This window comes from Dipteris shenzhenensis, chromosome 1 (assembly GCF_047967505.1).
Source record: "Dipteris shenzhenensis isolate YYH24624 ecotype China chromosome 1, Dip_SZ_1.0, whole genome shotgun sequence".
Classification (NCBI taxonomy): Eukaryota; Viridiplantae; Streptophyta; class Polypodiopsida; order Gleicheniales; family Dipteridaceae; genus Dipteris; species Dipteris shenzhenensis.
Window position 1 is genome coordinate 35,079,249 of NC_141596.1, and position 72,089 is coordinate 35,151,337.

The following is a 72,089-nucleotide window of genomic DNA, read 5'->3' on the forward strand; positions in this document are numbered from 1 at the left end:
CATGGATTTCTCTACCCATTAGCACAAGGTAGGAATTTCCTTGGAAGACATCAAGGACCTCACCCATGTTAAACCTACTTGGTGCTCTGGTTCCTCACATGCGTTGAGCTGGTAGATCATCATAATGTCCTTCTTCTAAATTTTCTATTTAGCTCCACAACCTGAACAATCACCTCAAACTCCACCTCAAACTAGGCAAACCATTTCTTCATAGAACTCTCTCTCTCTCTCTCTCTCTCTCTCTCTCTCTCTCTCTCTCTCTCTCTCTCTCTCTCTCTCTCTCTCTCTCTCTCTCTCTCTCTCTCTCTCTCTCTCTCTCTCTCTCTCTCTCTCTACATATATATATATATATATACATGTGCGTGTGCGTGTGCGTGTGCGTGTGCGTGTGCGTGTGCGTGTGCATGTGCGTGTGCGTGTGCGTGTGTCCATAGGGAGACACTCATGTATACATGATCATAACAACCCAAGCTCTTGTAAGCATGTGCCATAAGGAGAGCACAAGGACTATAATAAATCATGGCCCAATTTTTGAATATCTCACAAGAACCATATAAAACCATTGGTCTAATTTTTTAGCTCTCACCCTAGACACACTTTTAAAAAGTGCAATCTGGATAGGCCATGCACACAATGAAGTTTTCTTAAATTGATGGCATGGAATTATCATGCCACCAAACAAATATCCTAACATTATGTCAAGCTCAAACTATGCATGCTTCACGACGCTAACTTTAGAACACCTCCCGGCACAAGATGCCATTGCACCCTTTGAACATCTATTTCTTTAATAACTCTAATTACAACATGTGCAATTCAATCCATTGTTGTGGAGGAATATTGGATGTTCCCCAAGATCTCTTTCCCACCTACCCCCTTCCTCCCAAAAAACTCAGCCCTCTTGTAAGTTCCCTCCCCCAACTCTAATTACATGGCATATATAAGAAACTTTTGTCTATGTGTATATGTGCATGCGTGCATGTGTGTGTGTGTGTAGTAGACATTTACAACACCCCTTTCCATAGTGAAGAGTAGACAAATTTGGAGAAGGAAAGAGAAATGTTTACTAGATAAACATTGCAATAAACATCCAAAAAAAAAAGGAGTAGCATCATTGAAGGATGAACAATTCTCTAAAAAAGGAAATGTGAGCAGTAGAGTTTTGATAAGTCATTGGCAGCATCACTTTTATTGAAGAGGGGAGTCTGCTTACCTACAACCATCCAACAAGAAAAATGGTGAGAACCAACTTTAACTTAAGTTGGAAAGATAGGTGTCATAAACACCCCTCCCTTGTTATCGGGGTCACAATAAATTTAACACTTAACTTTAGACAAATCAAGCTTAATGAGAACTTGCAAGTGTGAAGTTAAATTAAAGTAACCTTTTGGGAAAAGAAAGGGGAATAATAAATAAGGAGATTAATGTGAGCACAATAAGCACATAAATGTATTTAAAAATTAAGAAGAGATTTATTTTGAACATGGAAAATTTTGAAGAAAGGAGGTGGATCAAAGAGGGAAGAATTTTTTGGGAAAATGGTCAGGGGAGATTGTGAAAATAAGAAGAGAGAAAAAAAGGGGGGGAAAACCGATGAAGTTTAAAGATAAAGAGGGGAGGGTAAAAGGAGGTGGGGGGGGGCAATAAGTAAGAACTAATAAAAAGTTAAGAAATTAGAAAAATTGCTAATAACGAGGATTATAAATGTCAGGTTTAGGGAGGTAAAACCAAATTAAGAGGTTTATAAGGGAGATTAAGAAGTTAAAAGTGAGGGGGGGGGGGGGGGTTTGTTTGAAAAAAGGGGAGAAGGGAAAGGATCGAGGGCCAAAGGCATTGCGGGACAGCCAGCCAACAAAACCGCATAGTGAGGTTGCATTGGAATGCGCAGCGGGGGGCGAAAGAAGGCGTAGATGTCATAGAGGGTTTTGGATCCTTGGAGCAATGTTGTACTATGTAGCACTGCGGTCTCCAATAGCAGTAAGGTTACTTACAACAACAAAGAAGGCAATGTCCGGGGAGTGTGGAAGATACAAGGAGGTAAATAGTTCGCATGGGTGACTGAGCCAACGGGTTTTTAATTAGTGGGCATGAGACGCGAGGCTTGGAGGAATAACTCTGTAAGGGAGTAATAAAGAAGTATAAGGGAGTAAACGTTAGAGAGTGGTGAAGATAGAGTCGAGCACCTGGGAATCCATGTCGAGCGGCGGGTCTTGGAGCAAAGTAAAAATGCAAACGGACTGTGACGGCATACGTGATTAAACCTCCAAACCTACGGCGTAATCAATGCAACTCACCTCCGAACCTACATCAAGGGGAAGGTCAGCGCATTCAGTGCAATTCTCCTCCATACCTACAGCAAGGGGACGCGTAGGCTGAGGGCATGGTCGAGGAGGCGTAGCAAGCTTGGTCGAGGAAGCATAGTAGGAAGGTGAGTTGGTTGAGCCAAAGAGGAGGTTTAAGTAGTTTGTTTGGCCAGTAGTCGGTGTAGGGAGTAACACAGTCGGGGGATGTGGGTGGGGAGTCCCATGATAGTGCATGGAAAAAATGGAAAGAAGGAACAAAAGTGGGGGTGGGGAGAGGCGTTGTGCAGTTGAGGCTTAGCTAATGGTTAGGTAGGTCTAGCATAGGGGCTTTAGAGAGCCTTGGGAATAATAGGGGAGAATTAGTTAAATAGAAAAATCAGGGGGAATTTTTGGTAAATAAGAAATAATAAGGGAAGATTTAGGAAAATACAGAAATAAGGGGAGAAATAGGGGACAATTAGGAAGGAAAGAAAAAAAGGGGGGGAAGGGGGGGGCGGGTGGGGCGGGGGGGGGTGTGCTAATAGGGAATAATAGGGGGGAGTAGGGTAAATTAGTGAAAAATAGAGAAACATAGTAGAAAAAATAGTAAAAAATAAGAAGGAATATTTAGGGTATATAGGTTTTTTTGGGAAGGAATAAAAAATAGGGCCGTGGGGAGTTTACTTTACCCAATCGAGAATTTAGGAGTAAAATAAGTATAAAATAAGAAAAATCATACTTGAGTCTAGTAGGGAAATAGGATAACTTGAGTCTCATAGTAGGGAAAGAGAAGGGGGGTTGTTTTTGGGTTTTAAGGGCTTGAAAGAGATAAATTAAGGAAAAACTTTAGGAGTTTAATTCAACTTTAGATTTAGATATTAGAATAGTAGAACTAATAGAAATAAAAGGGGGGAGTCGGGAGAGTAAGTGTAAATTAATAAAAAGGAAAATTAGGGAGAATGGATACAACAAAATTAGGAAAAAAAGAGGAAATTTTTATTTAAGAATTTTTAAAAGGGGGATGAGGGGAGTAGAAAGGCAAAAAATTAAGGGAAATAAAGGATAGAGGTTAAGGGGAAAATGTTAAGGGGAACATTAAAAAAAGGGGGGGAAAGGGGGGAAAATAAAGTAAATGTAAAGGGAAAATGAATAGGAAGTGTGTGTGTGTGTGTGTGTGTGTGTGTGTGTGTGTGTGTGTGTGTACCCACCTTTGTCCCAGTAGGATACACCACACTAGTTGAGACAGTAGGTCATCACCTAGTGTGATGACCTACTGTCTACCCGAAGAGGTTAAGAAGTATTGAGAAGTGCAAAATTTAAGGGATGGAGAATATGTGCTTGAGTAAGGTAGGTTAGAACTTAGTAGTGTGGAAGCAAATAGAATATGTTGAGGTCTTAGCAGTAGCAAGATTAAGCAAGGAGAGGAAGGTGGCCAATTCTATCAATTGTTTGGGTTTGAAGAGTCCTTTAAAAAGTGAAATTTTAGAAGGTAAGTGGAATAAAAATAATATTGCTCATAAGAGCAATGAAAGGAGTCAAAAAGGCTAAGGCCATGATGACTTAAATGTATTGTTTGGGAGGTGAGAGTGAGAGTCGGAGTGGGTTGTTGAGAGATATGGATTGGATTATGACGTCCTGTGAATATTTCTGCAAGGCCAAGAAAAGGATTAGTAGAACGTTTTGAAAAAGGAAAAACCAAGTTAGATCAGGGAGTCAAAAAGCCAAAAAACGGCCTTGATGACTTAAAGGTCCTATGTGCAACGGACTAAAGTTGCAGGGGAAAGCGTGTGTGTGTAGTAGACATGTCAACACCCCTTTCCATGGTGAAGAGTAGACAAATTTGGAGAAGGAAAGAGAAATGTTTACTAGATAAACATTGCAATAACCATCCCAAAAAAAAAAGGAGTAGCATCATTAAAGGATGAACAATTTCCTAAAAAAGAAAATGTGAGCAGTAGAGTTTTGATAAGTCGTTGGCAGCATCACTTTTATTGAAGAGGGGAGTCTGCCTACCTGCCACCATCCAACAAGAAAAACGGTCAGAACCAACTTTAACTTAAGTTGGGAAGATAGGTGTCATAAACACCCCTCCCTTGTTATCGGGGTCACAATAAATTTAACACGTAGCTTTAGACAAATCAAGCTTAATGAGAACTTGCAAGTGTGAAGTTAAATTAAAGTAACCTTTTAGGAAAAGAAAGGGGAATAATAAATAAGGAGATTAATGTGAGCACAATAAGCACATAAATGGATTTAAAAATTAAGAAGAGATTTATTTTGAACATGGAAAAATTTGAAGGAAGGAGGTGGATCAGAGAGGGAAGAATTTTTTGGGAAAATGGTAAGGGGAGATTGTGAAAATAAGAAGAGAGAAAAAAAGGGGGGGAAAACCGATGAAGTTTAAAGATAAAGACAGGAGGGTAAAAGGAGGTGGGGAGGAAAAATAAGTAAGAACTAATAAAAAGTTAAGAAATTAGAAAAATTGCTAATAACGAGGATTATAAATGCAAGGTTTAGGGAGGTAAAACCAAATTAAGAAGTTTATAAGGGAGATTAAGAAGGGGGGGGGGGGGGGGGGGGGGGGGGGGGTTTGTTTGAAAAAAGGGGAGAAGGGGAAGGATCGAGGGCCAAAGGCATCGCGGGACAGACTGCCAGTAGAGCCGCATAGGTAGGTTGCATTGGAATGCGCGACAGGGGGCAGAAGAAGGCATAGATGCCGTAGAGGGTTTTGGATCCTTGGAGCAATTTTGTACTATGTAGCACTGTGGTCTGCAGCAGCAGTAAGGTTACTTACAGCAACAAAGAAGGTAGTGGGGACTCCGGGGAGTGTGGAAGATACAGGGAGGTAAATAGTTAGCATGGGTGACTGAGCCAACGGGTTTTTAATGAGTGGGCATGAGATGCAAGGCTTGGAGGAATAACTCTGTAAGGGAGTAATAAAGAAGCACACGGGAGTAAACGTTAGAGAGTGGTGAAGATAGAGTCAAGCACATGGGAATCCATGTCGTGCGGCGGGTCTTGGAGCAAAGTAAAAATGCGAACGGACTATGACGGCATACATGATTAAACCTCCAAATGTACGACGCAATCAGTGCAACTCACCTCCGAGCCTATAGCAAGGGGAAGGTCAACGCATTCAGTGCAATTCTCCTCCAGACCTACAGCAAGGGGACGCGCAGGCTAAGGGCATGGTCGAGGAGGCGTAGCAAGCTTGGTCGAGGAAGCATAGTAGGAAGGTGAGTTGGTTGAGCTGAAGAGGAGGTTTAAGTAGTTAGCTTGGCTTGTAGTCGGTGTAGGGAGTAACACAGTCGGGGGACGTGGGTGGGGAGTCCCATGATAGTGCATGGAAAAAATGGAATGAAGGAACAAAAGCGAGGGCGAGGAGAGGCGTTGTGCAGTTAAGGCTTAGCTAATGGTTAGGTAGGTCTAGCATAGGGGCTTTAGAGAGCCTTGGGAATAATAGAGGAGAATTAGTTAAATAGAAAAATTAGAGGGAATTTTTGGTAAATAAGAAATAATAAGGGAAGATTTAGGAAAATAGAGAAATAAGGGGAGAAATAAGGGACAATTAGGAATGAAAGGAAAAAAAGGGGGGATGGGGGGGGGGGGGGGGCGAGGGGGGGGGCAAGGGGGGGGGTGCTAATAGGGAATAATAGGGGGGAGTACGGTAAATTAGTGAAAAATAGAGAAACATAGTAGAAAAATTAGTAAAAAATAAGAAGGAATATTTAGGGTATATAGGTTTTTTTGGGAAGGAATAAAAAATAGGGCCGTGGGGAGTTTACTTTACCCAATCGAGAATTTAGGAGTAAAATAAGTATAAAAAATCATACTTGAGTCTAGTAGGGAAATAGGATAACTTGAGTCTAGTAGTAGGGAAAGAGAAGGGGGGTTGTTTTTGGGTTTTAAGGGCTTGAAAGAGATAAATTAAGGGAAAACTTTAGGGGTTTAATTTAACTTTAGATTTAGAGATTAGAATAGTAGAACTAATAGAAAAAAAAGGGAGGAATTGGGAGAGTAAGTGTAAATTAATGAAAAGGGAAATTAGGGAGAAGGGATACAAGAAAATTAGGAAAAAAATAAGAAATTTTTAATTAATAAATTTTAAAAGAGGGATGAGGGGAGTAGAAAGGCAAAAAATCAAGGAAAATAAAGGATAGAAGTTAAGGGAAAAATGTTAAGGGGAACATTAAAAAAGGGGGGGAAAGGGGGGGGAGGAGGAAAGTAAAGTAAATGTAAAGGAAAAATGAATAGGAAGTGTGTGTGTGTGTGTGTGTGTGTGTGTGTGTGTGTGTGTGTGGATGTTTTTCCACCCCTAATCCATCCATCACAAACTCAATATCCCTAACATTACATAATCTCCCTAAGCTCTAATGTCTTTATGTCTAGCATCTATGAATATGCTCACATGCAGAAGGCCGAGGAAACAGCTTAGGAAAGTGAAAGAGCAAGCATGGACAAAGTGAAGAAGTTGATGGAATTGTGCACACATTTGCAGTGGACTAGACAATATATATGCAAAGCTAGAGGTTATTTCCCTTAAAATTCAAGAGGAAGGGAATGTTCTAGATTTGCATTGTGCATTGCAGTACATATCCGATGCTGGAAAGAAAGATGGGCTATGTTGACATAGCGAGAAGCTGGCTATCGTGTGTTCCCTGCCCAATACACCCAACGGGACACCCATACGTGTTGTTAAAAATTTTTGGGTGTTGCCATTACACATATATCCAAGATAGAGCAAAGAACCATTGTTGTCAAAAATGGAGATCATGTTCATGTCTTCAAGGAAGGAAAGTGCATTTGAGGAGACTATTGTGGAGAAGAGTGCATTATCATCAGCTAGTATCCCTTTGACTTGAAAATGTTCTCCTAGAATGAAAGGTGTTATTAGAGGAGGAAAATAAGTCAAGTCGCAATTTGTGTAAAGTGAGTTCCCTTGAATCTCTTGCTAAAAAGAAGCTATTGTAGAAAGCAAGCCTACAATTTTCATAAATTAATAAATCTCAAATGCTTTGATTTCTGAAACTCGTTGTTTGAGATCTTTTCGTGATTTTGGGATGTGGTTCTTTTTGCTATTTGCATGCATGCACGTGTTTTCTACCTAGATCTAATTATTTGCTCGATATCCACACAAAGGTCAAGAAATGCAATCGAAGGGAGAAGCTGTAAAGTTAGCTACCCTCACTAGAGCCAACTTCCCTACATCGCAACTCACAGTACGCCTCTACCTCATGGAGAAGGGGCTTTGGCCTATTGTCTCTGGAGCGAAAAAGAAAATGATGACAACAGCAGCTCATTACTGTGTGAGTTAGAACTTGCGTGCCATTGGAATCATAGGAAGGGCCCTCGGTGCTCTGATATCATCACCATCTTGATCTGGCAACTAGAGCAGCTGAGAATTGGATCGCTATCAAAAGCACATTGATGTGAAATTTTTACATTGTAAAAAAAATTCAAGTGCACACTGATCATACAATATTTGATGAAGGCTGGTTCAAATTCATCTAAACATTTCAAAACTCTTCAAGCATAAGCCTTGTTTAATGTCTTCATTACTATGGAAACAATTAGAAATTTCGTTGCATATATTGTAATTGGCTTCGGTAACTATAATTATGCTTGCGGCTTTGCTCGCTTGTCCAACCAAAAACCATGCTTGTGCTGCTCCATTGTGCTCACTCTATGAAGAGCTATCAAATAGATGATCGAGAGGACTCTTTAAAAACAGTTAACGAATAGATTATAATCAATTCCAAAATCTGAAATCCTAATCACCAAAAGATGGTTCATTTAATAATAGACATCCATGCCTATAAAACCTCCAAAGGTAAGCTGACCTACAAGAGCATGACTAGGCCTTTAAATGTATCTCTACTGTATCAATGTCGCAGAGAATTCTTTTGACAGTTTGAGAGTGAGTGGAAGTTACAAAGCACAAGGAAGTTCTCTAAAACAATTTGTTTCTTTATTGAACAAAAACAGAGTAACAGCCTCACAAGTGGGAGGAAGAATGAGGAGAGGTCTAAGCCTTGCAAAGCCGTGAGAACTATGTCACACCACCTCAATACTGCATGTGGTGCATACAAGCATAAACATAACAACAGAGTTTTCTGTTTGTGTATTTTGAGCTGATACTCAACCAATTTAACCTTTCAAAGATGTATCCATCTTTGAAAACAGAGTGATTGTAAACTTGATCTGAAGATCGCCTTTGGAAACGTTACTTGGTGTACAAATGAAATATTTAGTATAGGTTGCACGTGGGTGTAGGCAACTTTAGCGCAACCTTAGGCCCACATACAATATGATACAAGAGTATGAAATTCTGACCAATTTTCCTGAAGATTTTAGGAAAGGGGCAAATTCCATACAAATGAAGAAAAGAAACCAGCTGACAAGCAGCTTAGGCTGTACTTGGAGGAGTTTGGGGATGTGACCTCTCATTGTCAATACCGAATTCATCCACATTAAGCTTCACAACGTCATCCCACATGGAATTAGAAGCTTTATCATGTTAAGGACTTCAAATTCATTAATCTATCAATGCAAACCTTCAGGGTGGAAAATGCGATACACAATTAAGGTAACTGCCAATACTAAATCTAATAAATTATCCAAATATTAAGGATACAGTCACTTCTCCACATATCTGTTATTCCAACACCCGCATCAGAGAGAAGCCAGTAATCAGCATCAGCCTGCAACAGAAGGACACTATCAGATTCATTTAAGGAATAATGAGACAGATTTTTTGATTAGCATATGAGGGAGTTAAACAGCTGCCCAACATGCTTACGTTTACATCTGCTGGCACAATTTTCATTATGCCACCAATGTCATGAGGACTCGTCAGTTCTGGGCGCAATGGCTGCCCCTCAAGGGCCTCTGCTTCCATTTCTATGGTGTGGCCCATCTCTGGAAGACTTGAAACTGCAGTAGTACATGTCCCAACAGCTGGATTGACCATCTCTACAGGCACTTCTGCCGTATGCATCTCCTCAAATCTCTCTTCAAATCGGCTGTAGTATAATTCATGGTGTAAAACTACAATTAACCTTTAGCTAGTAGTATCTGGAAAAGAATATGAAGGTTTACAGATTTCTGACAAGCCGACTTGAACATGCATGCTAATTGATAGGCCTAATCTAAGGAGCACCTGACAAGATAAACATCTATTGGCCCCCCAGCACTCTGCAAAAGTATTTGATAGCGCCTCCGAGGATACTCTACAGCCTGTGACGGTTGAAATTTTATTCAGAAACAATTCAGTTATTGGTTATCGAAATCATACTGTTTCATCATAGCCCACAAAGTCAGTGCAGACCTCAGGTTTAATGAACATTTTTTAATCAAACACTTTTCAAGGGATTTCTAATTGCAGTCAAAAGTAAGAGCATCACTGAATCGAGCTGCAACAATTACCTCATCTGGATTAGGCACTTCCAATGTAGTGCCGTGAGGTGCCTTAATCGCTATCAAAGTTTCATTCTGATTCATCAAAGCAAGGGGCATGTTTTTTAGTAACATTGTACACAACATTTTACATTTTTAAAGAATACATGCATGTTTTTTAGTAACATTGTATACAACATTTTACATTTTTAAAGGATACAGGCATGTTCCCCCCCCCCCCCAAAGAAAGGAACCTTCTATTAATGCTTGAAAGATTTCATACAAGACAACAGCCCCAAAGGTGCTGAGTAAGAAAAAACCGGAAAAGGCTGAAAGAAAAACCGGCCTGTTCCAGAGAAGCCCAGCTCACTGCCTAGGGGATCTCTGGAACTGGGGCTAACAGCCAAGTGGGGGGACTATACAGCCAGCGAATCCCTCGCGGAGTGAAGATGTAAGAAAAACCTGCAGGCCAAGCCTTGCAAAAACGAGCACGCCTCTCAATAGTCGCCTTGGAGCCTGGACTCCCGCGCTCCCAGGTGGGACCGTAGAGTGTAAATGATATCCTGCCAGATGGCAACCAAGGTAGCCGAGGGTGGAACCGAGTGCTCTCCCATCACAAGACTGCACCGAGCCATCCAAATGTTCCAAGCCGTGATGCTGGCTACAACCTCCCAAACACTGTCCTCCCTAAGAGGAGGAGCTAGGGTGTCAGGGGGGGCTGCCTCGTGGAGTGCAATCCTCTGAATGCTCTGACCCTGTATCGGGTAGGCTGGGGAGATCTCATCAATCTGAAACGCGTGTCCTCCCTCTGTCAACCAAGCCACCATCCCCCAGGTGTAATCTCTGTGTATACTCTACATGCGTGTCATGATCCTGAGGGCTCTCATCCAGATCCTTGCTGCGCTACGGCAGCTCCATAGGCAGTGCAGGATAGTCTCCAGGACACCATCTGAGCAGTAGTGGCTCCTCCACTCGCATATGCTCCAACCACGGAGCCAATGGGCAAGCCTCCGTGGGCTGCTAGCCAAAAGAAGTATGAAATCTTCCTCAACCGCAAACTCGTCCACAAACGCGTACAAAACCTGGAGCGAACATCTGGGGGCACTTTCTAGGTCACCCAATGTCTTTCCCTCGAGGGAGTCCACCTCAACGAGTCCATCTGAAGTCTCCTGCCAATCCGTGTGGTGTTCTCAGCTAGGCCGCCCCTGGAGGACCAGAACTACTCCCTCAGGTCCCACTGGATCTCCCTTAGGGGTCTACCCTCCCATAGCCAGAGGCGCCATCGAGAGACGTCCTACTCTGAGATCGAGACATCCTACTCTGAGATACTGGAATCAATGTGCCACTCCTTTCCCAAACGTCCTACCACTCTGATCACTTGCCAGTGTATCCCATTAAGACTCCCATCCATCTCAAGGTCACTCCCAGTGAGGGGCTGAAGCAGGCCTCCGCGTCCTACACGGAAGAAGCCAAGGTGCATGCTACCGCGTTGCATCAAAATCCTCAAGGGAACACCAGTACGGGAAAATTGTCCCAACCATCTGCTGTCTCTCCAAATCTGAAGTCCTTCCCACCAAGACTCAGGAATGCTAAGTCGATCTCGCCCACATCCGCTGCCCTGCCCCTCTCAGATGCGCTAGGACGTCAAGCCTCGCCTCTGCGTCCATAGGTAGCCTGCTCCAACGACCAAAAGACCCTGTTGGACCATTGTCCCACTGTGCCCAACTAATGTGAGTCCGCTGCCCAAGCATATGTCCCTCCTGATCTCTGACCTCTAGGTGCCACATAAGGGGCTGGTGCTCAAACTCCTCTCTGCATCTAGACGGAGCACGGATGAGCATTGAGGCCCCCTGCTAGTCTCTGCCAAACCCTGTGGAGGCTTCTCATCAGGGGGGAGCCCTTCCCCATAAGGGGGGCCTCTGAGAAGATCCATCTAAGGATGCCACTGTCCCCCAATGCGTGGGGTGTTCCTCAAAAGCCCTCTCTGTAAGAGGAGCTTCCAAGGCTTGACACCTGGGGTGACGCCACGAACCATCAACTTGCCCAGAAGGACCCTGCTCTGCATCTTCGGATCAATGATACCCAAGCCTCCCAATGCCTGCGGCATGATCACCATCTGCCAAGCTACTCTGGCCCTAGTGTTCCTCGTGCCGTCTGAACCTACCTAGAGGAAGTTCTGTACCAACTGTCGGAGCTGCCCAATGCATCCTCTCTAAAAGCACCAACAAGAGGCAATATACCAGGCAGTGGCAAGGACCTAGTTTACCACTAAGGCGTGGCTTGCGAGGGAGAGTTTGGTCGAGCTCCAATAGAGAAGCTTGTGCCGTACACTCTCAAGGACCGGAGCAATCTGCTGCTCTACTATGATGTCAATACCCACCTAGCAACCGAGGTATCTCGCTGTTTGGCCCCGCGGTATCCATCTAAAACAAAAGTCACTCCCCCACACATGGATCTCATGTGTCTCTTCAAAGCCCATGAAGAATCTTATGGATTTCGTCCAGTTGATCCTTGCCCCCGAGGCCTCACAATAGATAGCCAAGGCGCCTCTGATTCTCTCTAGACTCGCTGTGGTACCCTCAACTACAAGGCCGTGTCATCTGCAAACTCCGAGTCAAGGAGCTCCTCCTATCTGATTGGGAGCCTCAACCTTGTGAGACCCGCCACCTATGATCTCAAGTAGTAGCCCAGAGCCTCCGCTACAAACAAGAAGAGGAAGGGAGCTAGTAGGCAGCCCTGGCGGATCGAGCGAGAGAGAGGAAAGGCCTCGCCTGTGTGTCCTCCAATAACTAGAGCTCCCTGCGTATGACGCTGGAACTCCTCTGACCCATCGGTCTGAGAAACCCAATCTCCTCATAGTGCCCTCGAGAAAAGACCACTCCACCCTGTCGTAGGCCTTCTCGAAGTCCAAGAGAAGAATGGCCAGTGGCTGTGACTCCTCCTTGGACCAATCCACTGCCTCCCAAAACGTGAAGATGTTGTCCAAGATGCTGCGCTCCTGGACAAACCCAGTCTGTGTGTCATAGATGATGTCGGTAAGATGAGGCCGTAACCGCAAACTCAAGACCTTGGCGAGGATCTTGTATGCAAAATCAAGCAAAGTGATCGGCCTCCACTGTCGGATATCTGATCTATCTCCCTCTTTCGGGATCAAACACATCCACTCCCAGCGCAAGGACTGAGGGAGAAGGCCTGTGTCGAAAATCTCTTGGCAAGCTAAACGGAAAGGGGTGGAGATAATCTCCCTGAAGTTCCAGAAGAAGGCCGGAGTCAAGCCATCCTCCCCCGGGCATTTCTGGGTCGGGAGAGCCTTGAGGGCTTCCTAGAGCTCCTCCTCTGTGAAAGGCTCCTCAAGTCTGCTACATAGGTCCCACGAGACTACTGTCAGAACGTGATCCCAAACTAGCTCTCAGGCCACAAGATCGGCTAGGGTTATCCTCTCTGTCTGAAAGAGCTAGCTATAAAAATCGGTGGTCATGTCAAGAATCTCCTTAAAGGATGACCACCGGTTTTTATAGCCATCCTCTCTGTCTAAAAGAGCTGCCTATAAAAACCGGAGGTCATGTCAAGAATCTGTCTGAAAGAGCTCCTGAAGGGTCCTCCTCCGCCTGAGGGCGTGAGCCTACAGCTCCACACTGCTCCTCTGAATCGCATCGACAACCCACGCAGCCCAACCCTCACTTGATGCCATCTCTGAGTGCTCCCAGATCTCTGACATAACCTGCTGAATCTCCTCGTCTTGCAAGAGATCCTCTGGGATGCGGACCCCCTTTTGGAGAAGACTTCAACGAGGCTGATCCAAGTGAAGTACCACTGGAGAGTGGTCGAACATCATCGTACCTACCAGAATCTCGATAGCGCCACCTCTACGTAATGCCCAATCTCCAACATAGAAGCGATCCAATCTCTCGAGCAATCCATCGTGTCTCCTCTGTCCCAAGGAGAAGAGAAGGTTGCCAGGAGTCCTGCTGAACTCTGACACTCTCCATGGGTCTCTGCCACTGATCATGAAAATGAACTGCTCCTCGGTACTACGCTCTGCTACTGGTATCTCAGAGAACGAGACGCCGCCTTGCTTGTCTTCCCCAAACTCCAAGTTTTTGAAGTCCCCTCCAACAATCCAGGAGTCAACATTCGAAAGACACTCTGACAGCCTCCTCCAAAAGACCGGACGATGCTGTCTACACAATAGGGCATACACGTTCAAGATTCCAATCTTGGACTCTCCCGTCCGAACTCCCATCCAAACTGCCCGTCTTGGAATGAGCTCGCCCTGATCGTAGACCTCTGGAGCCAAGGTCTGTGAGATTGAGATGCAAACCCCTCCGCTCCATCCTACTGCGGGAGACCACTCCTCTGAACCTCTCCCTAGAAGAAGGTGATGGCGTCGTCTGATGTCTGCTGCTGAAAACATGTGCTCCTGAATCATAGGAATGTCCACTGCTCGCCCTACCACTGCCCTCTGCAACTCGTGCCGGAGCATCAGGTATTGCGGTTGGCCACGAACACGATCGTGGAGCCCATGTATGTTCCAACTCACTATGGTCTAGCTCATGAGGACGAGGGAGTCGAGAACAAGACTCCTGTGGGTAAGTGCCTGTCCTAGAAAGATTGACTTGTGTGATTTTGCCGAGGGTTTAAAGGGCGAGTAGTCAGTGTCTGTGCAACGTCGTACTAGGGTGGATACCGACTCAATATCGATCTTCCGTGCTCACTTCATCATAAAGGAGACTTCCATCCCGAACAAATCCGCACACGTCTCAAGGACCCAGAAGTGTGCCTCGTCCACCTTTGCCTCCATCGGCAATTTAATAACTCCCGTCGCTAAACCACACACCAACTCCTCGCGCATGAAGCTCAACTGAAAGTTCACCTCCGCGCCATGGGCGTACCAAAGATCTAGTCCCTATCGTCCCATCCACTCGTCCATCATGAGCATAAGCTGATTACCCAAAATAGCATCAAACACCTCCGGGGACCACTTCTCCAACCCTGTGGAGACAAACAGAAATCTCCAAACGGAGTGTGTCTGAGATCCCACTCTGCACTGATCAAACCCCCCTTGAGGGGTTGAAGGACCATGAGCGTGATCTCCAATGGTAAAGGATATGAGTCCGGAATCTCCAGATAGTTCTAAGATCCTAACCTCCAGAAGTCTCATGGTAAGGGACGCCCAAGCTGGAGGTTGGGAGCTGTTGGCCGAGAGGACGAGCCTCGTCTCTCAAGATCCCTCTCTAAGCGGACCTGCTGCTGCAATGAGGAGACAAAAGGAGGCATCGTCGTTCCCTTGTCTGATGGCAAAGGTGTCAAAGCGGAAGAAGCTGCTACTACCATCGGAGGGGAACTGAGGGGAACTGAGGGGAACTGAGGTGTCGAAGCGGAAGAAGCTGCTACTACCATCGGAGGGGAACTGAGGGGAAGGGAGGAGGCCCACAATGAGGCCCACAAGCGCCTTGTCCTGGAGAGACTGAACTGCCTGTTGTACCTGTTTCTTGTCAGCTGGGAAAAGAAGAACCTTGACGGCTATGGGAGTCAAGAGTGCTTCCATAGAGCCCCTCTGACCAGACCAAAGGTCACCACCAAGATTTTCTTTCACCGTAACAAACACGAATGCTCCCGCTGCAGTGGGGCAAATGAAAAGGAAAAGAAAGAATGACGAGGCGAGGCGAGGCTGAGGAGAGAGAATGGGAGGACGGCATGGAAAGTAGAGGGGAGGAGAGGAAGGAGGGAGAGGAGGAGGAGGAATGAAGAGGAAGGAGGACGGGAGAGGCAAGAGAAGAGGAGGAGGAGGGGGGAGGCGGAGCGGCGAGGGGGATGCACTGATGGAAGAAGGGCAGAAGGAAAGGAGGAAGTGCGGGGCGGCAAGGAGGGGGAGTGGGAGGCAAGGAGGCGAAAGGAGGGGTGGAGCGGCGGAGAAGGCAGGGCGGGGGGCGGAGCAAGGGGCGGTGGCGTAGGGAAGAAGGCAAGGCGGGGGAGCAACAAGGGAAGGAGGCACGAGGTGGGGGCAAGGGGGGGGCGGAGGTGGAGCAGGGAGGGCAAGGTAGAGCGGAGAGGGAGGAGGGGCGAGGCAGAGCGAGGGCGAGGGTGAGGGCGAGGCAGGGAGGAGGGGCAACGAAGAGGAGGGGGCAACATGTGGAGCAGACAGGAGCCAAGGGCAGCAGGGGGGAGCTCACCGAGCAGCTCCTCCATACCCAATCTGCAATACCTCGGGGTCGATCAGGTCATCGGATACAAGCATGTTTACATACAGCTTCCACTAAAAAATTTCACACGATTAGTATTTCCAAGCCTGTTAAGAGGTATTTGGCAATCTGCAAGCACAATTGCAATAGGTAATTCGATTGAATATATCACCTGAAAACAAGGCAAATCCTTTATATCTTCTTCAGTCACATAAAGCCAACTGCAGAGGATTTGATCAAGTCTCAACACCACTCTTATCACAACCCTTGATATGAAAAAGTGATCAACCTTACCCCAACCAAGCAACACACCAACAATAGAAACTTAAAGGATACTGCTTATTAATTTCGTCCTCACTTATGATCCTCAATCTTTCCCGTGTTTCCCTGCATACAGATTTAGGCCCTTGTATATGTCACCATAAGAACCATAAGAAATATAAGTGACAATCTTAAAACCCTGATGTGTCAAAATCCCTAGAGGATGATGTGCAATCCTACGCAAAATTGTTCCTTTTAATATCGAATACATTATAGTTTATGTACAGAAATATCAGACAAGAAAGGACCTGATGCAATTATCTAGCCTCTTCTCTTCTAAATGTAAGCTTTCCAACTCTGCCTGCAAATGTCGACTCAACATATTAAACAGCACTGATTATCAATAGCAAATCACCACAAAGAATCTTGAATGTTTCAAGTCCAATCAGTTAGCCAGTTGAACTACAAACAGAGATTCGTAGAATGACCTTCAAGGAATCAATTTCCTCATTCACTTCACTTGGCCTTGAAACACCCAGGCCTCTGTAGCATATTTACACCACCACAATCAGTCACACGTGTATGGCATTGAAAACATGTCAACAAATTGATAAGATTGAAAGCTTAACGAGGCCTCCACATAGAAGTCAAGCATCAAATCCTTAACTTCAAAAAGCACTTACTTCCAGCGAATTCTGTTCTTCAACTTCTTTTCAATCAGTCCAACACCTTCAAGCACATTTGTGATATCATAAATTCTGCGCTTTTGAACCTATTTCATGATTTAAGAAGGCAATGGTCACAATGCGAGCATTCATGTAAGCCTTCCCATCCACTCATCCCATTTCCACCTTAAATTCAAATGAAGGAAAGAAAGGGGAGACCAAGCTTTGGCAGGATGACAAAAACTGTGGACTCTTGAGATTCAAAACTGAGCAGATGATAAGTTATTAAAGGAAAAATTAAATATAGGCAATCCTCTCCTGCAATTATAAAGACACACAGGAAATGATCCCACATGGTGGCAAAGAAACTCATCAACCTACTCGCAATATATCAGCAGCTTTATTCAGGTCCAGAACTCCATCGTCTGCTTGCGTTATTAAATTTATAAACTTCTTTGTAAGCAGGCCTGAGACAAACAAGGAAGTTACAACCAAGTGCACTAATAGTAAAATGATTCAAGTCACGACCAAAGGATCTCTAAAAGATGTGACATTACCAAGAGAGCTGTCATAGCGGCAGGTGCTCACAGGTGTACGGATGTTACACAGAGGGGAGCCTATAAAATCCAGAAAACACAATCAGCTTCATGAAATCGCTGTGAAATGGTGCATTTATTGCCATATTTTCCATAGATGAATTGTGGAAGAGTCTTACTCTCACGAGGTCCCCAATCTCTCTCTCTCTCTCTCTCTCTCTCTCTCTCTCTCTCTCTCCTTAGTGGACAATAATACACTTTCTTTCTTTCTTTCTCAATTAAAACAGCAAGTCATCATCGACACCTGAAGATACCTATATTTGACCGCGGTGTCTGAGGCTCCACTTTGGAATATCTAGCAGGTTTAAGGTGACTGACCCTTCTCCTACCCTGCCCTGAGGATGGAGTCGTGACAGGACTGCCATCTGCCTCAGCACCACCAGAAACCTGACCAGAAGGCCAGTCATTCGGATCCATACTATAATCTTCATTCATAATTGATATTTCCTTCACCTGTGGATCCCACAACTCTTTAACCAATAACATCAGAGTAGTTTGATTTACAAGAAAGAGCTTCTCATATGGTAAGGAAAACTGTGCAAGAACTGAGATGTAAGAGCATTCTTTCTTCTGAGGCCCAGTTGTGTAAATATTCTTTGAAGTATTTTTCAGGAATCCTTTCATAATGTCACTATGTTTTGAACTCTATCCCTCTTATAAATACCATAAAGACCCGAAACCTTGGAGAATTTAAAGCAGCCCAAGGCTTTTGAACACAACCCTTCCTTTTACAATATATTCTATGATAACCCCTATGAAAACTTCAAATCTTAAACACATGTCCTACAACATGTTGACAAATGAAAAGGTAGAAGAAACCAAGGGAACCCCTGAAAAGCTCATGTTTGGTAGCCCTTTTTGACTTCGTCTGCATTACCATAAATGTTAAGTGCATTAAACACATTTCATGTACAAAAGGATATGATGAAAGGGTATAGTTCAAAAGAATTCCTTATAATATATTCGAGAAAAATTCGAAACACCAACTGCAAGAACAGAACAGTTTACGAAGGATGTGCATCAGCACATTACCTCTTGCATGATTTGTCAAAAAGCCAAGGATTATTGCAACTTTTGCAAGGCCCAAAATTTCCTTGGGAGCATGTAGCCATGGATTTTATTGTGAATTTCCTCAAGCTCATTATCTGATTTCGACAATTATTGATCGATTCAGCAAACAAGCTCCTCCCATTCCATGGAAAACGAAATTGAAAGCTACAAAAGCGGAATCCCTTTAATATTTGTGCATAGTTGCAGTCACTAGACAGATATTTCTTATTTGGATAGTAAGCTCAAGTAGCTTGGAAACAAAGTTGTAGTGTTCTTCACATCCTCAGACCAACGGACGGACAGAGCGAGACAAGGAGATGAGATCAGCTTTTGGGCCATATTCTTTTTCAAGTGAAAAGCTCCCATCCAATTTCCCACTCTCTGCGTAGCTTGGGAACTAAGTTGGAGTGTTCTTCACATCCTCAGCCCAACAGATGGACAGAGTAAGACGAGGAGATGAGATCAGCTTTTGGGCCATATTCTTCCTCAAGGCAGGAAACAGGGCTGCCACATGGGCAGCACATGGGCTGCTGTAATCAGCCTGTAATCAGCCCCAAAACCTTAGAAAACAGCACCTCTGGTAAAATCACAGCCACAACTCTCAAATGCAATAGGTGAATTCAAATCACAGCAGTTCGATGCAAATCGCAGTAGATCTAAACAGTTCATTGCAGATTGGCAGCAGAGAAGAATTCGAATTTAAATCCATAAGGAAAATACAAATCTGATAGCTTCCTCTGATGAGAATTAGCAGTAAATCTCTTCTGGGTATCAAGACGGGGGGGGAGGGAGCAAAGAACACACCCACTGGGGGCCAGAAATAAGGGCTGTCCCCCCCCCCGCGGTTTGCATTTCAGAATTCAATATCTATTACAACATTCAGCTCATGCAGAGCTCAGAGAAGGTACTACAGCAAATCGCAATTACAACAGAGATGAATGAAACTCAAAAATCGCCTCCTGACTAGGCAAAATACAAACTGACTCCTAGCTTTGGCAGATACAGCTAAAAATAGCAACCTTAGACGTGTGGTCCCTCTAGCACTTTGGACATCCAGTTTGCATGCCTTTCCCCATTAAAATTTGGGAATTTTAACCATCTCTAAGCACCTACCAAAAATTAAACACCACCAAGCACATTTTCACCCGTTGACAGTTAGCCGATGCAAGCATTCTGATTCTCTAGACTAATCCTAATCCTGTGTGGGCATCCCCACCACAAACAATCTCAAAAATATTTTTAAAATGTCTAGTTGACAGAAGTTAACTCACTCTGACCGAAGTCAATTATCATATTTTCTCTTTATTTCTGGGAATAAATACTTGGTGCATCCCCTTGGCTTCTATTCAATTATCCCCTATAGAAAGGCTTCTTTATACATCTGCAAGACATGTACATATTTTGAAAAATAATCGTGATCTACCTACTTGGCATCAAGTCCCGGATAATTCTTAAACTTAACAAGATACCTGTGAAAAAAATCTACCCCTGGGGCCTCTCTTTTCCATGCAATAGACAATCTGCTCTAGTTCAAGGATCTCCTCCAACTCATCCACCTCTAGTCATTCTTCACGAATCAGTTCCACTGGCTCAAGCCCTTCCAAAGACTCACATGGAATCCATTATAGATCTTTCAATGCTTGGATAAATCCATCTTACGAGCTACTTCATTGATCTCCCATGATCCGAAACGATCCATAATATCCGATGGACTGCTTTGGATATGCATATTCCTTACCCTTCATCTTTTGGAGCCAAGGCTTTCCAAACTTTAGGAGCACCTAGTCACCAATCTGAAGATCGAGCTGCCTCCGATGTTTATCTGGAACCTGATCTTGCAATCCTGGCTTGTTCAAGGGCTCCTTCCAGATCTCAGACATGTTGATCAACAATAAAAATTTCATCTTGTGTCCGTAAGATACATGGTGGAATTGCCTTACCATAGATCCTTGAAAGGTGCTTTTCCCTTACAGTTGTGGAAAGTATTGTAGTATGCAAACTCCACCACTGGAAGATATCTTTTCCACTCAATCTTCTGGCCAAACACATAACATTTCAGCAAATCCAGAACAGTGAATTGGCTATTTCACTTTGTCCATCAGACTAGGGATGAAACGAAGAAGAAAAATCAAGCTTGGTGCCCATATTATCAAATATTCTCTCCAAAAAAGGCTGGTCATTCTAGGATCTTGATCACTGACTATGGACTTAGGCATACCATTATGTTTGAAAACATGTGTCGAAAACACTTTAGCCATGGTATTCCATACAAGTATGAGGTGAGCTTGTTTGTAGACTCTGTCAATGACCATCCAAATATCATCATTTCCTTGTCTCGACCTTGGCAGATCGAAGATGAAATCCATGGCTATGTTCTCCTTAGGTGCCTGAGGCACTGGAAAAGGCATCAAGAGATCAAGTATCTTGCGCCTATCGTATTTCGCTTTTTGACAAGTAAGACATTCATATACAAATCGCTGAATAGCTTTACACATACAGGGCATAAGAATTACCTTTCCAGGGCCTGTTTAGTGGAAGCAATCCCTCTATGATCTACATAAGGTGGAGCATGACATTCTTCCATAATTTCCGACCTTAGAGTCCTAGTAACACACAAGAATCATCTTTCATAAGATATCCATATTTTAAGAAATAATGGCTGGTTGATTCCTCCGCCTGCATTTTTTGTATAATCTTCCCAAAGTCTGGGTCTTTTGCATATTGTACTTGCATCTGTTTCTAGTCCTAATGATAAGCAAGTCATTTTATTCACCTGGGACCTCCGAGATAAAGCATCTACCATTATATTCTGCACTCTAGGTATATGAACAATGTCAAAGTGGAACATGGACAAGAAATTGACCTATCTCATATGCTTTTCAAAAAGCTTGGTCTAAGTCAAGAAATACTTAAGACTTTGATAGTCAATCTTGATTGTGAAATTAGCCCCCAAAAGGTAATGTTTCGATATTATCAAAGCATGATACATTACAATCTTCAATAGTATGATCTTCCGATCTTTCAGAGAGCAAATTACCTAGAAGAGTATCTGAAAGGCAATCTCTTGAAATTTTCAAGAAACTAAAAATTATTTCTATCTGGGAAACTCAATTGAGCATGTATATCATTCTCTACTTCTTCAACAAAGACAGTATACGTATAAATTGCAGATTTCATTAGCAAAATGATCAGATACAACAGAAATGGTTTCCTTCCTCTTCTTTGCGACAATCCAATGCTTCTTTATCGAGGAGGACGGGGAGTTATGACGGTGCGGACCCGTGGAATGAGTGTAAAAATTGGGCTGAAAATGGCAGCATGGAATTGCAATGGTACCCTTTGGTCCGATCCATGAGGTTCTTGGAGACCTACACAGATAGAGACATTGTCTTTTACACCGAGACACGTGAGAGCCTAGAGAGAAGCCTGCCCACAATGACGGATACACCTGGGAGTCAGCTCATAGGAGAGAGATGAGGAGAGACAGTGGAATACGAGGCTCTGGAGGTGTAGCTATTCTCTTTAGATCACAATATTCATAGTATAGAGAGAGGTGCATGCACAACATATGTGGATACGAGTCTAATTACTGGAGGCACGTCTGATCTTCATTGTCGTGTGCTACTTCCACCAAGATACATCATCCCATGCACATGAGGTCGCCACAGAGAGACACAACCCATCACGGAGTTCTCTAGACAAGGAGATATCCTCCTTCTCGGTGACTTCATTTGCACGCACAAGAGATAGGCAAGTGGGATTGCTGGATTTGGAGAATGACTCTCTCATAGTACCGGAGCTAGATCCAACACAGCTTGGGATAGTGAGGCACTCGGTAGATGCACACATGTGATAGGGTATGGGCATCATCTACTTGAGCTGGGACCTGTCCACGACTTCATTACATATAATGGTCTCCAAAGACGGTCGTGGCTCACTTGCTTCCCAGATGGTGAAGGGACCAGTACAGCGGACTATCTGATGGGTCCCTTGGCCTTTGTACCACAGATAAATGACTTCATTATGCCTTCCCCCTGCTCAAAGCTGAACACTCATACCTAGCTTTAGCATCTCAACTACCATGCCAACCATAGGGAGAGCCCCCTGTTAGAAATCAACCAACAGAGGGTATGCACAACGAAAGACTGATAGAATAGCCTAGGAGCTCACATAGTGTGGTGTGGGGTGTGGAATCACAAACTTCTTAAACTTATGTACATAGCACAGGTGTGCAGACTCTAGACAATGAACCTATCAGATAGAGAGACCACCAAAATAATATATTTTCATCCAAAGCTATAAACACAATACAAATCCAAAAAAACCGACCAGCAGCATCATTCTGGCCGACCCAAACAGGCCGACCAGTCTGCTGCAAAACCAGCCCTTTAAGGGCTCCAAAACTGGGGCTGACTGCTCCATTTCTTCATGCAGGTTCCAGCCTTGGTTTGGCCCTTCAACCAGGCCTGGTTGGCTGGCTGTATCCAGCCCAACCAGCCTGTCTAGTCAGGCCTTCTCCTCTGCTGTCCACCTGCCATCTCTACTGCGCCACTTGCAAGCTCTGTTGCAGGTCATATACCTGCCCACAAGCAATGCCACATGGCTCGCCTTTCAGTTGCCTTTCTCCTGGGTATTCTCCGCCATTTGGTGCTGCTCCAAACAAGCCTCTGACAGGCCAGATCCAAGCTAGACCTCCATAGCCAACTTTCCGTCCATCTATTGCAGCCACCATGGCTCCTCCAGGTTCTTCTTTCTTTCTCTGATCTCTGCCCCCATGGCAGCCATCTTGCTGCCCATGTGGCCATCCCCAGGACCCAAGTTCACCCCCCCCCCCATGTTCTCTTCATATAGGGGCTTACAGATGGGGAGGTGACCTTTCCAACACGCCCCACCCACACCCACCCATGTCCAGGTCCACTTTGACCATGCTCTTGATCCAATCTACGTGAGTCATCTAGCGCATGAGCTCCCGAACCTACTTGGAGAAGATGCAAACCTCACCCATTCTTCGGATATCCTTGTCTCAATGACACAAGATGTTGCGGCTAGATCCTTCTCCACAACCCGATCTGCAACATATGCCCCGATTGGGACGATGCCTCGGAATCCTTGGTATGATGACAAGTGCAGACAAATGAGATCTTACCTTACATGTGAGCAAGCCTTGGGCCATCTTAGGACACATAAGGCGCGGCAAATTGCACGACTGACACGTCGTAAGAGGCGAGCTTTCCTCACACACAAGATGGAGAAGGTGATCTGATCTTCTCAAGGGGGAGACCTACCATTGGATGGGGGCTCTTGACTGAGAGGAAGCCACCTATTCCCATCACGGATCCAGGGGTTTGGCACAATTATGCGAGTTCACTCTATGATGTTCCGATGCAAACACCACCTAACATGTTATCCTTGCCCAAGGGCACCACATGTCGTTTGTTCACTACACAGAATGTACAGGGCACGCTCTGCCAAAAAGGAAGAGCTCAAGATCATGAGGGCCTACGGATGGAGTATTTTGCACATGGGCAGGAGGAGGTCCTAGCTCCGATTTTAGCGGATATGTTCCACCACACTGTATGCCACGGCTTCCCCTCACAAATTGGAGTACTACCACCATTGTGCCCATACACAAAGCAGAAGATCCCATGGACAATGGGAATTACTGCACCCTTAAGATTGGCTACACTTTGGCCAAGCTATATGGGTCGGTACTAGAGAGGGAGATCAACAGTCACAAAGAGACAAATGGGCAACGGGCCTAGGCAAGTTTCCGACGATAGCACTCCACCCTTGACCACATCTTCACTTTGAGGGCCATCATAGAGGAGGCGAAATCAAGGTGCCAAAAAGTCTACGCTTGCTTTCTAGACTTCCAAAAGGCCTTTGACACTATCACATGCTCCCGTATGATCAGGAGGCTTCAAGAGATGCAAATTCTAGAGGTTTTGATTTAGGAAGGAAGTGATGAGTCTATACAAGTCTGTCAAAGGGAGAGTTTGGGCCCCAGGGGGTCTATGAAACTAGGTCGACAGCACCATCGGAGTGAAGCAAGGATGTTCTCTTTCACCGACCCTCTTCAGGCTCTATATTGACAAGATCCCATCCTTTATTGACCGCCTAGGAGGCGAAGGATCACTGTAGGCCGAATTGATAATACAAATATTGCTATATGCAGATGACATAATCCTTGTATCATCTTCAACAGAGGGGCTGCAAAGGCATCTAGAGGCACTAGAGGTGTCTCATCATCAATTGCCTTTTTATCCCTTCTTGCAGTATGCATCAAAGGCCTCTGAGGTAAACTCCCCCCTTGGTCGATCTTAAAAGTCTTCAGCTTCTTATCTGACTCCTTCTCAACCTTGCCCAACTACTTGAACTTTGTGAAAGCTTAAGATTTATTGGCAATGCAATAGATCCAAGTATATCTATTGAAATCATCAATAAACGTGAGAGAATACCCGGCTCCAAAGAGGCCTCTTGATGCTACTTGCCCCCCAGCAAGCCTAACAAGCTTCTGATTTGTCTGTCTTATGTGGAAGTCCATCCACCAATCCAACTTTTTGCATCACACAAGGGAAAAATCCACTCAAAAAGAACAGTAACCACCAACCAAGATGTTGTACACAAAAATCGCAATCTAGGAGACTACAAGTACTGAGAGCTTCAGAAGGAAAAAATCTGCCACACTACACAGCTATTTCTTGGACCGGTTGTGCACCTCCCACGATGTTTCTTTGAGTTAAATCAATGAGTGTTTGTTGTGATCTTGAGGGAGTTTCTTGAGAGATTAGCTGAGAGATCTAAGGTGAGCTAGGGTTTGCCGTCTAAGCAACTCCACATCCTCATTAGGGGGCTTACAAGTGAGACGATGGACCCTATTTTCCAACAAGCCCACATGACTGCAAGGACTCAAATGAATGTTTGACAATGCAAGATGGGATTCAAAGACCTAAGATCAGCACGATCATGCCACAATAAGAACACTTCAAGATAGCTTTGACTATTCTTTGATGTGATATGCTTTATGCAAAGATGTACAAGTTTAAGTTCTTCCAAAAAAAATCATTATACCTTGGCCACATCATCGATGTTGATAGTATTCACCTAGGCCTTGAAAAAGTTCAGATACCGAATTAATGCCAATATTACATACTATCACAAAATGAGATCCTTTTAGGATTCACTATGGCTCTTAGAATTGAGGTCTATGGCTTTTATAAGTCAAAAGTCAACTATAGCACACGTCATATCCTCCCATGAGGAAGCTGTACAATGTTGTCTATGCTCTGAAGACATGAAGGCACTATCGTTATCGCTCCAAAATTTGTGAGAACACTACTATCAATCCTACATTGAAACAATACGACTTCAAGAGAATTCACAAACCGGAAAACACGAAATGCAATATAAAGGTTTTATTATCACATGTAACAACACAAAAACTGCTTGCATTAATAAGACAAACTATAGACGATCCTCCTCATCCCTATGGGGCTTGTTGGAGAATCTACAAGCTTACAACTTCATACTGGCTGCAACAAGCTATGAAGTATTGAAAGCTACACGCACACAGTGGACCCTTGGCATTGAGCCATTTGTAGATGAAGTCGCTAAAGATTTCGCTGGGAAGATCCAATCCTTCTGCTACTACACCGAAGAGACTCATGGAGCTGCTGAGCTCAGTGATGAGCTGACATCTGAGAGGTGCAATGTATGTGACTGTTTGGCGAGATCATGGCTCTGAAAAGGAAGGAGAGATTCACGAGTAGAGGTATAAGTCTTCAACGAGGCTAATATGGTTCTCCATGCACCACGAGACACTTGTCATGCGTGCATCCATGTGTAGATTCCTCCACCAACCCCACGTGAAGCTTGCATCTCCAACACCCCCCTCGAGCTGAACAAGGGCAAAGACTTTCAACAAACAAAGCCAAGATAAAGGGTCTGCCAAAAGAGATACACAAAACAAAGTGCTCTCTAAAAAAGCCACGAAAATAGATCATATCCTTCCAAAAGAAAGGAACCATCAAAAATGGCACCATGCCTCACGGTTGATTGCCAAAGATGAAGATTAAAACAAACTATTTGCAGAATGCATAAACACAAAACACACTATCACAACCTGCCCAAAACAAGAGAAGATATGTGTTTATTCCACATGTGGTTCTGAGTAGTCAGAAGCCCATCCTACATCGTCAGATGTACTCGGATCAACGACACACAAAAAGGAACCATCAAAAATGGCACCATGCCTCATGGTTGATTGCCAAAGATGAAGATTAAAACAAACTATTTGTAGAATGCATAAACACAAAACACACTAGCAACCTGCCCAAAACAAGAAAAGATATGTGTTTATTCCACATGTCGTTCTGAGTAGTCAGAAGGCCCATCCTACATCGTCAGATGTACTCGGATCAACGACATACAGTCCTACAAAATCCTCCACAACATGAGCTATTTCCTTGTGCCCCTTTCTTTTGAAGCTGTATCATCTCTCCTCTTAAAGAAATATTCCTTCGTATGCCCAGGCTTCTTGAGTAGTCACAATAGAGTTGCTTCTAGTCTCCTTTTTTTTTTTTTGGCTCTTGTTTTCAACAACAAAGAACTACTTCCATTCCCTCCGAAGTCTAACGTCGTTCCTCATCAACCATCTCCTCGAGTGACATTTTTGCATTGACACAAAGAATTTTGACAATCTCTGTATAACTTGGAGAAAGACGCAACCTTTGAGTCATCGTCATCTACCTGCACACCAAGATCAGCTAGCTATCGCAAGATGGCTCTCATCCTACTCAAATGCTCCCCTAGTGTAACTCAATCTTTCATTTGCAAGCTAAACTCTTGCTTGAGAAGAACTTTTGAGTTCTTCAACCGGGCATCAAAAAAGGGTCTCTGCTGCAACCCAAATTTCACAAGCACTCTTGCTGAGATCAAGGTGATGATAAAATCTCGCTCCTAACGCTCTTCCCCGAAAGTGCTCTCTCATTCCTACTTTCCCGCTGCATGCTTCTTGTCGGACGACTCAACTTGTACTACCTTGCCTAAGGCTTTCTTTTCTGTTTCAGCAATTATGGATCAGAGACCTTTTTCCACGAAGTATAGACGAACACCAAGCTGCCATGCAGAGAAGTTCTCCCCTATCAAAGTCACGAGTTTCATCGAGTCCTTAGCCTCCATCGTTGAACCGGAGGCTTTGATACCAACTGTGAAAACATTACTATCTAATCCTATATGCAAACAATAAAACTCAGAGCGAATTCACAAACCCAAAAACACGACAAGTAATATAAAGGTTATATTATCACATGTAGCAACACAAAACTACTTCCAACTTCCTGCATATGTTCATCACCATAGATAGACTTGTTGTCTTGTACAAAGCTATTGTTCTACCATTTGCCACCATAAACTTGTTGTCTTGAAAAGAGCTACTATTTGTTGTGGAGCTACAACTAGAAGTCACCATCAGTTAGTTGTCACAAACAACCGTCGCCATATTGGAGGTGAATCTGCAGCCACCACATTTGGGGAGACTTTGTCCTCAAAACTGTTATCATCTCTACTCAGAGCTAGTAGCTGCTACAAACACTTCTCCAAATCTAGCTACCACCTTGATATTGGAATTATTTCTAACAAGGAGGGGCTCTACGACCTCAAGCATCTCGCTATTCATGAACGAAGCCTCTAGTCAGCTCATCATAAGTTGTGAAACCACTAATAGAGCATGAACCAAGATCTGCTAGCAAGCAACATCTATTGAAGCACGAAATCCTTGGCCTGCAACAACTAGTTCATCATAAGTAGTGAAATTACTAATAGAACATGGAGCCCAAATCTCATAGCAAGCAACCTCTATCTGAGACATGCAATCCTTGGCCTACAACAATTGGCTATACAAGCAAGTAGTCAACTTCAAAATCTCAAGTGGGTTAACGAGCATCCGGCCCTCTTCTTCACAAAGTTGCTAGAGCTACATGCCAGTTGCTCTAGGTCTTGTAATTTCAAAAAATTGATAAGCTATGATGCCCCCAACTAGCCTAGGAGTGGTAAGGCATACTCGGTTCGTCTAGCCTCGATTCTTGTGCACCGTACAATTTGGAGACTTTACAGCATTTGTTCTCACATTTAGCCGTCATGCCTTGGGGTTTCATTTTCATGTCGTGGCAATGAAATTCAATCGATGGTAGATAGATTTACACTTGAGTTAGTGCAATCAAATTACTTTGGGACTTGTGCATTTTGCATGGCAAACAATGATCTCTAAGGAATACTTGCCCCCAGAAGACAAGTTAGATGATATCAACTATCCTACACGGTCCTACACCAAGAACTTGTGGAATATTATTGCAAGTTAGATGATATCAACTATCCTACACGGTCCTACCGGCATGTGGCAACAAAAATGTAATCATAATGAGCAATATTTGTTGATTCATCCTTCTCAGGTGAAGATGAAGCAGGTAGGATCCTTCAATTCATGATTCATGCATGGCTATCACATGACATTTATATACCTTTGTAAGACTAGAATAAGTCCAATCATACAAATTTAGATTTTTTGTTGTTCTAAAGATCAAAAATCTACACAAAAAATAAAAGAGAAAATGAAAGAGAGAAAAAAAGAGGTAAACAAAAACTTTTATGAAAAACAAAAGAAAGACATACTTAGCAAGAAAAGCAACACTTATGTCGTATTTAGTACTTGGTACTTGATAGTGGTACTTCTAAGCACATAACTTCATTCAAAAAGTTGTTTCTTTCCTTGGATCATGCACTTAACGCAAACACTATGACTTGTGCTCATAATGCCTCTTATGCCGTGAAAGGAATTGGCCAAGTTGAGCTTTTACTTGAGCATTTGGTCATCTAGTCTCTCTTCAAGATGTTTTATATGTTTCAAAATTAAAGAGAATTGTTTATAGAGTAATTTTTTATGGTTACCATTTGTGACGTTTATGACTTCAGAACTAGCTACACCATTGTCATCACTAGAACATTGACTAGAAATCTGCACAATCTTGGTGCCTATGAGAGAGAGACAGTACTCTCTTATTGCAGCCACTCATTTGTGGCATGAGCATTTTGGGCATCTAAACTATGGTAGTTTGGCCAAGTTACAATTATAAAATGTGGTTGTTAATCTCCCCAAGATGCATGCATTATCCAAATATGTTTAAAAGGGATGTTTACTTGCATCAGTTTCCTTCTCTAAAGATGGAAGTGCCAGTGCAGCCTGCAAGTTGCATTTAGTTAATAGTGATGTTTGTTGTCCAATGCTAACAACATCTATTGGTGGATATTCATTATCACTTTTGTGGATGACTTCACTCATCATACTTGGGTTTATCCATTAAAATTTAAGTCCGATGTCTTTGCATGCTTCAAAAAATTTCATGCTATGGTTAAGAATGAAGGTGAACACAAACCGAGTTACACTCCGCACTGACAAGAGGGGTGAGGATATCCCACAGAGTCAGTTGACTTTTTAGCATCTCGTGGTATAATGTACTATGCCATCCAAACCACAACAAAATGGCGTTGCAAAATGTAAAAAATAGAACCTTGATGGAGATGGCAGTGTGCATGATGAAGGATAAGGCTTTGGCCAAAAAATTCGGATAGAATGCCATTATGTGTGCAAATTATGATCCACCAAGGCATTAGAGACTATTACTCTGTATGAGGCTTGCACAAAACGTAACCTAGTCATTTCCCACATGAGAGTGTTTGGAAGCCTTGTTTATGGCATCTATGACACAAGCTTGAGGACAAGACACTTAAATGCGTCTTCATTGGTTATATACCTAGATGAATCAAGGAACATTCCCAAACTCATCCTCTAAAAACACAACATAGTGCAGTTTCAATCTCATGATAGTCACTCACAAGGTTAAAAACCATAAACTCCATCATGCATAGCAGGGACTAGCTACTATGACATCCCCATTGACGTCATCAATGCCCAACAATGGGTGTAGACCATAATATAAAAATATGCTCTCACACATACAAATCCACACCCACACATACTTGAGCATCCATTTATACAAAGTCTTCGTACTGAGTTTCTATCGGCACTCCGGAGGTGAAGGGCAGACTTAGCCATGACGAAGGCTATCACTAAAGGAGAAGGCTAATCAAAAGGTAGTCCAAAATCTCTTCATTCAAGCTACAACTGCATGTGAAGTATAAACGTTTTCATTTTAGTCTCTCCCCAACGAGCATCTAAATCTAAATCTAGCTGATAGGGCAACGCACCATTTAAGATAGAAAGAATTATCACAATACCAGCAAGCCGCAACTTGGACGAAAACTGCACAAGGTGAAATTTGCATGTCCGCTAATACGGCAAAAGCATATACCTAGATAAATCCAAGAACATTCCCAAACTCATCCTCTAAAAACACAACATAGTGCAGTTTCAACCTCATGATAGTCACTCACAAGGTTGAAAACCATAAACTCCATCATGCATAGCAGGGACTAGCATCTTCATTGGTTATAGTTCAAAAAGCAACAGTATCAGTTATACCAACCAATTACTAGAAAGATTATTACTAGTATGATACTGGTCTTTGCTGAAAATTTGGTTACAAACCTTGGTGGCCATTTGGGGCAGCAAGCAAGGGTCTTCCTAGGCAACCTCAACTAGGAGGATTGTTTTCCTTAGGGGATTGAGTGGCTCCCCTTTCTTCTCGAAGTCCTTCATACAGGTGAGCTCGCATTTCAGCCTCAACCTTGGTTTTTCTCTAGCTCTCTTACACAAGTTTTTTATTGTGTTGTTTTCGCATGTCTTGCATGATGTAATCCTCCCTTGAGCTTTGCTCTTGGAGTTTCTTGAAGTATTTCCTTGGGATCAAGGAGTCCACTCCAAGATCACTGAGTTGGCCCATGATCGCCACTTGTACATTGCATGGGACGCTAGCTCTCATCCTCAAAAAACTCGCAAGAGCAAGTTCCTCTAGTCAAGGTGGATAATGAACATACAAAGATGATTCACCACTAGGGGTAGGCATGCTAGTGGCTGATCCACCGACACACCCACAAACCACAGACGCCTTCCCATAAAGATGTCTCCTATGCACATGGGAGTAAGCAGAGCACCGCACCAAATTCGTCCATTACACTCACCAAGTCTATCCATCCTTCTCGAGCCATACATAGCATCTAGAGGCAGCTGCACACAGGCCTATCTTCCAAAGCCAATCCCCAACTCAAAACAATGCACGATGAATGCTATTCACAAAGGATCGCATAGATTATATAAAGAGACGAGACATTGGCAACTTCTAGATAGATTATATACACCTTCATTGTGACTTAGGAGCTATTGACGATGAGGAGCATGCACGTTTGGCTGCCTACACAAACATCAAAGCACAATCTCTGGACCTTCCTTGAACTACACCACAATTTCAAACTCCCCGTCTTGCAGAGCCGAAGGACAACTTTAGCAAAATACATTCCTGAGATTTCAAGCAAACAAGACCAACCCACACACTAGGGTGGACACAACCTTACAGACTTCCCTTGCTTAGGTGATCGCATATGTATCTCTATTGGAGTTTAGCTAGCCACTAGCTAGCACATAGGTTTCACTAGCTAGTCAAATTGCATATACCATGCACCTACTCTCTCTCTCTCTCTCTCTCTCTCTCTCTCTCTCTCTCTCTCTCTCTCTCTCTCTCTGTCATCCTGCTTCAACATGTATCCACTTGCTTGATGCTATTTCTTTTTGTTTTTCAATAGTATGCTTATTAAGAAATGAAATGTTTTCCTACTGTTTAGTTACGGACAATGGGGACTAGGTCTAGCATTTGAGGTTGGACCCCCTTGCTTGAGGTTATAAGCATTAGTGACCCACAAGAGTGATGGCCTCTCTTTGAGAGGGACATCTGGAAACCACACCCCACCTGAGTACCCAAACATGGGACCAATCAAATGCACAGATTGCATATTGACCTAGGAACCATTCAAGAGAATGTTCCCTGAGCTTTGAGTGTGGGCCTAGCAGCAAGCCAAGAGTAATGGAGATACAAGATAAGACGACAAACAAATGAGCTCAGTATGGCTCAATTATGATCTTAGAGTACGTCAATAGATAGTCCAAGCTGTTGAGAACCCGTGGGTGCGATCAGAATTGAATTCTGACAACTTTGAAATTTTAGAGTTTTTGGGAGTGACACATGGCAGACTGCCACATGGAATCTGAGCTGGCAGGTTAGTCCACCTATCCCACACATGTGGCAGCATGCATGGCAAGTGGCAGGGCATGCAGGCTAAGTGTCTGGCCCCAAATATTTGGGGCAGGTTGTGGACTGTTCTCTTTGGGACTGCAGCCCACCAAAAATCTGAGACAAGTGTCCACCTTCCACTCTAAGCCTGGGGGGGGGAGGGACTGAGCCTATAAAAGGCGGCCTCTCCCCTTCATTCCCTACATGAAAATTCGTCACTTTTCTTCTCCCTCCTTTAGAATGATACAACAGAACCTCTCCAGCTCCTTGGATGCAACCAGCTTCTCCCCAAGCCATTCTCTCACCTCAGCAGCACTTTCTCTCTCTACAACAGCACATTCTCTCTCTACAGTTCTAGCCCCTTCTCTCCAGAAATCTGCCCCCTCTCAGCTCTTCTGGAACAGCAGCAGCATCCTCTCTCCTTCTCCTAGCCTGGAGCAGCCACAACCCCTTTCTCTCTCCTGCTGCAGTCTTTCTCTCTCTACTGCAAAATTTCTCTCTCTAATGTTCCAGCCCATTCCCCTTGCAGAAATCTGCCTTTCTGTGCACCTCTGGAACAGCAGCAGCTCCTCTCTTACATCCCCTCCCTTGGGATCAGCATTGGCACTCTCTCTCTACAGCTATCACTCCATAAAGGCTTTCTCTCTCTAATGTTCCAGCCCATTCCCCTTGCAGAAATCTGCCTTTCTGTGCACCTCTGGAACAGCAGCAGCTCCTCTCTTACATCCCCTCCCTTGGGATCAGCATTGGCACTCTCTCTCTACAGCTATCACTCCATAAAGGCTTTCTCTCTCTAGCCTACATGCTGTATTTGTAAGCTGTTCTCATTCCAGCCCCATTTTTCCACACTCTCCTCACCCAAGGTAGCTTCAGAGGCATCAAGGACTTCATCTACAAAGGGGTCAAGTCACGAAGGGAGCCTGTATTATCAAGTTTATCTCATTTACAGCACTATTTCATGTTGTTTCTACTATCTTTCTAGAAACTAGTGCTTGCCTCTAATGTTGGATGTAAGTGGTGTTTGTTGCAGGCTTCTTCCTTGTGGATTGGGCAAGCCAAGAGTTGAAACCTGAGCTTGGAGTCCTCCTTTTTGTTGTCTACCTTGTACATATGCTCTTGAGTCTTGTATCTAGGTCCTAGGCTTTCACTGAGTTCATCAATTTGGAAGGTGCATTGCACCTTGGTCTTGTATCTCCATTTTTAAGAATAAAGTGAGCCTGGATAAGGAGGGGGGCCCGTCTTGGCCCCTCAATCATATTGCAATTTCCAATGATGTCACTTTGTGTTTAAGCTGTATAAGTCTTAATTCCAGCTTAATTGCAAACTCTTAAGTTCAAGTATATGTGTTTGGCAACTCGCAATCATTTCATTCAAACACCTTTGCAAAATCCGTTGCCTGAATTGATAGAAAGCATCGAGTAGTTTACACTCTCTCGCACACACACACACACATCAAAAGCTACAGGGCCATTATGATTAGACATTTGTTGCTTCGTAGATTTGCACAAGACGTTTGACACAGTGCCGAAAGCCCTGCTCATCAAATGTCGCCTCTACATAGATGAGCTTGAGACCTTTATTGGGACCCTAGGAAGGGCTAGTTGCACTCTAGCCGGATCCTTGCTTTAGATTCTCTTGTATGCAAATGGCGCGGTCTTACTCTCTCCTCAGTAGAGGGTCTCCAACAACACTTGGATGTGCTTCATACCTTCTATGAGACACATGACTTGGAAGGTCAACCTTGGTAAAACCACGGTCATGATCTTCCACACGTCTCGAGTAACGATGCAGAAAGAGCATTTCACCTTGGATGGATTACTAGTGGAGGTGGTTGCATCCTACACATACTTGGGAGTCCTTTTCTTCGACCCCAATCGTCACGACGCAACCAACCTTGTAGGCCCGACTAAGAAAGGCATACGCCGCACTAGCCAAACTCAAGCGACAGTGCTTTCACTCTCACTTCCAAGACTCTCGGACCAAGACCCTTTTCTTTCAATCTTTGGTCCAAACAACAACTATGTATGGCAGCCCTTTTTGGGAGCCAGACCTATCACAAACAGATTGGGCACGAGTCGAGAGGCTTCAAGTTCTCATTCTTTCACGAATGATTCGCAGTAAGCCTCAACCCCACATTAGGTAGTCATGGCTGAGTTCAAAGTATCCCCACTACAACTCAATGAAACATTTCAAGTTATCACGTATATATTGCATTAGACAGTACGGCTCTTGCACCACAGGGACTTAAGCTTCCTTGGTTGGCTTTATCCTCATCTATGGCATTAGTAGCAGAGGGTGACCAGAGGTGTTGGTATGCAAGTACATGCAGTTGGTTTGAGAGCCTATAGCTTTACATAGATAAGTTACCTCCCTTCCAGTACAGCATCGAGGCCCCCCTCCATCATGCTCACATATCACAAGTTGAACTAGGTCATCCGAGGGGATCTTTTTATAGTGATACACATTCACAACTTGGTTGGCAACTCGTTGGCTACCTATGAAGCTTTTTACTCAGGGCACATATGCCAGATCAGAGTATACAACTAGACTCCACTTACAGCAACATCACTGCCAAAAAATACCGACCAACAAGACCCACAAAGACGATGGCTATAAGGACCCAAGCCAAAGATACGTGAGACTCGACGGATGGGGCACAAATCACATTAGAGGGCCTCCTCTCCATATTCATATGACCGGAGACAACCTGTAGGAGTGACAGTGACATTTGTTTGCCGCGGGGCTATAGCTAAGAAACCACAACACACCACACATGTCAACAACTGCCAACACTCCATCATAAGTTTTATGCAAACCCCTCTTAGGGTTGACACCCCCGCCAACTCCGTATCCTCTCAACGAGCCCGAAGAGTTTTATATCTATGTATTTATGATCATGATTATGGGTTTTCTTTTGTATTTGTCATGGGTGTTGAAGCCTGCTTAGTGGCTCTAGTCCTCAGCTCATTGTATCAAGTTCTTTTAATCTCATAGCACCTTTGGTCTTTTGAAGACTTTGAATAAACTTCCTATCTTCTTTCTTTCTCTCTTTAACCTATATACCTAGATGAATCCAAGAACATTCCCAAACTCATCCTCTAAAAACACAACATAGTGCAGTTTCAATCTCATGATAGTCACTCACAAGGTTGAAAGCCATAAACTCCATCATGCATAGCAAGGACTAGCTACTATGACATCCCCACTGACGTCATCAGCACCCAACAGTGGGTGTAGACCATAGTATAAAAATATGCTCTCACACATACAAATCCACACACCCACACACTCTTGAGCATCCATTCATACAAAGTCTTCGTACTGAGTTTCTGTCGCCATTACGGAGGTGAAGGGCAGACTCAGCCATGATGAAGGCTAGCACTAAAGGAGAAGGCTAATCAAAAGGTAGTCCAAAATCTCTTCATTCAAGCTACAACTGCTTGTGAAGTCTAAACATTTTCATTTTAGTCTCTCCCCAAGGAGCATCTAAATCTAAATCTAGCTGATAGGGCAACGCACCATTTAAGATAGAAAGAATTATCACAATATCAGCAGGCCGCAACTTGGACGAAAACTTCACAAGGTGAAATTCGCATGTCCGCTAATACGGCAGAAGCATATACCTAGATGAATCCAGGAACATTCCCAAACTCATCCTCTAAAAACACAACATAGTGCAGTTTCAATCTCATGATAGTCACTCACAAGGTTGAAAGCCATAAACTCCATCATGCATAGCAGGGACTAGCTCTTTAACCTATCCTAACTCCACTTAGCCTCGCCAACCCCCAACCTTTCCGCTCAGCCTTGCCACCCCCTAGCTCTTTTGCTCAGCTTCGCCAATCCTTTTTCTACTTTGCTCAACCTTGCCACTCTACTCATCCCATCTTTTTTCCTCTCTTACCTAACCCACACAGGCCCCCTACCTAGATTGGACTCCCTCCCACGCCCAATCCATGGGTTATGAAATCTAAACCCTATGATGTCCCCATCATCCCCGCCCTAGTCTCCTCCTTAGGCCCCTTCCTAATAAAACGAGGTGTGGGCTCTTCATATGCAGCCTCTGAGTCTCATCATCTTCGTGCTCAGCCCTTCTTATTTTGGAGATGAGTAATCACAAAGACCAAAAGAGTCCACTATGTCACACTATAGAATGCCACACTTACACTCCTTAGCTATTTGATACGTATATAGCCATCTATCTAGCACTCCTTACCTATTTAACAGGTATGTTATGTATTAACTATCTATCTATTTATCTGCCTACCTACTTTTCTATCTATCTATGCTTGGCCCTTTCAAATATGAGCAAACACAAAGAGTGGGATGAGGAGAGAAGGATGATTATGATTGGGACAGCAAAAGGCTTAACCATTGAGCAATTACAGCCCATACTAACCGATATCTCAACGAGAAGGATTCACATCGATGCATCTAAGAGATTGAAGGCAATTGAATGCCCAAAGGAGCCTATGTTATTCAAAGGGTCACATGTCCAAGACAATGGACTTGCTCCAAATTAGAGAGAGGTCACACCTCCTCCACCACTTCCAACGACGCTATTCCTATGATCTTGGCAGTTTAATGCATAGGCAAATTTTGTCTTCCAAGGACATTAATAATCTCTCTCTCTCTCTCTCTCTCTCTCTCTCTCTCTCTCATGGAGCCTAGGCTTTATGCTAGAACATTGAAAAAGAATACGTACATACATAGAGACACATGTATAGAGCAAACTTTATGGGACATAAACGGAAAGAGATAGTAGAATCAAGGCTAACAGAGCTTCCAGTAAAGCCAAACAAAGACACCAGCTGCATTGCCTGAAGATATTACTTGATGGGGAATGGGAGACTAAGCTAGGAAGGAGCTTCAACACAACCACCCAGATTACAACATTACCTTGCAGAAAAGGAGTAGAATGAACAAAACTTTTCATTATTATAGCTTCCAACTGTAGTTAATTAAGTGCACAGACGTCAGAAATGATTGCCTTAGGGGATTCTTAATACGTATCATGTGCATTCATGCTGTCCGTTGACTTAAGAACAGCAGAGAGATAAACGCGGCCGAATTGTCTGTAACTCTGGCCAAAGACATCAGGTTCACGTGGACTTTCACATTTTTTCGAAGGCCTTTCATTCAGGATACTGGAAAATGCACAATTAAGGCAACTCATCTCAGAAAGTACCCGCCCTAGCAAACTAAGCCTTATCTGAAATGTAAGTAGATCACATACTGAGAATTTAGTAACGAACGTGTCTTCTTCATGAGTATGGGTGGAGCCTCCGCTTCTGGGAAGCCAGGCCGCAGACGTTCCTGGCTCAACAAAGTGATGGTATTCTCCGGGCGAAGCGAACGCTGGTTTTGAAGAGGTGAAAGGACTGAAGGAACTCTGAGAAGGAAAATTGGGGGTGGCAGAAGCAATTGAAGCACCCCGACGTGCAGGCATAGAAATGCTCGTGAGGAAGTGCAAGCCACAACGGTCACCAGTTAAGATGTCGATCATGACGCAACTGTAGAACAGCGAAGGATAAAGGAGACGGAAAATGGGAATGTATTGAAGGGGAGGATGGAAACCAAAAAGGATGGGGAGGGTGAGAAAGGGGAGATGTCAAGGGGGAGAGGTAGGGATGAGGTTGACCTAAAGATACAATGAGCATTGTGAGTAAGGGGGTTGGGGAATTGTATTGGACAAAACAACACATGTGTTTTGAATGCAGAACTCGCGCCTCTTCTTCCCCCCAAAGTAGTTCTCACCTTAATTGCCCTTTTTACACCCTTTGCATACACGACCAAAGACAATTGAAGACTCGCGTATATCCCCCACCTGCCTGGCTCTCACATCGGAGTGCTAATTTATGTCACCAACTTGTCATTGGTGTCGCGATTGGCGAAGATGGAACGGGCCAATCGTGCAGCGCGGCTGGAGGAGCTGGCCCTGGATTGGTTGGGCAGCCTTCTAGACATATCTTTTTGTGTCTGTGCCCAGGTTCCTCCCTCCTTTTGGACCAAGTAGCCCTTCACACCACCTTTTGGAGGATGGCCAGCGGATGTTTGTGAACCGAGACTACACAGGCGAGTTTCCCATTTCACGCCAGCTCCATCCTCGCCAATTAGAAATCCCTCCTACAAAACAACCTTTTCACACACATCTGTCCACCATGCTCCGAAAAAATATGCTAACAAGTGAGTCACACCCCAACGTGAAACTAAAGGCGAGCAGTGTCGAATAATGCTTCTCTAAGAATGGCGATGTGGTAAGTTTCCAGCAAGTGATTGGTCGATAATATGCAGCAATTTCCCTGTCTAAGAATGGCTATGATAACCAAGCAATCCAACAAGGCAACCTTGTAATACTCATGTGCCTTGTCTAAGAATTACACTTGTAACATTTTCGAATTATACTTGTTTAAGAATGGTGGTGATAACCATGCACGCCAACATGGCAAGTGTCCAGCAATTGACTAGTCGATAATATGCAACAATTTTCCTTACAATATGTAAGATTTTATATGCCTTGAATCGGATAAAGAGAAACTATGCATATTCTAAATGGCTCTTGGAGCCTTGGTGGAGTAATTCAATGTGGAAACTATGCATGTATTGGCTAAAGGATTTCTCTCAACGTGGCCTGACATGGCATTCCAATCAAAAGCTTGAGGTTTTGGTTTTTGAGGAGCTTAGGCAGTGGTTGAAAATCTTTTTTAGGAGGTCATAGCTATGAATCCGGATTTGTAGGCTTCTAGTTTCCTCAATGAGAGTCAACTTGGGGAGCTGCATGGTCTCTTCTTCAATTGCCAAGCTCCTATTGCTAGTTGTTTGCATAAATTAGAGTGTCTTGACCTCCTCAGCTGAGTCATCAGACTTTGTCATGAGTCAAAAGTCCAATGTAAATGGCAAAATTCCTCCATGTCGGTGAGCATTTGCCATTTCGCATCTTAAGTCTATAAGTCTTTAGTGATACAAGTTTTGGGTCTTCATGAGCATCACCTAAACTTCGTCTTCTCCTATATTTCATGTGAAGGCTCAATTCGGGTTCTATCGTTGAATTGCATCACCATGCTAAGTTGGAAAATGCATAAAGTGTAAGAGAGAAGAAATAAGAAATTTGATAACTATATTAAATTATAAGAGAGAAGAAAAAAAATGTTTATGAATTTGCATAATTAGAATAAATAATTATTAGGAGAAAAATACTATATTCATCGCATTGTGAAGTTCTCAGACATTCTATGTGTTATTGAATCGAACATACAGAAGTACAAGATTTGAAAATACAAAGCTTGCCTTTAGCCTTGATTATCTAACTTCATACTTTATACTATAAATGCAAATTTTAGAAAAGTATTTGGGCCAATATCATCCGTTAGATGCTTATGATTGCATGTACCTTTGCCTTACATATTATTAAGACTGCACAACCAAATAATAATATATTTTCTCATTCTCATGAAAAATTCCTCTATTCTCTATACTTTGAGATATTGAGGAGAGCTAGAATGTATGGCCTTGTGTTTGATTAAACTTCCATTTTCATTAGGGTGGCACCTTGTAGATATGCCTTTGACCATATGCTTAATATACATGCTTAGCATGGAATATTCCTTTACTGGGCTAAATTTTTAAGAGAGTCTAGAGATGCCACTTTGTAAGGTTCCTATTCTTGAGTCTTTGCTGTCATCATAAGCTCAAGTACAGCAATGGTTTCTTTAACATCCTTGAGAAATCCAACCTTACAATATCTCCTTTTGGGCTCCTATAAGAAAGCTTGTACTCTTGTGATTGTAATTGCATTCCCAATTAGTAAATTATGGATGAGACACTCTTCAAAAAACTCAAAGGAGAAGCCTCTATGATATGATTTTCTAGTTGAGCAATGCCCTGGGTCATATCATCAGTCTTTCTCACCTATGTAATGAGTTATGCAAAACTCTTACTAAGCTAAAACTACAAGGGGTGTGTGTGTGTATTAAGTCATAGAATAGCTTAATAACATTAACTAGAAATAATTTAGATATGGAGAATAAATACTTGAAGAACTCAAATTTAGTTTAATTTCAAATGTATCATTACAACCAAACCCCGTTAGGGTTACAAAAAATGAGTAAATAAGTGCTGAATCCGTCAAATGTATCATTACAACCAAACCCTGTTAGGGTTACAAAAAATGAGTAAATAAGTGTCAAATCCATCAAGTAGTCCAGGCTCCAAGGTCACGGTCCACTTACTTGTTGCCACCATCCCATATGTTAGAACAATATAGCTTAATTTTGGTAGACATGTAATGCATGTTTCCCCTAGCTTGTTATCACTTTACCTAGGAACAAGAACATCCCTCCGGATTCTAGAGTATAAAAGTATAATGATTTCACAAAGGAAAGCACTGATAAATTATGCATTAACTCAGTTTTAGAGGAAATGTACCAATAGACTAAGGTTTCATTTAAAGAAAAAATTGATTAAAGAATAATTTAATCAAAAAGTTTGTGTGTGTAAACGCGCACGTGCATTAGAGAGGGAGAGAGAAAGAGAGAGAGAGAGACAAAGAGAGAGAGAGAGAGAGAGAGAGAGAGAGAGAGAGAGAGAGATATTCATTTGTAAAAAGAGGTGTCTAGCACACCTCTAAAAAAAGGCTATTGATAAATTGATAAATAGAAATCTAGGAGCAAAGCACGAACTGAGAGAAAGAAACTCCATATGTCATGAGTAGCTCTTTTCATGTCTTGTCATATACTGTGTCCAAGCTGAGTAGTTGGCTGTAGGGTCCCATCATGTTCAAGATTTGGCATTAGTGTGCTTTAGTCATGTAATTGTGTGGACAATGTGATGTGGCCTTTGGCTACACATATTCTAAAATATGTAGAACACATGCTTTCAAGTAAAACATGCTAAAGATGTATGATCATTATTAAAAAGTAGCACTCCAAGTGCTTGTAGATCCCACATGTCATCAAGGATGAGTTTGATTACATCTGAATGCCACCTCTACCTCAGTGTCTAATATGAAAGATTAATGAATGAACGTATTCTCATTGTGGCAAAGTCCCATTTTTCTTTAAAATATGTAGTGGATTTGCATTGTGCATACATGTTGAATAAGCCTTCTTCCCTTCTACTCCTTTTTGAAAGTTGAGACAAGTGCAAAAGGAGTACATCACATGAAATGCACATTAGGGTTGGCCCTAATGTGCATTTCATGTGATATTTAATCCCTCCTTGATCCTGTTGTTTCAATCTCAAAAACTTCATGATGTAGTGGGTGAACTACGTTCTCTATCCATATTAAAGCATCTAAGGAAAGTGCATAGGTAAACCTTTGCTTAATTGTTCATGTAATTCAAATTCTCCACATTGGACAAGGTCCATTTTGCACATTAAAAACCCCTTATGTACGTATATTTTCAATGACTCCATAAACATATAAAACCCTTCTATTGATTGTATGTGCTATCTTACATATTTCTTAGGCATGGGCATCAGTAACCTTCAAGCCATCTAGAGCTCCCCATAAGAACAAGCTCAAACAAACTCTTCCTCTTTCCTCCACACCTCTTTCATTCTCCTACCCCTTCCATCACAAGTCCTCTTTTCATTCCCTCTATCTCCACCACCTCCCTTCCTCTGTCTTCCTCCCTCCACCATCACCACCCCCTTTCCTCTCTCTACCACTCCCATTCTCTCTCTACCCCCCCTCCGTATCCATTCTCTCCCTACCACCCCATGTTTCCTCACCCCCCACACACTCTCTCTAAACACAACACTCTCTCTCTTCTCCCCCACACCCCCAGCACCCCACTCTCTCTAAGTCCCTCCACTCACTTTATTTCCCCCTTAGCCCTCCCTCTCTCTCACAGCCCCTCACTCTCTCTCTATCCCTCCCCTCCCCTCACCCCCCTCATTCCCACATTCTCTCTCTACCCCCTCACCACTCTCTAATACACTCACCCTCTATCTCTCTCCTTCCCCCCCTCATGCCCCACACTCTCTAAATTTTTCCCCTCTCCCAAAGATCCCCCCTCTCTCTAAAACTCCCCCCTGATGCCAACCCCCCTCGGTGGGCACATTGCCTTGGGCACAACACGCCGTCGGGGCTGGCTTCTGAAGCTTTTCTTATAGGTAGAGCCTACTCCATCAAGTTTTCTCTTAGCTTGTTTATCTTCAACATAGCTTCTTCCTTGCTTCTCCTCATCACAAGGTTCTTTGAACTTCACACCTCTAGCCAAGTACATTTGCCTTCTTTGCAAGGCCTCCTATGATTGTGTGACCCTCTCTTCATCAAGCTCCTACTTGCGCTATGTCTTTCACTGTCAATGCTATTATGCATAAGCATGAGAATCTCCTATTATTAAAATCGCCTACCTCAACTTCTTGCATTCTAGACTCCAATAAGATATTCCCATTCTTAGGCATTCCCATATGGGGTCTAAAACTCTTGAACTTTCCCTTTGTGTGTCAAGTTGTAGTCATGAGCTAATAGATCATTTTCATCTACCTCTATCTTTACCTATATTGTAAAATTCATTCTATACTTTTGTTGCCCTTAACTACTCATCAAAGCACCGAGAGTCTTATGCAATCAAGGACTTACATTCCATGATGTTTGGCAGCTCTAGCTTCCTCTTGGCCATTGTGTATGGAAGGAGTGGTGAAGATGGTGGGTGGAAAGTGGGTGGTGGAGGTGGTGGTGGAGATGGGAGGGGAGGTGGTACAGATGGACAGAAAAAGAAGTGATGGTAGAGGGGAAAGAGATGGTGGAGGGGATGGAGATGGTGGAAGGTGGAGATGGAGGAGGGTGTTGGAGGGGATGGGTGGAAAAAGGTGGAGTGGTAGTGGAAGGGATGGAATTGGTGGGAGGTGGAGGTGGACATGGTGGAGATGAGGGGGGTGGATAGGATGGACGGAAAAATGGTGGTTGTGGTGGTGGAGGTGGAGATGGTTGACAGAAGATGTGGGATGGAGGGGGAAAGCTTGACTGGAAAAATGGTGGTGGTGGTGGTGGTGGAGATGTTGATGGAAGGTGAAGGACATCAAGTGGAGGTGGATGGAAGGTGGGGGATGGAGGGAGGAGCTTGATAAAAAAAGTGGTGGTGGAGGTGTGGAGATGATGGACAGAAGGTGGAGGACAAAAAGTGGAGGTGAACGGAAAATATGTGGAACTTGGAGATGGAGGAGAGAGGGAAGTGGCTTGCAAAAGTGAGGGGAAAGAAATGAGAGCCAGGGGGGTTCTTTTATAGGATGTGGGGATTTAAAGGCTAAACTTTTTTATTAGTGGATTAATGTGGTCATGTAAGTCAACAATGTAAATTGCCATCAATTTTGCATCAATTGGAAGCATTTTTGCACTCCTTTGCCTTGAGGGATATGTCTTGGATGGTTTTTTGAGGGGGAGTTCTTTTTCACACATGCAAACACGTGCTCCACTTTCCCTTCAGGCACTAACCTCCAGGCAACGATGCCAAAATGTTATCACTATCTCTTCATTTTTATTTTTCGTTGTGCTGTGGCAGCTCCAAAGGCAGTGCAGGATCGTCTCCAGGAAACCAGTAGAGCAACAATGACACTGGAGTGTATTGGTCTCCTATAGCTAAGTCGTTGCTTGTTGTAGCATAGGTGTTCACAAGCGTAGCATAGGTCCTTGAGTCATAGTCCAAAGAGAGGCCTATGTTGAAGCGTGGTGGAAAGCAGCTCTCGTACTCACTTAGTTGAGAAAGAGGGCTTGATCCCAATGATAGATGGAGGCTCTCGCCTCCAGAAGAGTCCAAGGGTTTAGAAGAAGGTTGTAGGGTTCAGAAGGGGGATAAATTTGAGAGAGCTAACTAGGAGCTCCAAGGTTCAAAGAGGGTTGCACGATTTAGGAGGAGACCAAGGTTGAGGAGTGGAGAGCTAGTCTCCACAACTTCAAGGGGTAAAGGATTGAGAAGGAGGATCAAGGGAGGAAGGAGGAGGAGGAAGAGCAGGGAGGAGGAGAAGGGCAAAGGAGGAGGAGGAGGGAGGAGGAGAAGGGAGGACAAGGAGGTGGAGGAGGGAGGAGGAGAAGAGGGGGGGGAATGGGAGATTGCAAGATTAGAGCATGCTATCACACAATATTGTTGAGGGAGCATGGACCCTAGGACATCAAGCACATGAACACCATAGTGGACTTGAATAAGTGGACTTGAATACTGAACCCTAAAGAGTGGGAGATTCATGCCATTAAGAGAGATTTATACATGTTGGTCTCTACACAATTCGTATAGGTACGTCCACAGTGGGACCTCTTGGACAAGAGTCCCTCCACTATTTGGGGGGACCCCTTGGGTCTCTACACTTTGTGGGGGAACCTCTTGAGTCCCTTCACTTTGTGGGGGAACCTCTTGAGCCCCTTCACTTTTTGGGGGGAACTCAAAAAGTGTAGGCTTTTATTATTTCTCTCTCTAGTTTTAGTATTTTCCTCTCTAGATCCTAATTTTGCAAGTATGGTTGGATCTCTTCTGGAGAGGATTTTGTCTCTTCTCCTCGTTTTTAGATTCATCATTCCTCTTTCAAGCCCAAGATATTAGAAACATAACTTTGTCGTTACTCTAGACACACAATGATCTCATCTTCGTCGCTCCAAACTATGCATTTGGACCTTGTTTCCATAGGGTTAACACCCTCCCCCCCCAAAAAAAAGGGGAGGCCACTTGGCATTTTAGTGGCTAAAATGCCACATGGCATTTCAATTGTCGCCGAAGTACCATGTGGCCTCCTTTTTTTGGGGGACGGGGGGGTTGGGTGTGGGTGAGGGGGTGTTTTTTTAAATGAAAAGGGGGGGTTCTTAACTATGTGAGGGGGTGGGGTGTGTATTTTTCTTTGTTGAAGCTGGGGGGTGGGGAGGGGGTTCCTCACTAATGAAGGTTATAAGTGGTACTAGTAAATCATTTCTTGATCATTTCAATACTCCTTTCTTGGTAGTTTCTTGTCCCTCCCTCTCTCCTCCCCTCTCTTGGTAGTTTCTTGTCCCTCCCTCCCTCCCTCCCTCTCCTCTCCTTTGATCTTTTTGTCCCTCCCTCCCTCTCCTCTCCTTTCCTCTCCTCTCCTCTCCTCTTTTTCCCCCCTCCCTTCCCTCCTCTCCTTTTTTGTCCCTCCTTTCCTCTCCTTTCCTTCCTCTCCTCTCCTCTCTTCCTCTGCTCTCCTTTTTTCCCCTCCCTCCCTCTCCTCTCCTTTCCTTCCTCTCCTCTCCTCTCTTCCTCTGCTCTCCCTTTTCCCCTTTCCTCCCTCTCCTCTCCTCTTCTTTTTTATCCCTCCCTCTCTATTTCTCCTCTCCTCTCCTCTCCTTTTTCATCCCTCCCTCCCTCTCCTTTCTTGGTAGTTACTTGTCCCTCCTTCCCTCTTGTCAATGCTTGCTCAAGTAAGAGTTAGACTCCTCCCTCCCTCCCTCCCTCCCTCCCTCCCCCTCTCTCTCTCTCTCTCTCTCTCTCTCTCTCTCTCTCTCTCTGTGTCTCGCTACATCATGGCTACCACTATAACATTGTGCTCCCAAGTTGGATCTGGTTTTGTTATCTCTCTAAACAATGGGAAAGCCATCATCAACAACTCGTACTTGCAAACATTAGTAGGAGTAGAAGCAACATTTACAACATTGATGGCCGTGTAAGGTAATGGTCCAAATTGATGCATGGTGGAGGTAACCCCATGCCGTAATGTAGAAGATAGGGATTCTTACATTATTGAAGAGAGCATTTTGTTGTAGTATGAGGTAATATCCTGTGCACCTTGAGAACAACCCACTATATTCAAGCAAATTCTCCATGTGTGTTGTTCTATATTCGTTTTGTTTAAATTTTCAAAAAAGATAACTTGTATTAATGTGCTGAAAAAAGATAATTTCTATCAATGTGATGAAAAAACCATAGCTTTCAAAAGGAGCTGAAGATGAAATACAAAGAAGGTTAGGTTGCCATCTATAATTCACTATTTTTGGATCTCACAGCTCACCGCCTAGAGAGATTCCAAAATAGGAGCTAGGAACCACGGCGGTGGTCTGTACGTTTGCGAACACCCCTTGTGGAAAGGGTGTAGAAGGTTCCTACTGGACATGTCTGGAAGAAACGTTCCCACCTTTGGCGGTTGCTCTCAAACCTAGAGTACTACGCTCTCAAATGGCATGAAAAGTAAATATGATATCTGAGCAGATGGCAGCAAGTAGGGTAGCCATTGGAGAAATCCTTTGGCCTCCCATTGCTTGGCTGCACCGAGCGACCCAGATGTTTTAGGCAGTAATGTTGGATACTGTCTCCCACACACTATCCTCCAGTAGAGAGGGTGGGCATGAATGGGCAAGCTGAAGTACATCATGGGTCTCTATCAGGAGACCTGCTATCCATGTATCTTGTATGCCAGTGAGACATGATCAATCATGAAGGCATCGATGAGCTAGGCTGCATCCCCAGGTGAAGTTTCTGCTCATCCTCTATGTGTTGGCCACCACGATCCTAAGGGAAGCCAACCAAATCGAATGTGCAACCTGATATCCCCATAGACAATGGGGGATTATCTTGAAAAAAACCTTTGTGCAGCCAATGCATTTGCCATCTACTTGCTTTTGCTCCAGCTAGGGGCAAATGGGTAGCTCTCTATAAGCTAGCAACTAGGAGAAATATGAAATCTTATGCAAGTGCAAGCTCATCCAAAGATGAGGCTAGAGGCGGGAAATAACCTCTCTCAGGACATCTTGCTCAAGCTAATGTTGTTCCCTTAAGTGAGACCATGTTGCTCCCTCAAGTTGCAGGTGTTGTCACCCAATACGAGTCATGTAAGACGAGAAGGGGACCTCCTCCACCTTGTCCTGGATCCACTGAATGTCGCATAAGGGTTCGCCCTCCCAAATCCATAAGCACCACACTAATCCCTCTGGGGTCGATAGAACTATGGTGGGATCAATATACCATGTCCTACCTAGGCGGCCCACAACCCTGAACCTCTGCCATTCTAGCTCCTCCAAGCCTACCCTAGCTCATCCTCTTACTCTGTCTCTAACTGCAGCGAGCCTCCAGGCCCCACCCTATAAAAACGCGACTGACAAAATCCGAGTGTCTCATGAAAGAAGTGTATAGCAGTACTCAGATCTGCTGCGAGAACTAGCCTGACCCCAATAGTGGGGGGTCAAGGACTCCGTAAAATCTCCCACCATGAATCCAGGTTTGCTGCCTCAATCTCCAACATCCTAATACAAGGTGAGAGAGCCTCAGACCTCCATCTCTCTGGGCAGCCGCAGCTGCCCCAAAGGATCGAGTTGATCTACTGTCTCATTGTGCCCAGCCAATGTGGGTCCATTGGCCTAGCATGCATGCCTCTGAATCTCTAACCTGCCAAATCAATGGTGGTTGTCACTCAAAATCCTCTTTATAAGAAGGCCTAGCACAAACGAGTCCTCTTGCCAATCACTACCAAACTCTATAGAGACTCATTAGCATAGAACCCTTCCATCAAGGGAGCCTCGGAGAAGATCCACCTATAGGACTCCTGCCACTAACCTCCTATGCAAGGAGTGTTACCAAGAAGCCCCATTTGGAGGAGGAGCTTCCAAGTTTCAATTCCTTGGGTGAGGCCTCTCACCTATAGCTTGCCCAAGAGGGCTTTGCTCTGCATCTCTGGATCTATGATGCCTAGTCCACCCTGTACCTGAGGTAAAATCAAAGTCTGCCAGGCCACTCTTGCTCTAGTTTTGGGTGTTCCATCTAAGCTAGACCAAAGGAAATTCCATACCAAGTGTCACAGCTATCCCATGCAGCCCTGATGGAAACACCCATAAGAAGCGATATACAAGGTTGTGGTAAGAAAGAGTTAGGCGGAGCTCCAATACAATAGCTTGTGCCAAACGATCTCTAGGACTAGTTGCAAAAAATAGTGATAGAGAAGAAGATCTAGACGACGATTCCGAAGAGAAAAAAGATGACTTAGACAAAGAAGATGACTCAGACAAAGAATCTGAAGCAAGAGAACAAGACTCAAATAAAAGATCCAAAGAAGAGAAAACAGTTTTAAAAAAAAGATCCGAAGCAAAAGAAACAAATTTAGACAAAAAATCAAAGGAAGAGAACAAACTAAATCTGGATGTAGAATTTGACCAAGGTGAAGAGAATCAAGATTTTCATACCCTACCAAATATTTTAAGGAGCGAGAATACAAATTCACCACTACTATAAGAAAATAATACAACGTCTGTGCTCAACAGATAACAGGATCTCGTACATAAGAGAGAAAACAAGATAGTATGGAGAATCAAAGATTTGATTACTGTAGAACTGATACAATAGATGGTGCTGCCTCTCAACTATGCACTCCTGTGAAAGAAGCTTCGATGGCATGCTGGAAACAATAGAAGATAGAGGCTGGAAGCTAAGGAATCAGGGTTGCTATAGCCAGTGATGAAATGGGCTTCACGAGCTTGCTCTTATATAGCCACCAGTTGTAGTCAGTTAGGCTCAATTGGTTGGGTGATCGACCTAGTCCACCCAAAATGGTCGACTGGGGGTCGGTCTCGAAATAGGCTACCGACTATAGGATAGAACCGGTGCGCAAAACATAGCAACTAACCTACGGTCTCCTTTTAGAGCCATTTGGGATCATCTGAGGCTCCAAACGAGCCCCGCAACCCAAGAGTGGGCTGCCCCGGGGAATGCTCTGTCTACCCTCAGTGCGGTCAGTCATAGGATGCCTTCTCAAACTTGCATATAGCCTAGTTGGCAGTGTGCCAACTCTATCTGAAGCCATCCAGCCATCAGGCCACACATGGCCCCCATCTGGTGTCCAAACCAGGACCTACTGGATAATTGAGCTACTCAAATCTCCTCATATGGGGGGCTTACAAGTAGAGTTAGCTGGTTCCTGCGTATGGAGCATTGATATCTAACACCCTCCCTCAATGTCCACTTACTTTTTCGGTCCAATGTCAAGTCGATGAAGATGCCTCTCTAGCAAGTCTCTTCCAAGAGCCTTCGTGAAGATGTCCGCAGCATTCTCTATAGTTGGACAGTACACCAAGTCGACCTCTCCATCCATGATGAGCTTGTGTACAAAGTGATATTGAATCTCAATGTGTTTTATGCGAGTGTGGAACACCGGGTTCTTTGCAATCGCCATGCAACTCTGATTGTCACATGATAACTGTGTAGGCTTGTTCTGCACTGCACCCATGTCCCCCAAAATCATCCTCAACCACACTGCCTCGCAAGAAGCAAAGCATGTAGATTTGTACTCGGCCTCAGTAGAAGAAAGAGCAATTGTGGGTTGCTTCTTGCTGACCCATGACACAACTCCAGATCCAAGTGAGAAACAGTATCCTGTCACTGATCTCCTGCTATCAACGTCTCTTGCCTAATCCGAGTCACAGAATCCGGTCAATATATTGCCCTTGGTATAGGTGATGCCATAATCATTGATGTATTTCAGCACTCGCATCCCTGCCCTCCAATGGTTCTCCCAGGTATTATTGAAAAACCTGCTTAGTACACCAGTCACAAAACTGATGTCCGAATGTGTGTTGCACAGGTAAATCAAGCTACCCACAAACCTTCTATACTTCACTTCATCCACCAGTGGTGATGAATCCTCGTTTGAGAGTTTCGCATCGACCTCCATAGGGGTACCAACTGTCTTGCACTCACCCATGCCAAATGCCTTCAATATCTCTCTAGCATACTTCAGCTGTGAAATGAAGATCTCTTTCGGCTCCTGCCAAACTTCAATCCCCAAAAAGAAATGCATCAGTACGAGGTCTGTCATTTCAAACTCTCTTCCTAGCAAATGCTTCGTCTGCGAGATCTCCTCTTCATGGTTCCCTGTTATGACAAGGTCGTCCACATAAAGGACCACGATCATACACCTGCCTCCTTCTCTGAAGATATACAAATTTGCATCAGATGGGCTCCTCTTAAATCTATTTTGCTGACAGTAAGCATCAATTTGCTGGTACCACAATCATGGGGCCTGTTTCAGCCCGTAAAGTGCCTTCTTTAGTTTGTAGACTTTACCTTTTGAACTGGGATCTCAAAACCTGGTGGTAGTTCCATGTATACCTCCTCCTTGAGATCTCCATTCAGAAAGGCAAATTTCACATCCATCTGAAACATGGGCCAACTTCCCTGGGCAGCTAAAGCCAAAACACTGTGAATTGTGGTTAGTCGAGCTATGGGAGCAAAAGTATCTTGATAATCAAAACCATGTACCTATGCAAATCCTTTTGCCACAAGCCGAGCCTTGTACTTATCCAACATGCCGTCGGACTTGTTTTTCTTGTACACCCACTTGGTTCCGATTACCTTGCATTTTGGTGGTTGATCCACAAGGTCCCAAGTGTTGTTCTTCATTATGGAGCCATACTCCGACTGCATAGTCTCCATCCACCTATCATCGCCCTGTGCCTCTTCAAGACACTTAGGTTCATCAGCACGGATCACTTCTGTCATCAAAACATAGTTGACCAAGTGTTCCTGCGCCCTTCTTTGCTCCTCTAATCTCTTAAACTGGTGGTGTTTGGATGGTTCCTCCTCAATGGTTGGAGGTTCTTTGCCATCCAAAAGCTACTTTACCCACTTCGGGAATGGCCGTTGCCATTGTGGTTCTGTAGGCTCTTCATCTTCTTTGTCTTGAATCCTCCCAAGCACTGTTGGGGGAGTTCGGTCTGCTATTGGTGGCAGTACTGAATGGATATCCTAGTCCTGGTTGTCTGGGAAGGAAGCATCCTCCTCCAATTGATGCAACTGTTCTGAGAAGACCACATCGTGACTTACAATTACCTTCTTGGTAACAGGGTTATAGAGACAGTAACCCTTCGCCTCTTTAGTGTAGCCCAAGAAAATCCACTTTCGGCTCTTCGGTTCCCATTTGGTCCTAGTAGCATCAGGGACATGCATAAAACAGTCACATCCAAAAACTCTGAAATGTGCAGCTGAAGGTTTCTTACTAGAAAAGGCTTGCAGTGGAGTCATCCCATTCACAGCTTTCATGTAGCTATGATTCAGGATGTAAACTACAGTGTTACATGCTTCAACCCAGAAAGACTTTGGCAAATCTTTCCCTTTCATCATACTCCGGCCCATTTCGCAGATGATGCGCATCTTGCATTCTGCTACTCCATTTTGCTGTGATGTATGTGGCGAGGGTTTCTGCCTCTTGATCCCGTGACTTTTGCAGTAACTTTCGAATTCAGTTGATGTGAACTCTCCACCTCTCTCTGATCTCAACTTCTTCACCTTCCTCCCCGATTCTTTCTCGACCATTACATGCCATTCCTTGAACCTACTAAAAGCCTTGTCTTTAGTCTTCAGGAAGTATATCCATATCCTTCTATTGTAGTCGTTGGTCAGCATCATGAAGCAGTAGGAACCACCCAAAGCTTCCATCTCCATCTTTCCATAGAGGTCCATGTGAATGAGCTCTATAGGAGCCTTTTCCCTGCTGGCCTCTTTAGGAAAGGGCTGCTAATGCTGCTTGCCCATCATGCAAGCTTCACATACATCGGGTAGATCTAAAATTTCTAGTAGGCTTGTAGTCATTCCACTTTTATGTATCTCCTTGAAAGAACTAAGGTTTAGATGACCAAACCTCTCATGCCACAACTTAGTGTTCATCACATCCGCTCGAGGACTGAAAGCTGAGAGTTCGTAAATGTTGTTACGCCCGTGTACCTTTACCAATGACCTTCCCTTGAAGATCCAAAATTTGTGCACCATTCTTATCGAATTGAACTTTGAGGTCTCGATCCATGATTGCGGAAATGGACAACAAGTTTCTCTTGATATCTGGCACATAAAGAACATCGGACAACTGTTTTACATCTCCATCTGACTTGAGAGCAATCGTACCTGTTCCTTTTGCTAGACATTTTGCATCATCGCCGATTGCTACCAGGATGTCATTCCCTACCGGCTGTAGAGAGGTATACCAATCCTTCCGACTGGTCATGTGGCGTGATGCACCACTGTCAATGATCCACGGTTCATCCACAGGCACATGAACTGCCTCCATGCAAATCTCCTCAATTGCTACGAATAGCTTTATTGGTGCTGCCTGTGCACTGTTGTTGGACTCTTTCTTTACTCTGTTCTTCTCATCTGCAATCTTCTTTTGGCACTCATTCTGCTTGTGGCCTACCTTGTTGCAATAGAACCACTTGATCTTCTTCTTTCTCTTTTTATCATCAGAAGAAGATGGGTTACCAGAGTCCTTACCCTTACCTTTCTTTGATCCGGTCTAGAAAGCCGAATCTTCTCCAGCAGTCCTCGTCTTTTGACGCATCTCCTCCTCTAGAAGCATCGCGTTGAAATCCTCAAAGTTGAGGGGTGGATTTCTATTCTATGTATTTAGTGTCGTAACAAGACCGTCGTACTTTGGTGGGAGAATCCGTATGCACCTTCGTGCTAGATTCTCGCTGGTGATGGTGATGCCAATTGCAATCATTTGAGACAACTTCTCGTTCGCGAGTTGAGTCTCTAGATTCTGAATCCGCATTTGATTCATGGTCTCATACTGATTTTTCAAGACCGTCCATGCCTCCTCTATATGCAGCAAACTCAAGAAAACGAGTCCTATGGAGGAGGACATGGTAACTCTAGAGGTAGGGGGAGCCAAAGAGGCCGTGGTGGATGGCAAAGAGGCCAAAATGCAAACAACAATGTTGAATGCTACTACTGTGGTAAAATGGGTCATATGGCTAAGGACTGCTACAAAAAGCAGAATGACATTATGAATGGAAAATTGCAGCAAGGCAATTATGCATCTTCCAGTAGACAGGGTGATGACAGAAATGAGCATCTATTTATGGTGCAGCATATGACCAATTCTATGACAAGTGTAGAAGAACGCAATGATGTGTGGTATGTTGACTCAGGTGCATCAAACCACATGACAGGTCATGCAGAATGGATGCAGGATGCAAGGAAAATGGAAAAACCAGGATTTGTGGAGACTGGTGATGATACTGCACATCCTATTGTGCAGATTGGTAAAATTCCTTTGTCTATGCAGGATGGGAAAAAGAAATACCTATCTGATGTATTTCATGTCCCGAACATCACCAAGAACCTGGTTTCTGTTGGTCAAATGGTTGAGCAAGCTTGCAAGTCAGATTTAATCCTCATGGATGCTTTGTTGAGGATATGAAAAATAAAGGTTACTTGATAGCAAAAGGAAAGAAGAAGGGCAGGATGTTTACGTTGGATGCGGACATGCCTAAATTGAGTGCAGCAATGTTTGCACATGGGACCGGTGTTGTTGCAGATATTGATATATGGCATAAACGCATTGGTCATGTTAATATACAGCAACTTAAATCAATGCAAGCCTGAAATATTATTGTAGGATTGCCTAAATTCAAGGTTGCAGAAATGCATAAGGTTTGTGAAGCCTGTCAATTTGGAAAATAGGCAAGGAAACCATTTCCTAGGCATGTTCAAGAGAGTAAAAAGCCATTGGAATTAATCCACTCTGATGTGTGGACTACTAAAGCTGCATCTATTGGAGGCTGTCACTATTTTGTCACTTTTATTGATGACTTCAGCAGAAAAGTTTGGGTGTATTTTATGACAAAGAAAAGTGAAGTGTTTTGGCACTTCAAAGCTTTTAAAGCTATGGTTGAAAAAGAAACAGGCCTACAAATAAAATGCCTAAGGTCAGATGGAGGGGGAGAGTACCTCTCAAATGAGTTCGCAAGGTTCCTGCAGGAGCATGGCATAAATCAACAATATTCATGCAGTCATACCCCACAGCAAAATGGACTTGTAGAAAGGAAAAACAGGCATATTGGAGAGGTATCTCGGGCCATGCTAAATGAGAAAGATCTACCAGATTATTATTGGGCTGAAGCAGTTGCTACAGCAGTTTACATAATGAACAGGACTCCCACTGCAGCAATACATGGCATGACGCCAGAGGAGATGTGTACTGGTAGGAAACCAGACATTTCTCATTTGAAAGTTTTTTGTTGCATTGCCTATGTTCATGTGCCAGATGAGTTGAGGTCCAAGTTGGATCCAAAAGCTGAGAAGTGCGTCTTTATTGGTTATTCTCTGTAGCAGAAAGGGTATAGATGCTATAACCCTTCTACTCGTAAGATTACAGTGAGCAGAGATGTTGTTTTTGATGAGATGAGCAGCTGGTATAAACCAGTAAATGTGATGATTGATGTAGATGCACAAAATGGTAATGCTGCATAGAATGAATTCAATGCAACAGTCACAAAATATCAGTGGACCTACAGTGTCCTCTAGCAGTGGTTCACATACTTCGCCATGGACAGGCAGATTGAGATCAGGAGAATCTCCTCAAAGCAATGCAGATAGTGGTACGCAGGTATCACAAAAAGGAAAAGAGAAGGTAGATCAGCCCATGTTTGATGTGAATGTAGGTCACTCTTATGTGAATGGTGAATCCAGTGGCTCAGAACAGAGCATTGATGATGAGTTGGGTATTCCTTCTGTTGTTACATCTAGAGTAAGGAAGACCAGGGATATTTTGAGAGCACCTGGAAGTGAGCCTATTTTGCACAGGTCTACCAGAGCTAGGTATCCTGTGGATAGGCTAAAATATGATGGATTTACAGCCATTCACTATGCCTATATGGTCAAAGTGATACAGGAACTAGAACCCACTTCTTTTGAACAAGCCATGGGAAATGAAAAATGGGAGAAAGCCATGGATGAAGAAATGGATGCCTTGGAAGCAAATGCTACATGGGAATTGGTGCCTTTGCCTAAAGACAAGAATGCAATTGGCTGTAAGTGGGTTTATAAGATCAAGAACAATGCAGATGGTTCTTGAATAGATACAAGACAAGATTAGTTATCAAGGGGTATGCACAGACATACGGCATTGATTATGAAGAAACATTCAGTCCGGTTGCAAGGATGGCAACTGTAAGAGCAGTCATTGCTATGGCTGCATCAAAGGGATGGTCCTTACACTAGATGGATGTAAAGAATGCCTTCTTGCATGGTGATTTGCAAGAAGAGGTCTTTATGGAGCAGCCACCAGGTTATGTTCATGCTATTCATCTTGAGTTTGTTTGCAGGTTGAAGAAAACCTTGTATGGCTTGAAGCAAGCACCTAGAGCATGGTCTGACAAGATAGGACAGTATCTTGTCACTATTGGCTTTCATATTTCCAAGGCAGATTTCTCACTCTATGTGAGAAAAAGAGAGAAAGGGATTATGCTGCTTGTCATTTATGTTGATGATTTGATCATCACAGGTGATAGTGATGAAGATATCCTTCATGTGAAAATGCTATTGAAGTAGAAATTTGAGATGAAGGATTTGGGAGAGCTACGTTATTTCTTGGGCATTGAGGTTATTAGATCACCAAGTGGGATACAGCTCTTGCAGAGGCAGTATGGATTGGACATGTTGTCCAAATATGGGATGACAGGCTGTAAGCCTATTTCAGTTCCTTTGGAGCAGAATGTGAAGCTGAGCACAGATGCAGGTGAGCTTCTGGAAGACCCTACTATGTACAGATGCATAGTAGGAAGTTTGATTTATATGACTATTACCAGGCCAGATTTAAGCTATGCTGTTGGATTGATAAGTCAGTTTATGCAGGCTCCAAGGAAACCGCATTTGGATGCGGCTAGATGCATACTCAGGTATGTGAAGTCCACATTGCAGTATGGACTATTTTATGAGGCTGGGGTTCAGATACAGTTGCATGGATACACTGATGCTGATTGGGCTGGTAGTATTTCTGATAGACGATCTACCAGTGGATATGTGTTCTCTTTTGGGAGTGCTACAGTCACTTGGAGCAGCAAGAAACAGCCTATAGTTGCCTTGTCAAGCATAGAGGCTGAGTACAGGGGTGCAGCAATGGCTGCATGCGAGGTAGCTTGGTTGCATAAGCTACTCTATGATATGCATCAGATGGGCCAGTTGTCATTTATTGTGACAGCATGAGCAGTATACACTTGGGAAATAACCCAGTCTATCATGCTAGAACAAAGCACATTGAGGTGCATTATCACTGTGTGGGAGAAGGTTTTACTAGGTCTTATTGATCTAGTTTATGTCAGCATAGAGGATCAGGTAGCTGACATATTCACGAAAGCATTGGGCGCAGAGAAGCTGCGCAATTCAGAGACCTGCTTGGTGTGCAGGAATTGGGATTGAGCTCGAGGGGGAGTGTTGAGATATCGAGCTCCACTCGTGATATGCGAGGGTGACCATTGTGCATTTATGTCACCGACTTGTTAGCTGCAGACACGGTTGGTACACCGCCTATGAATAATAGCTGGATGACAGCTATCCTTATCTACTCTAGTTTGTGGCTCAGTGAGTATGCCACCTTAGTTAGTCGAGTTTGGTTTGAGACCCACATATAGGGTTCTTCTATTTCTTTATACTAGAGTTCTTTTGGCTTTCACAACTAAGAAGAGGAAAACTGTTTTCAGCCTCCACCTTTGTGTGTATTCCCCCATTGTGCATGTGAGAAAGCCGCAAGTGAGACTCCTTCCCTCTCTCCCACTATCATGTTGAATTAATGCCATGATGGAATCACTAACACTCCAGATAATAGAACACAATGCATCTGCATTTCTTCTTGTCCATGCGAGAATCTCATCCGCAGTTGGTACTATTTGTTGTCCTACATTGGCTGGATCCCCGGTCTCGCAACCCCAGCCTCACGTCCACCCCAGTAGCAGTGTCACAAAGCTCATATGCACTTAGGATGGTCTTCATCTTGAACTTCTAGTGTGGATAGTTAGAGCCGTCCAACTTTTCGCTTTCGTCGAACGGTGGGATTCGCAGTCTTGAGGGCTGGGCCATCTCTCACAATCTGCTTGCAAACAGAAACACACTACCAAATCTTCTTGCTAGAGTCCGAGCTCTGATACCATGTAAGAAAATAATACAACGTCTGTGCTCAACAGATAATAGGATCTTGTACGCAAGAGAGAAAACAAGATAGTATGGAGAATCAAAAATTTGATTACCGTAGAACTGATACAATAGATGGCGTTGCCTCCCAACCGTGCACTCCTATGAAAGAAGCTTCGATGGCATGCTGGAAATAGTAGAAGATGGAGGTTGGAAGATAAGGAATCAGGGTTGCTATAGCCAGTGATGAAATGGGCTTCACGGTCTTGCTCTTATATCGCCACCAGTCATAGTTGGTTAGGCTCAATTGGGTGACTGACCCAGTCTGCCCAAAATGGTCGATTGTGGGTTGATCTTGAAATAGGCTACCGACCATACAATAAAACCGGTGCGCAAAACATAGCAACTAACCTACAGTCTCCGTTCGGCCCAGAGCCATCCAGGATCATTTGAGGCTCCAAACGGGCTTCGCAACCTGAGAGTGGGCTGCCCCGAGAAATGCTCCATCTACCCTTAGTGCGGTCAGTCACAGGATGCCTTCCCGCACTTGCATGTAGCCTAGTTGGTGGTGTGCCAACTCTATCTGAAGCCGTCCAACCATCAGGCCACACATGGCCCCCATCTGGTGTCCAAACCAGGACCTACCGAATAACCGAGCTACTCAAATGCCTTCTCCTCATATGGGGGGCTTATAAGTAGAGTTAGCTAGTTCCCACGTAGTTACACGAGAGTGGAGCATTGATATGTAACAAAATTCATATGTGAGGGTTAAAGAAGTGAGTTGGAAGAATTGAACTTGGGCATGGCAAAAAGGCCGCAGAAAGTAAAACTTAGTGTACATGTGGAAGGAAATTTCAAAGCAGAATTGATGCAATTACTAATGGAATTTGAATATGTTTTTTCTCAAGAATACATCAACATGAAGGGGATCAATTTGAGAGTGTGTGTTCACTGCATAAATCTAAAAAAGGATGCAATTCCAATAGTGTAATAGAGGTATCGAATGAATCCTAACTATGTTAAGTTGGTCAAAGAACAAATAAATAAATTGATTAGAGTAGGTTTCATATACCTTGTGGAAAAAGTGATAGATTTCCCCAATAGTCATAGTCCCTAAGAAAAATGGAAAATTGTAGCTGTGTGGACTATAAAAAATTGAAAGTAGCCTCTATCAGCAATCCCTTCCTTCTATCTTTTTGTGACACTATGTTGGACGCAGTAGTGGGCCATGAAGTGAATAATTTTTTAGATGGATTCAATGGTTATAATCAGATCCAAATGGTAGAGGAAGATAAAGACAAAATGGCATTTGTGATGGAATGGGGGTGCTTGCATAAGCAATGTAATGAATCATTCTAGGGATGGATGCAGAAAATTTTTGCACCATACCTCACAATTTTCATGTGAGTGTTTTTGGATTACTTCAGTGTGTTTGGCAAAAAAGATGCACATTGAACAACTTTGGCTCTGTTTTGGAAAATGTGGAGAGTCTCAGTTGAGCTTAAATCCGATAAAATGTGCATTTGCAATTCGTCGGGGTGTCTTACCTAGACACATCATTTTAATAGAAGGGATGGCTATTGATCCAAGGAAGGTTGCTATAGTCTAGGAGGCTAGAGAGCCCATAAATGCTAAAGAGATCATGTGGTTCATTGGGCAAGTGAAATGGCACAATAGATTTCTCAAATATTGTTCCTATGTCTGCCAACCATTGACAAGATTGATTAAGAAAAATGAATAATTTATTTGGAGAGAGTAGCAGCAAAAATCATTCAAGCTATCGAAGAAAATGCTGGTGGTAGCACCTATCCTCATCCCATGGGACCAGAATCGAGATTTTCATGTCTCTATGGGCGCATCAGATAGTGCCATAGGTGCAGTCTTAGTGCAAACCGGGGTGGTTCCAGCTGATTTATTATGTCAATCGTACCTTATCATCATCTGAACATAATTATTTAGTTACTGAAAGGAAAGCCTTGGGCATGGTATATGCTTTGCAAAAATTCAAGAATTATCTTTTGGGCAGTGTAGTGGTCTTTCATGTTGACCATCTAGCATTAATGTATTTGATCAATAAGCCACAACCATCCGAAAGGATAGTAAGATGGATCCTCCTCTTACAAGAATTCAGCTACTATAGAATAGTGCACACACCAAGAAGAAAACATCTCATTGTGGATTACCTTAGCATATTAGAGTCCGGGGAACACCCAGGACAAGGAACTCTAGATGACATACCAGATGCATCTTTGTTCCAAGTGCAAGCCATTCGTGGAACACATTGGTATGACCAAACACTACAATTCTTGATAGATGGAATGTTTTATTTCTAAAATTTTCACAAGGGATTAGAGGCATAGATTGGCTCTCAAAAACAGACCATTTATGATCATTGCAGGAGCATTGTATAAAAGAGGAATAGATCAAATACTCCGACGATGTGTTCCAGACCATAAGCAACATGCTGTTTTGTATTAGGCCCATCAAGGGACATTGGGTGGCCACTTTGAGGGTGATGTGATAGTAAGAAAGATCTTTCAAGCTAGATTGTGGTGGTTGGAAGCAATCAAAGACTCACATGAATTTGCAAAGAAATGGTGGCCATTTTGAGGGGGCTTTGAGGGTGATGTGATAGCGAGAAAGATTGTCCAAGCCAAATTGTGGTGGCCGACAGTAATCAAAGACTCACATGAATTTGCAAAGAAATGCTGGTATTGCCAAAGAGATGGACAACCATTTGATGTTGATAGATTGCCACTCAACCCAATCTTTCCACTTGAGTCCATTTCAAAAATGGGGTTTAGATTTTGTGGGGCCATTCAAGCCAGCCACAAAACACATTAGGAAAAAATATATTTTGGTAACCATGGATATTACACTAAGTGGGTAGAGGCACAAGCTATATGCGGCAATCCATCTGACAGTACATAAAAGTTCTTGTACCATAACATAATTATGTGGTTTAGATTATCAGATCAAGGACACTTTCTCAACAAAGCCATTAAAAAAATGACAAAAGTTCATATGATTGTTCACAAAATTGCATCAACTTACCACCCACAACCACCTGGATAGGTAGAAAGTTATAACAAAATCATGAAGTGGATTCTAAAATTTACAGTTTTGGAAAATAGTATGGACTGGAACACAAAGCTAGATTTAACATTGCGGGCATTCTGAACAACATTCAAGGTAAGCATGGAAATGACACCCTTCAAGTAAGTTTATGGAGTTGAGGCAGTAGACTCCATGGCATTTGCGACAACTAGTTTACAAGTTTCAGCCAAGAAATTGAGTCTAGAGAAGTCGGTGAAGTTTGGATGATAGCAATTGAATCAATTGGAAGAATATTGACTCAAAAGTTGACACATTGCACAAGTCATCCAAGAGCAAAGAAAAGACTGGATTGACAAAAACATCAAATTCAATTGTTCAAGGAAGGAGATTGGGTACCTATGTTTAATACAAAATCATGGACATTCTCAAGAAAGTTGAAATTGAGATATGATGGACCATTCAAAATTGTGAAGGATTTAGGCCAAGGAACATTTTGATTGGTTGATATGCATGGTAATATAAAATTGAAAGTGGTCAATGGGTTCCAACTAAAGCCGTTTGTTTGATTGAGGAAAAAGTATGATCCGACTTCGAACCATTTGGTTGAACATCAGACTCTTGGGTGATCCAACAGTCAGATCCATTGGGCCTTTAAATAAAGAAATCATGCAAGGGAGTGGCAACAATGACACTTCACACGTGCAAATATTGTAGCACATGCAAAAATCGGCACTTCAGTTCCTTCACAACAATCATTCTTACCTTTCCCATCATCCTTCATTTGCTTCAACTATGAGAAAATCATTTATTTGATTGCCATCGATCTATCAGCATGTGAATGACTCTCAAATCCATCATAAAGAGCATGCTCCTTCTGACAAAGAAGGAGCTACTGGTAGCTCATCGAGCTTACAAGTCATGTCATCTTCTTTCAATCCCTCAACATGGAAGCGGAATGGGCAGCATGCATTGCATTGGTCGCTCCATAGTCAAGTAAGCACCAACGTCAACGAGAAGGTAGTAGAATCTCCTCACCCGACAAAGAAAAGGTTAGCTAATGCTTCCACTTGTGATTTCCAAGACTTTAAATATGATATGGATACTACTAGTTTGTGTAACATTGCATGGCTTCAAAAGATGGGGTTACACTAGTACTATTATCTTCCTTGGTGTGGGAGTGGGCCCCATGAATATGGAAGCATGGAGACAATTTGACCACTTGCGAGATATAAAAAGATATACTTACACCAAGATTGTTAGTCACATTTGAGTTAGTGGCTTGGGTGTTTAAACTACCATTGATTCCAAATGCATCCATGAAAGCTCCAAGTAGATATCTAGATGAGGTAATGGTGCAATAATTTGGTGAGGAGTTACACTCAAAAGGATTCTTTTATGTGAAGAATGCACTCAAAGGCCAGAGATGAGATCAGTGTGAGTGGTTCTTGGAGAGGGTGTTGCTTCTTATCAAATATGATTACATTTCAAAAGATAACTATTCTCTTATGCATTTTGCCATGTTGGTCAATCCAATCAATTGGGCAGTATTCATGCACAAAAGAATCATGGGGGGAATAGCTGGCAAGAATAAGCAAAGGAGTATGACCCACATCAAAATTTGATCCATTCTCTATGCTCTTTATTTAAATTCTAGAGGGGCCACATCCTAGCCAATGTCTACCATTTTCAAATGAAGAGGATGAGGTAGAAGACAGATGCATTGGGGAAGAGCTCGCACAACAGAGGAAACAGTTAGAATTGTAAAGGAAGTTGGGTACAAACAAGCAGAGATTGAAGCATCAATGCACAAAAATATTTACAATCACCATTAAAGGTTGCCCACCAGTAGGTTAAACTCAATCTGTTGAGATATCAAGCTCTATCCCCGACATATCTCCTGGATGACTATCATTTATGTCACCGCCTATGTTAGTTGTACTCGTGGTGTAGTTAGACTACCACGTATGTTTTTGGTTTGGGTTCACATATGAACCACGTATTCTAGGTTTTGACATATAGGGTATTTCCCTCTTCTATTGTATTGTTGTTGTGTGCAAAAGTGAAGAAAGGCTTCACCCTCCAACCTTGTGTCCTCTCTCTTTTGTGTGTTGTGAAGAAAGCTGAACTTGATTCTCCTATCTCTCTCTCTTATTCTTTACATGGTATCAGAGCCTTGTTCGTGGTAAGGAGCTCAAGAAAGAAAGCCAAGTTTGTGGTGTCCTGGTAAGAGGACCAGTGTTGCTTTCCTACTTCGAGTTTGGGAGCAAATCTTTGCAGGTAGCACAGCCAGAAGTGCAGGAGTGCACTGCTTCAGATTGAGAGGCCCTTCGCGGTGCGGCGAGAGCGCAGTATATGCTGCGGGAAGGGGCAAAGCCCTCGGTGACTTTATTTTTTTGATTTGAGGCCCTTTCGGGACCCGTTTTGAGGGCGGAAGTTCTTCGCAGGCACTCAGAAAAAGGCCCTGTTTTTGCTGTGCGACCACTGCGCGCGGCCAGTCGGTGGAAAGGTGCCACAGAAACTGCGTCGTATGCCTGTGTGCAGAGATATTGGGAGTTGCAGATTCATGCCTGTTGCCTGTTGATGCAAAATCGTCACTAGGAAGTGACTGTGTGGTGAAATACCACTTTCGTCAGTGTTGCAGATCTGCCCCTGTGAGGCTCTTTGCAGAAGTTTTGCTATTTGCCCTTTTGAGGCATTTGCTGTGTTTACAGGTTGCTGTTGCAATTCGTGATTTGTAAAATGTCTGAGAATCTGTCTACCATTGTCAGTGAGAAGCTGGACAAGAACAACTTCCAAGCATGGAAGTTCAGGATGACAAACTTCTTTATGGGAAAGGGAGTTTGGGATTACATCAGTGGTGAAACTGCAGAACCAGTTTTGGGTGCTGCTCCCACTCCTGCTGAATTGAAGGCCTTTAAAGAATGGCATGAAAAAGCCAGAAAATGCCTGTATTGGCTGTCCGTTAGCATTTCAGATTCTATGATTGTGCATATACAGGATCTAGAGACGCCTAAGGAGGCATGGGATACATTGGTGAAGCTGTATAGCACAAATACCAAAGCACGAAAGATGCAGCTAAAGCAGGAGTTGCACAATGTGCAAAGGAAAAATCTGAATATAAATGAGTATTCCTTGAAGGTGAAAGGCCTTGCAGATTCTCTTGCCTCCATTGGAGCACCTGTTGATGATGAGGACTTAGTGTCCGTGACCTTGAATGGTCTTGGGAAAGATTATGCACAGTTTCGGACATCCATTGGAGTCCGTGAAACATTTCCTGATTTTCAGGAACTTATTGCTCTCTTGCTGAGTGAAGAGCAAAGGAATGGTGGTTCAGCCACCTCAGCTTCTCAAGAGACTGCTTTCTACTCAAATACAGGTAGAGGCAGGGGTAGAGGAAGAGGCCATTTTGGTGGCCGTGCAGGAAATCAGAACCAGCAGCAACAACAGGAAAACCAGTCCTATGGAGGAGGACGTGGTAGTTCTAGAGGCAGGGGGAGCCAAAGAGGCCGTGGTTCATGGCAAAGGAACCAGCAAGTAAATAGCAGCACAGAATGCTATTATTGTGGAAAGCCTGGACACAAGGAGAATACATGCTATAAAAAACAGAATGACATCAAAAGTGGGAAGTTGCAGCAAAGCAACTATGCATCATCAAGTGGGCATGGTGACGACAGAAATGAGCACCTTTTTGTGATGCAGCATATGGTTAACTCCATGTCAGGAGATGCTGCAGCTTGCAATGATGTTTGGTATGTTGATTCAGGTGCCTCTAATCACATGACCAGTCATGGTGAGTGGTTTCATGATGTTAGAAATTTGGATAAGCCAGGTTATGTTGAAACAGGTGATGATACTGCGCACCCAATTACGCAGGTTGGTAAAGTGCCATTGGCTATGCAGGATGGCAAAACAAAGTACTTGGCAGATGTACTTCATGTTCCAAAAATCACTAAGAACCTGGTTTCAGTTGGCCAAATGGTTGAGCAAGGTCTGCAGGTTAGATTTAATCCTGATGGATGCTTCGTTGAAGACCTGAAAAATAAATGCCGCTTGGTTGCGAAAGGCAACAAAAATGGAAGAATGTTCACCTTGGATGTTGATATGCCTGAGGTGAAAGCTGCTATGTTTGCGCATGGGAGAGGTGTCATTGCAGATATTGAGATATGGCACAAGCGCATTGGGCATGTGAATATACAAAGGCTGAAATCTATGCAAACGAAAAACATTGTTGCAGGTTTGCCTAAATTCAGAGTTGAGGGAATGCAAAAGGTATGTGAAGCATGCCAAATGGGTAAGCAGGCCAGAGCAAAAGACCTTTGGAAGTGATCCATTCAGATGTTTGGACAACCAAAGCTGCTTCTATTGGTGGATGCCATTATTATGTGACGTTTATTGATGACTACACTAGGAAGGTGTGGATTTATTTTATGAAGCACAAAAGTGAAGTGTTCAGCCACTTCAAGGCTTTTAAGGCCATGGTTGAAAAAGAGAAAGGTGTGCATATTAAAGTGCTAAGATCTGATGGAGGGGGAGAGTACTTTTCAGAAGAATTTTGTGAATATCTGAAAGAACAGGGAATTCAAAGGAAGTACTCATGCAGGTCTACCCCTCAGCAGAATGGGGTTGCAGAAAGGAAGAACAGGCATATTGCAGAAGTAGGACGGGCGATCCTAAATGAGAAAAACATGCCTGATTATTTTTGGGCTGAAGCAGTAGCAACTGCTGTTTATATTATGAACAGAACCCCCACTGCAGCTGTCCATGGCATGACGCCTGAAGAAATGTATACAGGCCAAAAACCAGATATTTCTCACTTGAAGGTATTTGGTTGCATAGCTTATGTTCATGTTCCTGATGAGAAGAGAACAAAGCTGGATCCAAAGGCAGAAAAATGCATCTTTATTGGATATGCTCAGCACCAGAAAGGGTATCGCTGTTATAACCCTTCCACCCGCAAAATACAAGTGAGCAGAGATGTTGTTTTTGATGAAATGAGCAGCTGGTATGCACCAACTGTTATGGTAGGAGATGCAGATGCAGGAAATGGGAATGCTGCAATAAATGCAGAGCAGCAATCTCAAGCCTTGAGTGGACCCAGAGAGTCCTCTACTAGTGGATCTAATGCATGGACAGGGAGATTGAGATCTAGTGAATCGTCACATGGCAGCCCTGATAGTGTTGTGCAGGTATCACATAAGGGAAAAGAAAAAGTGGACCATGCTCCAGTGTTTGATGTGTCTGCTGGTAGCTCTCATGTTGATGGAGAGTCAAGCGGCTCTGAAATGAGCCTTGATGAGGAACTTGGGATTCCTTCTGTTGTTACACCTGGTGCAAGGAAAAGCAGGCATGATTTAAAGACTCCTGCAACTGATCCAGTTGTACAGAGGTCCACTCGTATTAAGTATCCAGTTGACAGGCTGAGATATGATGGGTATACAGCACATCACTATGCTTATATGGTCAAGGTTCTAGAGGAGCCAGAGCCCACATGTTTTGAGGATGCAGCAGGGCATAAAAATTGGGAAGCAGCTATGGATGAAGAGATGGCTGCCTTGGATGCAAACCACACTTGGGATTTGATGCCTTTGCCTCATGATAAGAAGGCTATTGGCTGCAAGTGGGTTTACAAAGTAAAGCACAATGCTGATGGGTCTGTTAGCAGGTACAAGGCAAGATTGGTTGCCAAAGGTTTTGCACAGACATATGGAATTGACTATGAGGAAACTTTCAGCCCAGTTGCAAGGATGGCAACCGTGAGAGCAGTAATTGCTATGGCTGCTGCAAAGGGATGGTCTTTGCATCAGATGGATGTGAAAAATGCCTTCTTGCATGGTGACTTGCAGGAAGAGGTTTATATGATGCAGCCAGAAGGTTATGAGGATAATGCACACCCCGATTTTGTATGCAGGTTGCGCAAAGCCTTGTATGGCTTAAAACAGGCGCCGAGGGCATGGTCAGACAAGATAGGGCAATATCTTGTCACTATTGGATTTCAGATTTCCAATTTAGATTTTTCACTTTATGTGAAAAGGACAAACAGAGGGATTGTGCTTATAGTCATCTATGTTGATGACTTGATTATTACAGGTGATAGTGATGCAGACATTAATGAAGTGAAGCTGCTGTTGAAGCAGAAATTTGAGATGAAGGATTTGGGAGAGCTGCGTTACTTCTTGGGCATTGAGGTTATTAGATCCCCGAGTGGGATATGGCTGTTGCAAAGGCAATACGGTTTGGACATGCTGTCCAAATATGGGATGACAGGCTGTAAGCCTATTTCTGTTCCATTGGAGCAGAATGTGAAGCTCAATGCAGAAACAGGTGAGCTTCTTGAAGATATTACTATGTACAGGCGCATAGTAGGTAGCTTGATTTACATGACTATAACCAGACCAGATTTGAGCTATGCTGTGGGGCTGGTGAGTCAGTTTATGCAGGCACCGAGGAAGCCACATTTGGATGCGGCTAGGCGCATACTGCGGTATGTGAAGTCCACATTGCATTATGGATTGTTTTATGAAGCTGGCTGTGCATTACAGGTACATGGATACACAGATGCTGACTGGGCTGGTAGTGTCTCAGACAGGAGATCTACTAGTGGTTTTATGTTTTCCCTTGGGAGTGGTGCCATCAGTTGGAGCAGCAAGAAGCAGCCAACAGTTGCCTTGTCGAGCACAGAGGCTGAGTACAGGGGTGCAGCAATGGCTGCATGTGAGGTAGCTTGGTTACGGAAGCTACTTGCAGATATGGGACAGTCAGTTCATGCAGCAGTTGTCATTCATTGTGACAACATTAGCAGCATCATGCTTGCTAATAACCCAGTTTATCATGCTAGAACGAAGCACATTGAGGTGCATTATCACTTTGTGAGAGAGAAGGTTCTAGCTGGTGAGATTGATCTTGTCTATGTCAGCACTGAGGAGCAGGTGTCTGATATCTTTACGAAGGCATTGGGTACCGAGAAGCTTCGCAGATTTAGGAGCTTGCTTGGTGTACGTGAGATGGATTTGAGCTTGAGGGGGAGTGTTGAGATATCAAGCTCTATCCCCGACATATCTCCTGGATGACTATCATTTATGTCACCGCCTATGTTAGTTGTACTCGTGGTGTAGTTAGACTACCACGTATGTTTTTGGTTTGGGTTCACATATGAACCACGTATTCTAGGTTTTGACATATAGGGTATTTCCCTCTTCTATTGTATTGTTGTTGTGTGCAAAAGTGAAGAAAGGCTTCACCCTCCAACCTTGTGTCCTCTCTCTTTTGTGTGTTGTGAAGAAAGCTGAACTTGATTCTCCTATCTCTCTCTCTTATTCTTTACACAATCTAATCAAGAAGCCCAAACTAAAAGTTTGGTGCAAAGCCACAAACCAAGACCATGCAATAAGGACGAACAAGAAGCCAAGAAGGCGATAGAAAAAGAAGTCAAAGAGACCATGCCAAAACAACCAGTGTAGGACAACCCAGAAGACAAGATGCTAGAAACCCAAGACAGTGTACCTCCGGTGGGAAACATGCCCATAGACTCACCACAACAAAAGAGCCCGACACAACAATCACCACATGTACATGAAAATGCAAATAACCATGAACAGAGCCTCGAGGAGGCCGAATAGTATCAGATTACATTTATGGATTTAGATGAGGAAATTGCCCTACTATAGACATTTCAAATGCAACAAAGAGAATAGTACAAAGGAATGGAGAAGCTATATTCAGAATGGCAACAACTAAAGGAAGATAATGATATTTTAATTGAACAAAATCAATTTTTAAAATAGGATTTACAATATAAAGTGGAGGAGTTAAAGTTGCTAACATAGCAACATGACAAAGAAAAAGTTGAGTTGCAACAGGATGCAGAATAGTTAAAACTCAAATGAGTGGAAATCAATAGATAGCTGAAGCACTCAGAAAATGGTCAATTCCAATTCAGCACAGATGTTAAGAGAGATGGGTAGTTTAACTAAGGAGCATAGTAAGTTTTCTTCTAAAAACTACTGTTGAAAGAGAAACTAGTAGCCCTCACTCCAATTGAAGGCCAGCTGAAGGCCATGCAGGATGAGGAGGAGTTGGAAATTCCAAGAACCTTTATGCCTCTAGTAGCACTATCTGAAATGTAGGATAAACTCATAGAGCACATGGCTAAATTGTGGTCACAGGTTAGCAACAGACTATTACATCTATAGACACAACCAGTCCAATACTAGGATGATCTACTCAAAATTTATCCAAATTTTTAATGAATAAAGAAGTTTAAGAATTGAAGAAAGAAATATATACATTGAAGACCAGGATGGCTAGAACAAAAGAATCAAAACCAATAGGTCCCTTAGTTCATGAAGCTAAACAACCATAATCAGGGACGAGCGAGCTTGAAGTCTCCTCAGGTCAAATTTTAGAGAAACTCAAATGTGGTACATAACCCAAATGGCATAAGAGTTTCATCCCATTTTGGCTCATATGGCCCAATCGGTAATGCCATAAAGAAGTGCTTGGCTGCTCGGTTATTGCAACAACATGATCAAACACCCCTGATACATGTAAGGGATACAAAGTCCCACACTTGGCACCCATGGCCAAAAGCATATAGCCCTTCTGAATTTTCCAACTCCTAGAACCAAAGATGGTTTGAAAACCAGCATCATCTAGCTGACCCGTTGAAATGAGACTCTTGGTCAGCTTAGGCACATGTCTCACATTTTTCAAAATAAATGTAGACCCATTTGCAAAAGAAAACTTTATGTCACCTACTCCCACTATGTCACATGCATAAACATTTCCAAGATGCACACAACCTGTCTTTCCATTGTCATAAGTGGAGAACCATTCCCTATGGGGAGTAACATGGAATGAAGCACCAGAATCCAAAATCCAATCCTAAGAATATGCATCATCTGAAGTGGTAAGCAACTCTATAGATAAACTAGACAGATAAACTAGACATGAAGAGAATGTCATTGTCACTATCATGTGTGACTGCATTGATCTCCTCAATCTTCACTTTTCCTTTGTCCTCCCTTGGACTCTCTTCCTTCTGATTTGCATCCCAATTTGCATTATTTTTCTTATCCTTTTGCTCTCTTTTAAGCTTGTAGCAATCCTTTTTCATGTGGCCCTTCTTGCCACAATAGTGACACTCAATGTTCTGTGCCTTGGACTTGCTACGAGACTTCCCTCTTTCTTGAAACTTCCCCCTGGACTGTGATCTGTCCCTTTGTACATTTAAGGCTGCATCCTACTTGTTGCCTTCCATTGACTTCCATCTAATCTCCTCAGCCAACAAGCTACTAGCCACATCATCAAAGTTCAATACTCCACCAAGTGCAGAGTTATTGATATTAGTACGGAAAGTATCCCACGAGGATGGTAATGAGCATAAGAGAAATATTGCCCTCATTTCCACATCGAAATTCAGCTTTTGAGCTTGAAGTTGACTGAAAATGATATTAAATTCATTCAAGTGCAAAGCTATGGATACTCCCTCCTTCATGTGCAGCGCAAACAATCTCTTCATGAGATAGACTTTGTTTGAGGTAGTCTCTTTCTCATATGTAGCACACAGCTTTTTCCATAAAGTTTCTGTAGTCTTTTTAGTGACTACTGTGAAATAAACTGTCTCCCCAAGATGAAGTCTAATGGTAGACTTTGCCAATGCATCCAACTCATTCCATTCATCCATGGACATAGCTGCATGCTTAGCTGCAATCCCTTACAAGGGTTTTATCTGCTTCTTTTAAATAAGCACATTCCTTATTTGTTCTTTCCATAAAGAAAAGTTTGTCCCATCAAATTTTTTAATGCTGCAAAACTCATTTTCAGACATGGAAGAGGATGCCATGATGCAAATAAAGCAAAATCCCAAATGCTATTGCCTGCAAGAGAGAATCACACCAAATACCAGGTGCACCCAAATGTGTATGCCACAATAGAGTGAAATATCACCAAAACTCAAAGCTCAAAGCATCAAAAGATATAGCTGATTCATGTGCATGTACTATGCATCCATATGAGCAAATCTAGCCCAAAAGAAAATGCAAACTACCATGGCAATCCAAAATGCCAATAAGTGCCAAATGGCTCAAGCATAAACACCGTCCATGGGCATATGCATCAACAATATCTCATCCAAGAGAGCATAACACTATCAGTGCATCACCTGCAATGTGTCAAATGGCTGTCCCTCAGCATAAAATAGCATCCATGTGCAAAGTGTCCATAAAAAATAGCATCCCACAAGGCAATTTGGGCCTATCAGCGCATCCAATAAGGATCGCAATGCATCCAAATGGCCTATAAATCATCCACTGCAACACAATGCACACCACGAATGAGTGCACATGGCTCAAATTGCAACCAGAGTAATTTGCATAAGGTATGCTCAAGAAATCATGGTCCCATGACAATGACTACTACTGAAAATAGAACCTGAGATGCCTCAAAACATGGGCACCAATACATAATCAGACTTAGCAAGACAATCTGCAAATATCTCTCTTCTGCTAGAACTTCAAAATCCCAACCAATGAGTGAGAAATGGGAGTCAACACTTATCCACTGCCATGTGGCATAAATCTAAGCTTTCAAAACCTTAGAATGCAAAATGCATAACAGAGAGATGAAATCAAATACACAAAGATCTATAACTCTAAAAATACTCCACCGAATCATGCAAGAACTAATAGATAGGGGTTTTTAGGCATCCGGAATGGAATGGGATAGACGGTTTTGGAAACCGTGGTTCCAATCACTGGGTCCAACACACAGATTGAAAAACATTTATGGAAACTGAATTGTTTGTAAACTCAACCGGAGTGCGAATGATGAGCAACTGGAGTCCACTGGAACTGACAGATCTGCAAATGTTTGCTCCAAACTTGAGTTCCAACCCCCGGGCAAAAAAACGTTAAAATTGACACAGTAAGTTAGAAATCCAACGAAATGATCCCAAATTCAAGAATGAAGGTGTTTCCAAGCTCCTAAAGTGAAATGGATACCAAAAGCATGCAATGGTTGCCTCTACAAGTCAATACGAAGTCTTTGTCGTCGAACGGAATAGGCAAAAGCTAAAAAAACGATTTTTTCTTTAAAAACACTTAATAGGCTCTCAAAACCACTTTGAAAAACCAACGTGACGTTTTCAAAGGTACCTTCAAGGTCTCTGAACACTCGGATGCAAGTAAAGTCACCCACAAAGCTTCCCATAGAGCTTCTCCTTCTTCCCATAGAGTTGCTGAGCTTCCAAGCATTCATGCACGCTTAGCTAGATCACTCGGGCTCTAATACCAGTTGAGAATGCTCTCAACGGAAGCAGAATGGAAGAGGGAGAGAGAGAAATAGAGAGCCACACAAGTTTTTTGTGGGTGCAAAACACCCTAATCTTCTTTTTCATTAATTTATATATGTATTTGAGTATTGTATATAACCGGGGTAAAGGCACAGTGACCTTTAACCCCCACATGGCGAGCATGACAAAAATAGTTGCATGTTTAACATGCACAACAACCCACCTTAGTACCAATCAACACCCATCC

At 43.4% G+C, this 72,089-nt stretch overlaps 1 protein-coding gene across 3 annotated transcripts; it reads right to left on the reverse strand.

The window, feature by feature from the left end:
- Positions 1-8,284: 8,284 nt before the first annotated feature.
- Positions 8,285-38,360, reverse strand: LOC147905745 (transcription factor E2FB-like). Of its 3 annotated transcripts, none has more exons than XM_087381629.1 (14): positions 37,905-38,360; positions 17,636-17,768; positions 17,343-17,402; positions 17,167-17,252; positions 16,804-16,892; positions 16,609-16,663; positions 16,429-16,481; positions 16,196-16,246; positions 16,032-16,080; positions 9,708-9,773; positions 9,442-9,518; positions 9,082-9,304; positions 8,917-8,983; positions 8,285-8,789 (listed from the first exon to the last, which is right to left on the reverse strand). In XM_087381629.1, the coding sequence occupies exons 1-14, from the start codon at positions 38,172-38,174 to the stop codon at positions 8,689-8,691; spliced, it is 1,380 nt and encodes a 459-aa protein (XP_087237755.1). In that variant the 5' UTR covers positions 38,175-38,360; the 3' UTR covers positions 8,285-8,688. The 3 variants fall into 3 exon arrangements, with proteins under 3 accessions (XP_087237755.1, XP_087237745.1, XP_087237762.1); XM_087381619.1 differs by having other exon boundaries at positions 17,636-17,834; XM_087381636.1 differs by lacking the exon at positions 37,905-38,360 and adding an exon at positions 18,201-18,225 and having other exon boundaries at positions 17,636-17,834.
- Positions 38,361-72,089: the final 33,729 nt, after the last annotated feature.

Bases quoted from the DNA above. Each gene is read 5' to 3' on its own strand.
- LOC147905745 (XM_087381619.1), bottom strand. From the start codon at position 38,174: ATGATCGACATCTTAACTGGTGACCGTTGTGGCTTGCACTTCCTCACG. The intron at 17,403-17,635 runs GTATCTTCAGGT...TGGATTTTATAG, and splicing joins GACACCGCGGTCAAATATAG to GCTCCCCTCTGTGTAACATC. The intron at 16,247-16,428 runs GTCCTTTCTTGT...ATCTGTATGCAG, and splicing joins AGGCTAGATAATTGCATCAG to GGAAACACGGGAAAGATTGA.